Source organism: Coenobita brevimanus, chromosome 27, assembly GCF_032717465.1.
Source record: "Coenobita brevimanus isolate Jiangsu-jjx chromosome 27, ASM3271746v2, whole genome shotgun sequence".
NCBI lineage: Eukaryota > Metazoa > Arthropoda > Malacostraca > Decapoda > Coenobitidae > Coenobita > Coenobita brevimanus.
Genome location: NC_136980.1, coordinates 2,736,209 through 2,808,297, shown reverse-complemented (window position 1 = coordinate 2,808,297; position 72,089 = coordinate 2,736,209). Strand labels below are relative to the sequence as shown.

Sequence of the window (72,089 nt, the reverse complement as noted above, 5' to 3'; positions counted from 1 at the left end):
CGTTACTAAAGTGCTATGGAAAGAATCTATGATAGAACAGCAGTATTATGTTTAAGTCACTGAACCACATGGAAACGCAGCAATTCTCTGTTAAATGAGAATTTCTGTACTTAGGAGACTGAGTGAAGGACCAAGAAGTTGGGGAGGGTGATGGGAATGGCTTCAATCCCAATCCTCTTAAGTTACCGTTAAAAAAAAAAAAAAAAACTTCCCATTTCAGTAACAAATAGTGAAGGTACTGACGACTTCAGTACATTTGAAGTAATCACACAGCATCTTGGGTAAATATGCTTTTTGACTTCACAGCGGGTAAATACATTTCATCATCTAACTTTCCGTTTTCTTCTAACGCCGTGTTGAGATGTCAATTAGGCGTTATTAAGTTCCAAACAGTGTCTTCTCAATACCCAGACGCCATATTGATGACGTAGGCAATGTGAGCCAAGCCTTCGCCGAGGGAGGTTGTGAGGTGCCTTTCTCCGCTGCTATTTCTTCATTTACAGTATTTCTCTTCAATTAGTACCTTAATTATGATGTTACTTTTATGTATCATAGTAGAGTGTGTAGCAATTGATGACTGAAGGGCTCGAATAGTTATATTCAAGGCAAAAGGTTTGTAAACAGACAGAAACCAGGGTACAGGTAGACTCGCCGACGCCGTAACACTTATACCCGTGTAGGATTTATGTAATATTTGTGGTTGTGCAAAGGATTTTAGACTGCTTTCGTATTCCAGGTTTTCCAAGCAAAAGTTCCCTCCCTCTCAATCCTCCCAATTCCTCCATGGGGAGCGCGTTAGGTCAGTGGTAGGGTGTCGGGCTCGATAATTAATGTGAGGTTGCGAGTTCGTGCCGGTGGCTGCTGTGCTGGGAGGGGTAGCGCTCTCCTGTAACTCTAGCAGGGCTATATGATCTGATGAGGTCTAGCTAGGGGATTAATCCCCCCAATTCCTCCCTTCCATCCCTGTTCATACAACCTTCCCCCCCCCCTCCTCCAGCTCCACTACTGTCCCTCCCTCTTGTCAGTTCTTCCTCCATCCTTTCCCTTCTCTTGATTTTTTTTTTTTTTTCCTTACAGGTTTTGAAATTGGATAAACGAGGATGGAAGGCGAGATAGGAATGGAATCCAGGCACCCAGTATCAAAACATTGCTAAGGAGTGGATGGGTGTTATTGTACTGTACCTGTAAGTGGTTTACTGTTTGTATTTTTGACCTTGAACATTTTTAAAATTTAAATGATGTGTTAATGTGACTTTGGATTATTTTTAAATAGTTTATTGTGTATAAATTTGGCTTGGAGCACTTTTTAAGTAATGTGCTGTGTGTGAATTTAGAGAAAGCGTATGATAGAATTGATAGGGAGGCTTTGTGGACTGTTTTAAGATTGTATGGACTTGATGGTAGGTTACTAAAAGGGGTGAAAAGTTTTTATGTAAATAGTAGAGCGTGTGTAAGAGTGGGAAATGCTGTGAGTGATTGGTTTCCCGTGAGAGTGGGGCTGCGACAGGGATGTGTGATGTCGCCTTGGTTGTTTAATATTTACATGGATGGTGTTGTAAGGGAGGTGAATGCAAGAGTTTTAGGTGGTCTGAGTCTGGTAAATGTTGATGGAGGAGAGTGGAATCTGAAGCAGCTGCTGTTTGCAGATGATACTGCACTGGTGACTGATTCAGAGGAGAGATTGAGACAGTTGGTAGAGGAGTTTGGAAGGGTGTGTGAAAGGAGGAAATTGAAAGTAAATGAGAATAAGAGTAAAGTGATGAAGTGTACGAGGTTGATAGATGGTAGGGGGATGAATATAGTTTTGAATGGTGAGTTGCTTGAGGAGGTAGATTGTTTTAAATATCTAGGGTCACATGTTGCTGTGGATGGAAGAATAGATGCAGAAGTGAAGTTTAGAATAAATGAAGTAGGAAAGGTGCTGGGAGGAATGAAAAAAGTGTTTAAATGTCGTCGCTTAGAATGGATGTAAAGAGAAGGCTGTATGAGGGTGTTGTGGTACCGACTGCATTATATGGGGCTGAAACATGGAATATGGGTGTAGCAGAGAGGAAAAGTTTGAATGTAATGGAGATGAGATGTCTGAGGAGTATGTGTGGAGTGACGCGTATGGATCGGGTGCGAAATGATGAAGTGCGAAGGAGAACTGGAGTTGTTCGGGAGATGGCTGGTAGAGTTGAGCAGAGGGTGTTGCAATGGTTTGGACATATGGAGAGAATGGATAATGAGCGATTGGTGAAAAAGATAACTAGATCTGATGTGAGAGGTGTAAGGCTGAGAGGAAGACCACGAATAGGATGGATGGACAGTGTGAAGAGAGCGCTGGATGCGAGAGGGATGTCTGTTGAGCAAGGAAGAGTGGCTGTGCGTGACAGAAATAAATGGAGAGAAATTGTGAATAAATAAGTGATGACGCAGCCCTGAGGGGATATTCTCCCGCATTTGGTCTGATCAGCTAGTCAGGTTAGGTGCGGGTAAGGGGATGGGTCTGTTATGATGTGGCAGGGGTAAACCAGTTCTGCTGTCGGGCCCTGCTGCGGATGTCACTGATTGCATTGCCCAGTTGACCCTTGTGCGGTGTGGTGCGGTGAGGATCTGTCCGTTCTCCCCTTTGGGGCTAAGATGCAAATGAATATGTTTGAATGGATGAGTAAATGGAGAGTGAGTCGTCCTGTCTCGGCTACCTCCCTTTCCTTGGGGGAAGCAGCCTAGGTATATAGATAGATAGATAGATAGATAGTGTGAATTTGACTTCAAGAAATGTAGATGATCCATTATGTCGAGGAAATGTTGTTCCCGAGTTTTTAATTAGTGTAGCGTGTGAATTAATAGAGTGATTTTTATTTGCATAGTGAATGACCTGATATGGGTGATTCAGGTGCGGGCGAGCCTTGTTGTTGGAAAAGCTTTCATACAGTGTATGGTGAAAATCAAGAACTCCCATTCATAGCTTATAACTAGCAGATAATTTTTTTCCTCAAAAGTATAACCCCATTATCATTGTTATAGCTTTAAGGAGGTGTGAATGTTGATGTTTATGAAGTTATTAATTATACAGCGTCACTTAGAGTATACGTGTATGTTACTGTGTACGGCTTTCATGTTGATTCCGCCCCAAGGTCTGTCCATCATCATGGGTTCCAACTCTACTAACCTCACTTACTCATCCCAACCCGACGTCACTAACCATCCTAACTAAATTATACACTAATTAGCTTAACCAGAGTGACTAGGGGCTGAATCAAGCTGTTACCCCATGCAGGAAGCCACTGCCACTGTAAACAAACCAGACCTCCTGTAGCATCATTTTGTTTTGTTATTTCCGCAGAATTAAAGTGCCTAATTTATAGTTACAAAACTTAATTCCTGCCAAAAAAATTTCAGCATTGCTAATGGGAGCTCTCCTAGTGTTTGACCAGATATTGTTAGCATGCTTAATCTGGCTAATGTATAATGTTTTCATAGTGTGTGATAACTTCCGCTCTGCCCAACACCTGTCACCATCCAGACTGACCTCCCCACCATTTTTCTCTGCCCCTCCAACCCCCCAGCTTGGAACTTGTGGTAAGTGTGTTGTAATAGCCATTGTCTCACTTAAACTGACCACCCTATAGTGCTACCCACCCCTGATTTTATCCCATCCCAACCCACGGCACACCACCTGGCCCCACTTATTGTTCTTCACTCAACCTATTTTTTCACCACAGCATGGAGCTTTGTGTTCCCATCAGTTATCTCGAGTGTCACACAACTCCCATCTTTGTAGGACATATTGTGATTGAACTGCCATGTCCCATCACCCTCCCCAATTTCTTTTTCCCCAATTTTGATTTAAACCCTACTGGCATATGTACAGCATCCATCAACATAACAGTACACTATCCCCTTGCCCAACTCAGTTTTTCCTCCCTCGTTTTTATTTTACACTGCACCAGCCTACCTACAACACTTGTCTACATAGCATACTGTATACAGCATTATACTTTCCCATCATCCTAGGCTATCCCCCCACCCAACCCATATTTTCATCCCTTACCTGTTACACCTTACCGACCTACTTAATATTTTCACAGTACAGTATACTGAATACTGTACTTCTGCATGCCCCACCAACCACCCTGATCCCAGCCAGTTCCATTTGCTGCTCTCTATCCATTCCAAAATATCATTGACTACGGTACCTCATCTACCAGGAAAACTGTATTGTCCACATTTAGAGGTATATTTCCTCCATCATGGCTTGCTACCCACCCCAATTTTTATCCCACTCCACCCATTTCTTGCAGCCTCACCTTAGACTTTCACCCTGTCAGCCAACCTACAGCACCCACCTCCACAGCACATACTTCCTCTGACTTGGACCTCTCCCCACCACCAACTCTGCCCATCCTCTCTCTCTCCTTCCACCCCATCCATACCTCAGTTCACTATACCTGTTTCTGTTCTCACACCTAATTGTGAAAGACCTAAAGTGTCTCATATCTAAAACCATTGCACCAGCTTGGACTGATTATTAGTACACACATTTATATTCATGACCTGAATCAATTTGGACCTGAAAGGACTTAAATTGACTGAAATAAGCAACTTCTAATCAAGCATGGATGAAATGAAGTAGAATGACCAGACTGTATATAGCTCAGTCGGGATGAAGAATCAATCTCATTCAGCAGAATTGGATATGAAGGCCCTGAATGGACAACTGAATTGGCCGGAGTGAACTTGAATGAATTAGAGGACTGCAGGGAACCAAACTGGAACTTAGGTGGATGTGATTATCCATGAATGGTTATGTCAGCTAATAGTGATGCAGGTATGTGGTTGACAAATGTGTTTGTTTAGGTACCAATATCAAAATGAAGAGCATTATTGTCTGTATGATGCATACCTGGTGCATTTATAGTGAAAGCTCAAAGAAAAGTATTCCATGCGTTATGAATGTATACATACCCAATATGTACATGCATTGTGTACACATTTATACAAAACATGCACTTCTGTAGCCTACACCTGAATGTTCCACATGAATGCACACACAAAATATGCAGTCATGTACAGTACACATGAATTATCATCATATACATTTTATACACATTTGCAAGTGCATTACACACACACACACACACTAACAAAAATTGCAGTGTAACACTAAAAGTAAATACTGTAGTTAAATTAATGCCTTTAATACCATAACGTACTTTATTTTTTGTATAGCAACCATTGTGCGATATTAGCAACTCCTTGGTTATTGCACATAATTCATTCTGAGCTTGGTGCATGGTAATGAAAGCACAGAACCAATGGGATTTTATCCTAATTGGTACCAGACATCAGAAGTACAAGCCCAAATTTTTCATTTTACGACAGTTTAGATCAGCTAAATACTGTACAGTACGATTATTGTTGTATCAGAAACACATGCAGGCATGGTTGGGTTAATAGAAAGTGATGAAGAGGACACAGTGGGGAAGAAGCATGTACCATAGAGACTTGAGATGAGCTTCAGGTAAGAGTTTCCAAGGCTAGGGGGATGGAGAGTTAATGGCCTCCACCACTATGGATTAACTTCTCAAGTAGGGCCTATCTTTTAATCCCTCACAGCCATCAGAAACTACAGACATTGCACCATCTTTGCCAGCAGAAACCAGCTCCGTTGTGCAGTTACAATTTATTTTGGTTAATTTACTGGTAGTTCTTTATTTTGCCATAATGCGCCATAACTACAGGAGTGCAGATTTTCATATTGATGATAACGAAAACAGCAGTAACCAAGGGATCACTTTATTCACCCTTAGAAAGACATCTCATGGTAGTTTTTTTTTTTTTTTTTTTTTTTTTCCCCCATGAGTAAAAGCATACAGTAATAACGAATTGGCCTTTTTAACCCTAAGTTAAGCTTTCATTATCTGCCTTTAGGTACAGTACTCTCAAACTCCATGATTTGATACTAAGATTAAACATTTTATGAGGGAGCAACATCCCCCCCCCCCCAGCATTGTGTTCACCTTGTCTGTTTTCTAGCTTTGGCTGTGGCCTTGGAGTTTGTGAGGTGCAGTTTGGTTGCAGATGTAGCTGTATGTGATTGCTTGCATGTGTTTTAAACTTTGATCTGGTTGTAGCTTGTTTGTGTGTGTGCAGTTTTGTGATGGTATATGGTTCAGGGGCTGTCATCTTAGTGGTGTGGTTTTCATTGTTGTGATTGTGGCTGTCATCATGTTGGTAGTTTGAATATGGCTTGAGCACTTATAGAATAGTTTATGATTGTCTTCTCTAGGAGTTTTAATTTTTCCCCCGGGAAAGGGGGGGTGGGGAAGTACTTCCCTTAGTATCCATGCTTATTGTAAGAGGCAACTAAAAGGGTTTACATTTTCTCCAGTTTTCCTGTCTTTACTGTCCTCGTCAGTACAACTTTCCCTTGATATTTCCGTGTTTCTTCCAATTGTAATTTTCCCTCTACTCCTGTCAGGTTAGACATGTGGCTTCATGTCATGAAAGTGTAAGGAGCTCCCATTGACATGGACCCTTCCTCTCTTCCAGGGTCAAGCCTTTCATCCAACTGATCAATCAAGCTACTTCATCACCAAGCCACTTCAATGCCAAGACCATTTCTGCCCAAAAGACACTTCTGTTTCTCTTTTCCCATTTCTGTTCCTTTACTTTTGGTTTGAATTGGTGCAATATGGTCATTGATATCTGGTGCTATAAGAAATACATTTTTTCCCCATGTCTGATTCAATACAGTACAGTATTTCCCATCGTAGAAGGCGAGGTGGAGAGACCAACATGGCACCCCGGATATAGGTGGCACCCCAGAAATCAAAATGGCACAGATGACACGCCAGAGACCGAGATATTACTCCAGAAACTAAGATGGCATCTCCAGGAGTTAAGGGAGGGATGGCTGCCTTTCACCTATATCCTTCTCTCCATCTTTCCTATCTACCTGTCACTCTGGGCTCATGTTGTTGGTTGGTGTAATAACTGTGCTGTTTCTCTGCTCCTAATCCATTTTTTAATGTGCTTTGATCTTTCTTAATATTTTCTCAGTTATAGGAGGTAGAGGCTGACTGAGAAACCAAATTAGAGTACTATATTTGGTATTAATGATAACATATTTAGCTTTGGTGGTGGTGATATAAAGGGTGTTAAAAAAAGCCCTTGTGTAGGATACAGTACCAATACACACACACACACACACACACACACACACACACACACACACAATAAAGGCTAAATGATCTTGGCTTCCATAGCTCAGTAGCCAAAGATCCTAAAGTGTGGTACTGTGTAGGGTAGTGTTAGTTTTGTAGTGTGTGTGCATGTGTTTGGTGATTTTGCGAGTAAGGTATTATTTGTGATTTATTTTTTTATGTTGAGCTTTTTCCATGATCAGATTGTGCTTATTACTTTTATTTATTTAATTTTTCTTCACAGCTGACCATCATCACTGCTGCCACCTTGTGTCACCATGCAGCCATCATGATGCTGCTCCTTGCCACTGCCCTGCCGTCCAGTGCCATCATGCTGCCGCTCCTTGTCACTGCCTGCCATCTAATGCCATCATGCTGCCGTTCTTATCACTGCCCTGCTGGCCTGTGCCATCTCCATGTGTCACTGCCCTGCTGCCCTGTACCATCTCCATGTGCCACTGCCCTGCCGCCCTGTGCCACCTCCATGTGCCACTGCCCAGTTGCCCTGTGCCACCGCCCTGCTGCCCTGTGACACTGCCCTGCCGCCCTGGGTCACCACCCTGCCGCCATGGGTCACCGCCCTGCTGCCCTGGGTCACCATCCACCCAATACCCATCTTTGGCCATCAACACCATCAGAGATAAGTTTGTTGTCTTGTGTTCTGTTGAGAGAGAGAGGAGTGTGCATGTAGTCGGTTTTGTTCTCACCAGACAGATCCTTAATTCTTTTCAGCCTAGTTTATGGCCAAGTTTAATCAGATTGGAGGGTAGATGTAATAACCAAGGAAACTCATTCCATCCTTATTATTAAGGATCATAAAATTTCAGTATTCAAGTTGCCCAGTTCTGTCAGGTGAAAACGCACCGTGTAAGATGTCGTATTGTATACAGTAGTGTTAGTGCTAGTATTATGGACCATAATGACTCGTTGATCTTTGCTGCCATAGCTTTGATCGGGAGTCAAAGGTCCTAGATTGAGAACTGTAGGGTAGTGTTACTATAGTGTTTGTGTGAATGTATTGTGTGATTTTGTGCTTTGATTTCCATGCATGTAATTTAACTTTTTCCCTTTCAGATGCTAACTTTTGCCTTTCAGAGTCTTTTCATAACTACTGTTTTCTAATACTGTATATCATCCTGTATTCCCACAGTACAGTACTTGATGCCCTCCCCCTGGCGCCTTCTCTCCTCGTCAGCCCTAGCTTAACTTTTTTGCAACCTATTCAATATACAGTATAACATTTTGCAAACTTTACAGTAATTGATAATACGTATTTGTACGCGTTAACTGACAAATATAACTTTGTCATAAATTTTTGCTGTAATGCAGTAGTAACTCAGTGTAGACTAAATACTGTAGTATATTTTTAAAGATATGGATAGCTATTTGCATTAAAGCCTATGTTTGTATTCATTTTAACTGAAATACTTTTTGTAATTATATTTGGAGATTGTAATAAAATACAGTACAAAGAAGTACAGAAACTTTCATTTGCTGTTGCAATTATTGAAAGTGAAAAATTAGTGACTAACATTAGGCTGGTCCTAACACTGAAAACATAAGATGAGCAAAGTATTACATGACAGAAAGAATGTGGATGAGTTGAAATCCAGAGTCTTTGGATTACGGAGAAAAGTATCGGAATAATATTTGAGCATCAGCCAAACTTTGACTGGAAGGTTTTGATCACAGATTTTATTGGGTGGAACATGGGGTTTAACCCCATAGATTTTATTGGCTGAAATGTGGGTTTTGATCCCATAGATTTTATTGGGTGGAACTTGGGGTTTGACCCCATAGATTTTATTGGGGAAATCCTTACAAAAACAAAGTTGAAGCAGGGGTATTGACCCCATAGGGTTTAATATGTGAAACAGGGGTTTTAACCCCATAGATTTTATTGGCTGAAAATGTGGGTTTTTATCCCATAGATTTTTTTTTTTTTTTTTTTTGGGGGGGGGGGGGAGGGGGGGGGAACTTCGGGTTTGACCCCATAGATTTTATTGGGGAAACCCTTACAAAAACAAAGTTGAAGCAGGGGTATTAATCCCATAGGTTTTATGTGAAAGGGGTTTTGACCCCATAGATTTTATTGGCTGAAACGTGGGTTTTGATCCCACAGATTTTATTAGTTAAACCGTGGGGTTTGACCCCATAGATTTTATTGGGGAAAAAAGTTGAAACTGGTTTTTATCTTAGATTTTATTGGGTGAAATTTGGGTTTTGGCCCCATAGATTTTCTTTGGGGCCCCCTACAGAAACAATGTTGAAACATGGCTTTTTTTCCCTTAGGTTTTATTGGGGGAGCCTCATACAAGTTGAAACATGGGTTTTATCCCATAGATTTTATTGGGTGAAACCTGGTTTGGTCCCATAGACTTTTTTTTTGGAGAAATATAGCGGTAGGGTATAGAACTTGGTCTTTACCCTTATCACCCTTAAAAGCCCTTGTGTGTTTTTTTTGCTTGCCTGTTCATATGTTGTCATGATAGATTTGCTTGCCTATTCATATACTCATAGATTATGTACTGTAATTCTAAGTTATTCATTACCTCTGATAGGGTAACTTACCTCACATAATAGCACTTATGATTAGGGTTGCTGCTCCTTTAGCAAAAAATTTTTGAAGTGTAACTTCCATATCTTGTAAAGTGTTGGTCCATTGTGCATTCTAAGTGCATTCTCTATCAGCTATTCCTCCCTGCCTATCAATGTCCTTGTATATAACTGGCCATTTACATCCATCAGACATTATTAAATAGCTAAGTGCCATTCATATTATAATCCAGTTGCTGCTACTGTATACCAGTCATTAATACCAATCAGCCTTTAATTCCTGTGTAATATCACTTAACTGATATACAACTTTTAAGGGCAGTTTTACCCTGTAGCCTTTTTTCCCCTTATACTGTATAAATCAGTAGCATCTTTCACTAACATCCTAATCTTTTTTCCCACCAAAGACAGAGCCATGATTGGTAAAGCATCGATTTGTGAAAGTGATGAGTTTCACTGGGCATCATTATACACTACTTTCACTAACTTGGCATGGCTGAAAATTAGTATTGGTATCTTACCATACTGAATGCAGAGCTAATGGTAAATTATTTAATGTGCTGGAGGGATGCTTGTATGTGCTAGTACTCGTGTACCCAGGCAGCTCCCTTGACTATTAAGTCCCTCAACAGCCTATCCACTCCCCAAAAGATGGAATGTATGAAAGAGGAGGATAGCTAGCACCAAGCCTAGAGAGGCTGAGGCTATGTGGCTTAAGGTAGCAAAGGAAGGACAAATAAATTAGATGCAAGATACGCAAAGCGATAATATTAGAAACAGAAAAGGTAAGGGAGTTTCCAAGGAAACTGGTAAGCAACTTGGGGCAGGGTAATGATGAGTGGAAGGGAAAAGCAGAGTGACAGACATGGAGTAGAACTGGCAGTCGAGAAAAAGATGTCGGATAGTCGGGGCAGTTACAAAGTGGTGGGGGGTCACCACTCAAGTGACCGTGAGTGAGGGGGGTGTGACCCAAGCACAGGTGAGCAAGGACAGTCTCCCATTGACGATTGGGATGAGTGGAAAGAGACCATGGAAGAACAGAATGTTTAACTAGATAAAGTTCATTGGTGACCCGGGAGTCCCAGGATGTTTGCCCTAGGTCATGGAAGAGGTAGGAATAACAAGTAATGAGAGCGTATTGAGAAAAACTAGCACCAAGCCTAGGCTCTGTGGCACCAAGGCAGCAAAGAATGGAGGATAATTAAATTAGATGCAAAATATGCAGAGCAGAAAAAGTAAAAGTCAATAGTAGAAACAGAAAAAGTAGGATAATCACAAAGTTAATCAGTAAGCAACGTGGGTCAGGGTAATAAATGAATAGGAAAACAAGAGCAGGAGTGGGTCGAGCCAAAGGATAGAGGAGTGGAGGAGTATATCACCATTCTGCTATCCACTGGGTAACAATAGAATATGCTAGTCAGAGGAACTATTGACAAGATGAAGAGCTGCAGTTCTCCTTTTGCCTTTAGGTTAAAAAAGAAAAAAAAAAAAAAATCCAGAATAATGAAACTCTGCACCAAGTCAGTGTAATTTTGTGCTTGTTTCCAGATTCCTTCTCTCCATCTTAGGTGGGAATTAACAGTTAGGATGTATGTTTGTTTATTGGTTTGGTAAAATATAGTAGTAGGTAGGAGGGTAAACCACTTCACTACGATGACATGCATCTTCAGGCTAATAATTCTTACTAGTCTTATTCAGCTGTAAGACTAGTTTCATTATACAGTGCTTAAGATTTATTACACCCCCATCTTTCCTAAGGCTAAGGTTTGCACAGTATTATCTCTGTTGCTAGACTGTCAGTTTAGTTAAAATCTATTGTGGAGGAGGGGAATCTCATACTTAAAAAAAAAAAAACTTTTACTAGGCTAATAACGATTTAGTGGTAATGTGTTAATTTTAAAATCCGTGTACTGTTATATAACTTTTGTTTAATTTAGTAAAACCTTTTTTTCCCCCATTGTGATCCTGTTAGGATACTTTTTTTTTTTTTCCCCTAAGTTACTTTTCCAGTCTGGCTTCTAAAAACAAATTGATGGAAAAAGTAGGTTCTCGAGAAATTGAGTTGAGGCTATAGATCCTTCACTCAAAAGAGTCCCACCTCAGCCGAATAAAATCCAGGGGTAACATGAAGAAAGTCATCGTATTGAAGAGGTTAGTGAAGGATAAAACTCAGTCTCATACAATTTATTACACATGTTTGATTATATTCTTCAGAGTATTGGTTGAAGGCTTGAATGATGTGTCGCCTACTCCAGTTTAGTCCTGCATTTTTCTTGTTTCCAGATGCCTCGTGGTCGGGTCAAGGCACTCCAACCAGATGTGGCCCAGGTGGTGGTTGCAAAATGACATTCAGGGACATGTAACTTTTCGCAAAATGTCTGGACCATGTTGGAAGGCCTTGATGGTTAGGAACAATTTGGAGAGTTGTCCTGGCTGTCTTCACTGTCAACAGGCATGTGTCCTCCCTCAGTCTCTTGTGGTGTTTGTGGTGGCGACAGCAGTGGCAGTAGATTGCTGCTTCTAGTTCAATAGGCAGGCTTCCCATCTCACAGCTAGTGATGTCAGTGGTTCCAGAAGTAGAGATGGCAATGGATGCGATAACGTTGGCAGTACATGGTAGCCGTGATCCACAGTCTGAAAGGTATGGTCAGCGTTATGCCTTTTTATATACAATTTGTGAACATAAGGAATAATTTTATATATATAGTCCTAGTTGTCGTAGATGTATTATTCTGTAGTTGTATTTATGCAGTCCCTCCACGATCCCATCCCCACAGTACACACAAGCCACACAGTATGCAAAAAAAAAAAAAACATAATAAAAAAAAATCAACCCCTCCACAAAGGTCCCTGACGACTCCCCTCCCCTCCCATGAAAACAAAAGCAAACACGCAAACAAACACACAAACACACACACACACCAGAAAGTCACAGTACACAACCATAAAACAACCCCTCCATAACCATCTTCCCTACAGTACAGTATATATCCTCTTTTCCCATGTAAGGATGCAGTAATCAGGAAATTAAAAATATACTTAATGTACTTCTTGAGACCGCAGTATACCACCTCAGTCCCTCCACAATACATTGTAACCCCACACAACCCCCCACCCCCACCCCAGAAAATAAAAATGTGATAATATGCCAGCATCATCTCCTCCATTTCCTCTTCCTCCCCATACAGTATATACAGTACAAAATCCCCCAGCACCCTTCTCCATACTGTATTAAAAAAAATGAAAAAACTTCCCACACTTTTCATCCTCTCCTTATACCATTTCATTACAAAAAAGTTCAGTACACCACCTAAAATTCTCCACAAATCCCCCTTGCAGTACATCATAACTCCAATACCTCCCTCTCCTTTCCACACACGTGCCCCTTATATACTCCATTGCATATGTTCAACTATATCAACTCCAGCCTCACCACACTCCTCATTCCCCTAGTTGTGTTCTGTGGTATTTTATTTATGGTTCTTTGTTTTGTACTAGAGAGCCCATTTTTCAGTTTTTTCAATTAGCTACAGTACTTTCCATTTTCATTTTCAAATACAATATTTTTCCATTACGATAATTTTCATTTTTCCTTGATTTTCCGCCAGTTATTGTGTGATATTTACACTTTTCTTGTTTTGGTACTTTATTGAGTGGCCATTTTTCAATTTTGTTTTCAATTACCATACTTCATTTTTGTATTATATTTTTTTCGAATATGATACTTTTCAGTTTTTCATAATTTTCAGTTTTGTAATTTATCTAGTTTATGGTCTGTTACCGGTACGTTTTTTTACGTTTATATTTTTGAGTTTGCATTCAGTTTCATCGGTGTATTTTTTATACATGTACATATTTTCATTTTATAGGTCGTTTATTTGCGGTTATCGCAGTTTCCATTTCCAGAATTTAATTTCCCTTTGTTCAGCTTTTCCCAGTTTTATATTTTTCGATTTGGTTATACAGTTTATTTTTCTGTATACAGTATTTATCTTATTTCCCATATTTACAGCTTTTGTATTCCATACATTTTATTTCACTTTCTTTTTCATTGTTTCCATTTTCATTGAGCTTTCATTTTCTTCTTGCATTTAGATGATTTTATCCCGGGTCTTTAGGAATGTTAAAACAGGTAAGTAAGTTCAGATTTATTTATTGTTGAGGCGCAGTGGTGGTGAAGAGTTTTGAGTATGCAAGGTCAAGTTAGTGCCAGTCAGAGTAGCCAAAATTTAGGTCAGACAAAGTCATGCTATGTCATTTGTCATAGTAGGTATTAAGTCAGGGTAGTTTGTGAAATTGAATGAAGTCATTGTAGTTACTGGAGCAATGCAGTGTCGTTCGATAAGTGGGTAGTAGGCAGGCAGGCAGCTTTGGTGACACTGGTGACACTCTTGATACAGGCAGTAGGCAGGCAGGTAAAAAGGCAGTTCATTTATGGAAGTGATTGTGCAGCATTTCAGTTAAAATGCATGCATTGGTCACAGCACAGTTATAGTACACGATTGACTTGTTACTTAGTGTTGCACTCTCTTAAGTGATTAGCTATAGGAAAATGACCTACTACACCATCACCCTCCTCATACCTCAATATTTTGTTTGCTACATATCACTTCATCCACCACACTTCCACAATCAGCATCTCTCATGCCTCAGCATCCGCCATGTCTCAGCAGTTCAGTCACTCTCAGTCTCCCCATACACGGTAGCTAAACCATCTCCAGTTATCACTCTCCATCAGTAACATCTGCTCAACATTCATCAAGTAACCATTCATCTGTCCTTCAGTCACTTCACCTATGCTTCTAAAGAACTGTTTCCTCTGCCCTCATTCTTACCATTGTTCCTCAAGCATTTCATCCACACTTCATTGTTGCATATTAGTGTTGGAACTACACTATCCTTTTAAATTTGCCCAATATGGTCACTGCCATCTCAGTTTTTAATCCTGAAGGGTAACAGGGGATTAGAATATTGTGATAAGTCCCTGAAAAGTATGTATAAAGACTTAATTATGCCTTAGTACTGTCCTGTTCTATCACAGCTCTGAAACAAGTTGCAAAACAATTAATCTTGACCAGGTTACAATGGACAGACTATAATATGCAACACTTAACTTTCTGTGCAGCTTCTAATTGTTATGTATTATATTCACCCTAGTTATTAGTTGGGAATAGAGTATGAATTCTTTACTGTCATTCATACCTTTCCCTTTTTCCTATCAGATCTGTTTGAACTGTTATGCTTTTTGAAATGCTTTCTTGCATTTATTTGTGTATCCTGTCCACCCCATAAATTAGTGTGCACATTCATTACCCTGAAGGCCCTTTAACTCTCCTGTATTACACTTTCAGTTAAATACTTCCACCATCCTCTCTTGGAACTTTTATAATCATGCAATGCTTTCATGACTACCACACCTTTGTATTGCCCATCTCTGCTGTCCTCAAGCATCTTTCACTCACCACCGTAGTTGTGCTTTGTTCAGGCGTCATTCACCCTCCACTGTTTTATGTCAGTGTTGGAACTAGTACTGTATACCAGCACAGGTACTGTCAGGTAGAGGTTAATAAAGTTCGATACATTTTCATCTACCACTGTTTTCTCTGTCACAATCATCCATACTGCTCACACTGCTGAATATTGATGCTAGAACTAACATACAATCATGCTGCAATTCATTTAGGTTATAAAGGTGCCGACATTCTTGCATGCATCTTCCTTGATCACCTAATGGCAGTCTCCATGCTGCTCATCCCTAGCAGCCTTTATTCTGTTTTTTATCCCTGAGGTCACACTGACCTCATTCCAGGTCTTTTGGTCTGTTTCTCTCAACCATACCCTTACACATCCTCTCTCTCTCTCTCTCTCTCTCTCTCTCTCTCTCTCTCCACCCACTTGTCTCCCATCCTTTCCACGTGCCCAAAGTATCTCAGTCTACATCTTCTTATCACAAAACTAATACTGTATTTCAAGTTCCATTCTTTCTGTAAACTTCATTCACAGTCCTAACCCTACCTCAGGCCTGTCATTCAAGGATGCATTAGACATCCATGTAATTATGTAGTCTGTATATTTGAGCCTATTAATTCCATCCTAAATACAGTATCAATGCCTAATTTCCTGCATTATTCCCTATCACCACTGCTAGTACTTTCCACTTCCCATGCTCACTTTTTCACTGAATTTCGCTTTCCCAGTGTTAGACCTTGTTGTCATTTATCACGTAATTCAAAGCCCCTGCTACTTCAGTGTTGCTCCTTGTTTACTGTGTTGAAACACCAACATTCTCAGTCTGCAGTTTTAGTTTCCATTATCTGACCACCAGCATTTACTTGTATCTACATTTCCCAAGATCCTAACCTGTTTCCCACCAGCAAATTAGGTAGGTTAAAAATTACATATAAGAACAAACATGAAATAAAACTGTCATTGTCCAGCAGAATAATTCACACCTATGCATAGATCATTCAAGCTTACCAGATTTTCTGCTCCCCCACAGGCAGATCTTCAAACTAGCAGTGTCCTGTACCAGACAGACCTCATTCATCCAGCCCTCCCATTCATCCTTCCTCAGAACTCCAAGTATGTTATGTCTTCACATTTCACAACTTAATCTATCACCAGTTTGCTTGCTTTCACCTTTTTCACTACTGTTCACACCACTGTACACCTTCACCTTTCCTCCACCCACGTACCACAATCACACCCACCCAAATAACATCAGCCTCTTGTCTTACTTTGTAGTTCATAATCTAGCACATTACCCAACCCCTGTACAACAAAGCTTCTTGTCATATCCATGTAGCTTCTGCACTTGTAAGGCAGTTATATCAATGTGTAGTTTAAAAAAAAAAAAAAAAAAAAAAAAAAAAAAACAACTAAACTAGGCTTTTCACTCCCATATGTACTGTTTGCCACCTTAAATAGCTTCAGGTGACATGGCAGTTTTAATGTATAATTTGTGATGTAGACAATTCAGTTGATTTACAGGAAAATGTGAGGCTGAATGAGCCCATTGTAAAGCATTACAATACACAAGCCATTGCTAAAAATTCACTCTTTGCACATGCCCATTAAAGTTAACTTGTTTCAAGTAAACTACTTGAGGTGGTAAATGCAGTATATATTAGACTGATAAAGACTTAGGACAGTTATCCCCTTCCTAGCACAAGGAAATCCCCCATCCTAGCAAACTCCAGATTATTATCTAGCACTGAAAATATGTTGAGCTGAAGGGGAAGACCAGATGAGAAATATTACAACTGATTTTTGCTATAATATACAGGATTCATGAAAAATCAGGACACTGGAAATTTAATGTTGTAGATCTTTAAGGGTTTTTGAGGGGGTTTGTTGCTCAAACTGCCACTCTGGAATGAGCAGTGGTCACTTGGAAAATGTCTGGACAAGGTAGCCCTCCCCAATACTATACGTAATGGGGTATTAAACTTTGATGACATCTCTTAGAGGTAGTTTTTAGAAACTTAAGGGCAATTATAATGCATTGAGAGTTGATAAAAAGAATGAATTCTCTCAGGCTTAGTAAAATAGTTTGGTGGAGGCTAGATTGTATTAACAGCAGATTCTTGCTAACCCATTCAGTATATCATGGTTCTTTTCAGCCTAACTTGTCTTAAAGTAGCAACAATGATTGTTAAAATTCTGTTTATGTCAAGGGGCAAGGACAGGGTTACAGAACTGTACATCAAAGCATGTAAACTCCAAGTGCATCAGAGGGCAAGGACAGATTCAATTACAGTATATCAAGGGGCAAGGGTACTGTGATTCAGGTTAATTAATGGCCAAAGACCTGGGTACTGCTACTTTAAAGTTTACACCTTGGGAGAAAATATCTATCTCTAGCCAGATGCCCTGATCCCGCAAAGGGTGGCCGCAGACAAAACGCCTCCAAGTCGCTCTGTCACCCACCATTTGACAACCCTCCCCCCAGCTCACTTCCCCCTCCCTCATATACCTCTCAGCATGAATGTAGAAAAAAACATTTGTAGCACAGTTTATGCACTACAGAGTCCCATTCTGGTCAAATTATTTAAAATTAACAGTGAGCTGTTATTACTCAACCCATTCTGTGAATAATTTAGGAATGTTGAAGTAACTAGGAATATTAATTAGTACATTAACTTGATTCATTATAGGAGCAATTATATAATATGTCCTGATTTTTGGTCAACCCTGTATGCAAAAATTACATAAAGTCCTCGTTTTAAGTCCCTGTTTAACATTTATAGCCATTAAATTCTGGGAAACTACAGAAGATTTGTCTGTTAAAGTTGTTACTATGCAGACAACACCTGCATAATTAGTTTATGGTACCAGTATCAAGAAAAGTTATTTTCTAATATCCCAGATGTAAAATGAGGACTAAATGCATATTAAGGCAAATTGATAGAATACATCACCCGATATAAGAGGCTGGTTGTAGGTAGTTGTCCACTCGTAGCTGGAGACAGGGAAGTTGGGTTTTATCTGTAACTGGTAACAATAGGTTATGGTTATTGCAAGGTGTGTGCAATTGATCAGTATTACAGATCATTAGCAGTTGTCTGTTTGCAGCACTATTAAATTGAGGGGGGGGGGGCTGCTTTTTGTGTTTTGTTCCAGTGTCAAATTGTTTATTTGGAATAATACCCTGATGTGTTAAGTCACATTGTTACTGTAGTAGTATAGACTTTAAATTTATGCTTTTGCAAGGTCAATGTTGTGCCCAACGGACAGTTCAGACCCTCTGATGACTTATTATTCAGTATGCAGCCAGTGAGGTAGTTTCTCACCATTAATTTATTTGGACCATGGCCTCTGGCCTTACTTCCAGTAAAAGTAGTATGGTATTGTGTTCAAATTGTTTTCCATGTGGGTATATTTTACACTTATGTTCAGTATTGACAGGAAATATTACCTCATTGGTGTCAGCTCAATGATGTACTTTAACATCCAGATGCATGCCACACTCACAGTAGTTTGTCAGTCTTCTCTCAGTCAGTAGCACATCCAGCCTCTCACCATCTGCAGGGTTAACTTAGGTTAGTGGATGAAGTGGAAATTGGATAGGGACTTTTCTTATCGTATCACTTATAAGGGCTCCCACATGCTTGCATGTGCCAGCTTTGGTCACCTAATTGCAGCTTTCCACACTGCTTGAATAAATATTTTATTCTTGCCACCATCAGTTTTATTCAGCTTAGAAACTGACATTGTAGTTGCATATAGCCTGAAACACCTTCAAATGTCAGGATACAGCCCAAGTGTCACTGGATTGAAGTGACTTCAAGATAAATAAAGCTATTAGTTTAGACTATTACTTTGGGTTATTCTCAATTTTCTATTTTAAAAAACTGACAGGTAATTTATTCAGTATTTTTCTCCGTTAGTAGCGTGACAGTCATATACAAAATGGATTTACTGTTGATCTTTATCAGCTCAAATACCACCATCACACCTTGTGTCAAATCAGACATTGTCCTAACATCAACAACAGTAGATTCCTTGATTAGCTTCTGGTATTCTTTGCAGTATACGTGAATTATCAGCTCAGTTCCAGTTTTATCATTTCAGTACAAGGACATCTGTAGTTTATTTCTGCTGCTGGTACCAAACAATTTTTTAGCATTGGTGGGTAGGTGGTGGTGTCTGGCTACCTTGATAACTGGCAAATACCACATGGAGTTTGGTTTGGAGACAGCACACTGGTAACTGGCTTTGCACGTCACTTCAAGCTGGGGAACACGGCATTCCAAGCCGAGACTACTACATATACATTTCAGGTGCAATCTGTTCCCTGTGTAGGCTGGACTCAACCTTGGATGACAGCTGGCCTAGGTAGGGTTGGCCACTACTAAAAAAAAATTGTCCCCAGCAACTTGGTGGCACAATCGGTGCTGTTGCTGAGGCTGCATGTCATTTAGTATCACTTGACTGCCATCAGCAAGTGAAAAAGACAAACATGTGAACACAGACAGTCCCTTCAAAACAAATGCAACTACCAGTTAAATGTTGTGAGATCCATCTTGTAATACAGGGCATGTATACATCCAGTTTCCTCAGTTTCAGGCTTCTGAATAAGCTGAATAAAAAATCATGGCAAGAACAAAATGATCCTTGGGCTGAAGGAATTAATATGCAGTACTTAAAGATTTTGTCCAACTTTGGGAGATGGTAGGTCGGGATGCTCATCATCCACATACTCAAATAGTGCTGCCTTCGGGTGACTGCATAGAGTGACAAACCAAGTGGTTTCCTCTAACCTTAGAAACCAGTTACTACACTAGGTGATTACCATATTACCTGGTGGTCCACTGGATTAGGGCACTCAAAACTGGATGGAGCCTGTAAGAGTTTCCAACTGAAGAAGTTTTTGGAATGTCACCCAGGGGAAGAGTTTGGTTACCTTTGCCTTAAATGCCAGGATTGATTCACCTTTGGCCCCATATGCATATGTTTGTGCACCAAATTACTGAATGGTGGATAGTCTACAATGCACATTTCTGTTATAAGTTGGTTTATTACACACATTTCTATCCACAATATAATGAAACAGTATTACCATGGGTCGCTTACTTGTCACTCCATTGTCAGCAGTCAGTGTCAAATCCTTTTGTGTTAGGATCGATCAGTCAAGTCAGACTGTTCCTCTGAGTGTATACTGAACCCTTCCTTGGCCTCTCACATCAGCATCTACCAAAATACAGTGATTAGTTTTATTTTTATTATCGATATTCATCTTCATATTATACTGTTATATCATTCATAATCATGACCCTATTCCATCTATTACAAAATGAATTAGTAGGATCCAGGAAAGCACAGAACTAGAACCATCATTAGTATGAAGTGTTTCTTATCAATTACCAATATTTTATTAGTTTTTAAGTGGTGACTGCTGCACAAAACTGAAAAAACTGAATGGGGTAGTATATGTTTATCATCACCTCTGTGATAGTTGTCATTGATTGTAGGCTGATGGTCAGCTTAGATTAATTCCTCACTCTCAGTAACACCTGCCTTTGCCATCAACATCTCTGTGGTAAAGGTGTGATGGCATGCATGAAAAGTTTGGGACAATAGTTTATCTGGTATTACACCTAGTTGTCACTGTTGTTTACTGGCCAGTATTCCCTTTTAGAGGCATGGTATAATTTCATACTCCATATAGAAGTTTTCCTGATATTTCAGCCGTCTTCACTGCCCTTTGTATTATATCTAGCTAGATGCCATAATCATGGGAAATAGTAAAAAAAAAATAAATAAATAAAATCCTGTCTTACACCAAACTGCCCTCTGTCAACTGTCCTTTGCAGATTGTTCCTAAGTAGAGAGTTTTTCACCTTGTACACAAAAGCTCACCTAATATTTCACCCCTTTCAAGTAACAGCCTCATTCTGGCTAGTATTTTTACCAAGAGATTTGGTATGTCTCAGGTGCTCTATGTCTGTCCATAAATGCAGAAGTTTGCCTATTATTTCAACTTTATTACGGTACCTCTCGGTTCCCTCTACTGGCCAGTGTTATAATTATATACTGTCTGTAGATACACTATTACATTTCATGAATTCCACTCACCCCTCTGCTGGCTAATGCTCTTAAGCTAAGAGGCTTAAGTTATTGACCTATATATGTTTCTTGTGCATGTCACTTATTATACTGAATTAAAAGAGGCTTGGTGAGATTCTGACACATCAATATTGGCTAATGTTTCACAGCTTCACACCTTTCCCATGGTATCTGATACTCAATTTTTTTCTCTCTCACTCTGATGTAACACAGTTACTTCAAGGAAGGAACGACATGGCTTAAGAATGAAGTTGACAGGAGTAGGCAAACATCCTTACTGTACTAAATCTGTCAAATGCAAAGTACTATTTGTGCAAAACTTATATGCTTAATATAAACCTGATGCATAATGCAAAGCTGAACAATGTACAAGTAAATTGACAAATCACCTTATTTGCAGTAGCAGTGAAGTCTGCATCTGCAGTGCAGTCATCAGGATCCATTGCTGTCAGCCCCTCAGCATCCCAAAGTCATCCATCCTCCCTCATAACAGCAGCTGTGCCAAGGTTATTACAGTTGTGGTTTTTTGCACTGTATTAATAATTATTAATTCCCTTTAATTTTGTGATGTATTTTGTATTTCATTTACTGTATACTACTGCTGTCTTCATAGTTAACTCTACTTAAAATCTGCCTAGAATTATCTGGTAACAGCAGCAAAGACTACAAAAAAAATGCATCACTGTTGCGAATATATTACAGTAATATAGTTTGGCAATAATCACCTTACTTGCAGCAGTAGCAAGTCAGCATGTCACCATCAGTCAGCATCCTCTGTCCCTGGCATCCTCCGCCCCCGGCATCCTCCGCCCCCGGCATCCTCCGCCCCCGGCATCCTCCGCCCCCGGCATCCTCCGCCCCCGGCATCCTCTGCTCCCGGCATCCTCTGCTCCCTGTATCAGCAAGTGTGATAACATCAGCTCATGATTAGCAAGTCATACTTTTTTAATAGGTGTATTAAGCCAATCCAGTTTTACCCCATCTTATGTGTAGGGAGCTGAGGGTAGGCTACAGTACTGTATATGCTCCATTATATTTAAGGGCAGGTGACCTGTCTACTTCCCTTGTCGGCACTGCGTGAATAAAAAACTGCATTCACCTCTTGTGTACCAGACTAACTGCTGTAATGTTAATCCAGCTTGAGCATTTTAACCAGTAAACCATCAGGTGCCCTTGATAAAAATTCTTCCAGTTTGACAGCCTGGAACCCATGCTTTCCCATTCATAACACTGTGGTAGTGTGGATCCAGTCATTCTTTCTGTATTGGTAACAGCTGCACAGTTCAAGATAGTATTGGAAGTGGTGCAGAATTGTAATGTTTATTCAGATACTATATTAAAGATAGTCAGCATCTAGATTTTAAATTGATATAGTAGAAATCTGATGGACCCCTTCAGTTGTTTAACATTTCTGTTACCACCTACTGAGTTTCAGCCAAGAACAGACTTTTAATGAAAGTTATATCTAACTTCAGTTCAAAACAGAACGTGAATAAAATTGGTAAGAATAATGAAATATGACTCATTGGAATGAAGTAGAAAGCTATTATCGTGTTTAGCATTACTGTAATAAGAGATCTGACTACCGAGTAAAATTTGTGCCTTTACCTTCATTTACCAAGCACTTCAAACTAAAATTGGAAAAATCCAGCACTTGTGTTGGTAATTTACTAATATCGAGACATTGCACAAATTGGTAGATTCGGTATGAATTTGCCCTCGAGTTATCTTATTCTGTTAAATTGACCATATACTACAGGAAAATCACCTGTTACGGCTTCACTAATGTCACTGAATCAGGTTTACCAACTTCTCAGTATTCAATACCTTATGTATGAAAGTGATACTTCGAACTTAGTTTTTGATAGATCTGATGAATAATCCCTGTTAAATAATGCATATTGCAGATACTGACCTCGGCTGCATCAGGCAGGTCAGCAGTGGCATTCTGGTTGTCAGCCATTCATCCTCCCATCAGCATCCCTGTCAGCTGCTCTCCTTCCATCCTTCGCTCTCTCACGTCGATGTCTGCAGTACGGTAATCGTTTTCATTTTCATTTTCATTTTTAAAGGCTCCAACATGCTTGCATGTGTCGGCCTTGGTCACCTAATAAGATTTGATTTTTTAGTACTTGTTTTTTGCATATAATTTCCAGATTTGTTGCATATGGTCTTACTGGAAGGTACTGTACTATAGAACAAGACTTGTTTAAATATTGTACAGATACTGGCAGCTGCAGCAGTTGTGTCTTGGATGTCAGCCACTCTCCCTCCTTTCTCCCATCAGCATCTTAATTCAGTTTATGCCTGTCTATTCCTGTACACTACTATATAATTTGCTGAAGTCTTGCATCACTACGGTATATTCTGTATATGGTCACACAAACTACAAAAGATATACAGTAGCTGCAGTATTGTAACACAGTAGTACCTGTGCCTATTTTATTTCTACCTTTAATGACCGTTTGCCAGTTTCTTGTAATTTACTTTCAGTTAGGTAGAACTGATTTTGGAACATCCTTGACATGAGGATTACCTATACTGTACTGCTGGATGTGGATGGAGATACATTACAGTAAGATAAGTGAGTAATGATTAGTATGCCAGCACTGTACTGACCTCTGCTGCAGCAGATGAAAGTCAGTGGTGTCTTGGTTGTCAGCCTGGATGTCCTCCATCCTCCTGTCAGCATCCTCAGGTCACCCCTCTCCTGCCATCCGTCCCTCCCTCCCAGGTCAGCATCCCTGGCACAGGTAAAAATTTTTGTACATACAGTATTGTTAATTTATTTAGTTCTCAGTTTGTTTAACAGTAAAGAAGTATGAATATAAATGTAAATGTTAAGAGCCAAATGAAGTTTACCACCTTTGAAGTGTAGGACTCCAAGGTTAAACTAAATAAGAAATCTGATGCTGTTGAATAATGAAACTTCGCAGATACTGACCTCAGCTGCAAGTCAGCGATGGTGTCTTGGTTGTCAGCCCAGATGTCTTCTGTCCTCGTCAGCCACTTCCCTGCCGTTGTTCCCTCACACGCGTCGGCATCTATGGTAGTATTTAATAAGTCTTTTGTTCATACGATATAGTTTACGTGTTAAATTATCACACAGTAGTAAAATACAGAAGTAAAACTATCAAAAACAATAACCAGTCACACTTTATGCCCTTCAGTGAGTAGGAGCTCAAGGCTAGGTTACGGTACTAGCCCAATACATTTAAGGATATATGGCCAGCTTACACATTTTGGTGGTATCATTACTGTATTGAAAAAACTGCAGTCATCTTTGGGAATGAACTTAAGGCCATCACTGATGCAACATCACTGTTCCCATGCCTGAATAATATACATTACATGTATAATATAGATACCAGTATGAAAAATCTAATAAGTAAAATTTAAAAACTTTGCAGATACAGACCTCAGCATCATCCAAAGACTCGGCAGTGGCATCTTGGTTCAGCCCAGAAGTTCACCATCCTCCGTCAGCATTCCAGTGTTGGCTGCTTTCCCTCCGTCCTCCCGTCAGCATCCCCATATCGGCTGCTTTCGTAGTCCCATCAGCATCCCCACATCAGCTGGTCGCCTTCAGTCCTTTCCTCCCTCGCATCAGCATCTGTGTTACAGGTTAGTTTAAGGTTTTTGTGTAGTCAGGGACAAAAGTTTGTGTACACTTCCTCTATATACTTCACATTTAGGGTATGTCCATCTCTTTGGTCCCAGTTGCATCATTGACAGGATCATCTGTGGCCAGGGAAACATACCAAGCCTTCCTCAGCCTAGCAAGATCAAGCAAAGTAAGATAAAATAGGTGTAATATTTGGCTAACTTTTGATTAGGTCCATTATTTTATCAGTAGAGTATTAGGGTATCCATGACTATGCCCAGTTTTAATACATCATTCATTCATTCATCATCCAATCCTAATACAGGTGAGAAAAATTCAGACACATTAAGCATTGCTTGCACCATTATCTAATTGCTTTTACAGTTTATTTCTAACACCCTGTATTAATGACTATAAATGTGAGGGGGGGGGGGATGTACTCATGTTTATCAAGGAAGTCCAGTTTCTTAGTGAAAGTGACCAAAATTTTTTTTAAACTGAGCAAAAACATTGAGTTAGGAAATACAGTATTACTTACTCAGTCATCATGGTGTCTCCACATCCTTATATGGTCCTGTTTAGGCTCCCCAAATTCAGTTTTCCTTGCACAAGGCTTCACATCACCATGCTGCCCTGAAACATAGGTACACCAGCAAAAACCATCCTTGGATAAACCTAATAAAGTTTCATTTTCATTTCTGCTTAGCCTCAACACGATTATGTACTTTTGATCATATCGGTTAATATCTGTGTTCAGTTTTGATACAGTTGAAAAATTGACCATGGTTGTAATTAGCAAGAACAAATTATTGTAATGGAGGTCAAGCTGTTAATCAGATCCATTTACATTCACTCATTTGTGCACACTATTACATATTTTTAAGTAACCCCTTCCGTATGGAAACTGCAAGTCTTGGTGAATGAGTTGGGAATGTAAGCTACAGTCTAGAAGTGAATGTAAGTAAACATTAAATTATGGTCTTTTAAGAGATGAAGTTCAAGAATTATGTGGGTAAGATTGAAAGTAGGAATACAAGCTTGGGCAATTGTGTGTGTGTATATGCACAAACAGCAAACCATGCGAGCCGAGTGAAAAACAGGGTCTGGGCAAATGTGGAAGCATGCATAGAAAGTTTGAGAGGAACGAGAGAAATTTTTAAAATTAGAGATGTGAATGGAAAAGTAGGGGATGTGAAGGTGGATGTAGTAGTTGGTGAGTAGGGTATGCCTGCAGAAGTGGATGAGAATGGTAGTTCTCAAGTGGACATTAGTGCAGGGAGGGGGTTGGTAGTAGCCAGTACCATACCCTCTTTAGGCACAAATGAGCCACAGGTATACGTGGCAAGAAGAAGGTGGGTGGTACAGAAGGCAATGATTATGTGTGTGTGGTTGGTAAGAGATGTACTGGATATGAGAACATACAGAGGTTGGGAGAGTGGACTCCACACACCACTTGGTGGTGGTGAAAGTCAAGGTACAAATGTGATAGATAAATTGGAGAGAAGGGCAGGAGGAAGTAGTCCGTACAAAGAGGGTAGAAAGGTTGAATGAGGAAAATGGCAGAATATAAGAGAAGTGGAGGAGCAATTTGGTAAACATGATTTGGAACATATGGGGGAGGTGAAGGGGTGTACAAGATATTCACAGAAATATGTGCAACATGTGAGGTTGTGTGTGGGGTGAAGAGAAGAAAGAGGCCCCACTAATGCATGGAAGCAAAGCTTAGCCAGTTGGAAGGACAGGTCAAGGGTGAAAGTGAAATTACGGTTACTTGTGAGGAGCCTGTGGAGTTGCATGGAGAGATCAGATGGATGTAGTGCATTCTTGAATGACAGGCCAAGGGAGACTTACGATTTGCAAATTAGTTGAGAGGAAGGATGGGACTAATGTGTTTGTTTAAGAAGGTGTAGTTGAGATTTGGGCATGTAGAGAGGATGGAGGGAGAGGTGTAAGCACTGAGGGTAGATTGAAGGAGGCAGACAAAAAGAAGACAGTGTGACTTTGAGATAAAGGACTGAGTATAGAGGCAGAGGTTGAGCAGTATGAACAGCCAATGCAGAGGTGGCCAATGCATGCATGTTGGAGCCGTTAATAACAAAGAAATGAAAAGTAAAATAGCATTGTTAATGTGACAAAGCATTAAGAAATATGCAGAAATGGTTTGACCATGTGAAGAGGATGGATAGAGATGGACTAGAGTATGTGAGGTGGAGGGGGGAAGAGGGAGGGAGGAGGCCAAGGATGAGATAGAGGGATGGATTGGAGAGGTGTACATTAGAGGGGGATACAAGTTTGAGGGAGAGTAGTCAAATTTTGGAGGACAGGGCAGCATGGAGATTTGTTTGTGACCTCCTCATAGGGGATTAAGGTGTCTGGCATTAGATAGTATAGGGCTTTCCCAACTGATAATATAATCTTGTGATGGTAGTAAGGCCAAGTCACAGAAGAATGAAACTTCAGAAGAGTACTAGACATTGAAAGGAGTGGTTGCAATAAAAATGTAAAAGATCATACTGAAAGGGGCAAATATTCTTTCACACTTAGAAAAGATTTAATGCTTACGTTTTTCCTTTTATTACCTCTTGGTGTTCCTCAGATGTGGTGGCGATGGTGATGTTGCTAGGACAGAACCTGAACTGATTCTCATGACCAACCAACCTGAACAAAAACCCTCGCCGACCATCAACCTGACCAACAAGACCAAGCCTGCCACAGACGACCACCCTACCTATAGTGAATCACCAATCTGTATACTGGTAAGTAACTTATAACTACCTGGAGCTTTTTCTTAACTGCCTACCTAATTTAAATCTACCTGACTTAAGTGAATCACCTGCCTAACCTAGCTAAAACTGCCTACCTGACATCTAAGTGAATCACCTGCTTAATTTAGCCAAAACTGCCTGCCTGACTTATCTAATTCACCTACCAATCTATTTAACTGCCCCTAATTATACCTAATAGTCCACCTGCCTACATAATTTGAGCTGGCAGCAGCAGGGAGGAAAATGGGTTAATACATAACACAGTGTGGAAGTTAAAGAGATTTCTGGTGCACATTAAGTTATATACACAAATATGTACAAAATGATTTCTTGATAAACGACGTTACTAATCCCTGCCACTTCAAAACAGTAGTAATGAATTTTTAAGAGAAACATTTTACTTCAAAAGGTTGCTGGGATTAAGAAAAATCCAAATTTAATGTATGGCAGCAGTTCAAATAAAAAAAAAAAAATGGACAAAAATAAAGTTTCCATCTTACCTTTTTAAGCAAGTTAGAAGCATGGTAATACTTCTTTGGTTATCTAACAAGGTGTAGTGGAACTCTAGTAGTCTCAGGTTACATCCACATAATCTGGAAAAACACATTACTGTTAAGTATTTCTCATCCCAAGCTAAAGACCCACCTGAGAGATTGGGCTAAATATAGGGTTGATAAAAGACGATGCACAAAAGTACTGATATCAAGCAGCATGCTCAGTGAAATGCTCCACTTTTATAATGGACCCCTCTAGTCAGGTGAATCACACAAGCTTCCCCCCCCCCCCCCCGAGAGGAGGGAGGGCAAGATAGGATGGTGTGGGGGATAGTTAGAGAACTGTACTTAAAAACTAAGCCCAAGTTTTCTAGGCTTGCTTGTTCAGGCAGGTTCTATTATACGAAAATCTGTCCATACTCAAGGTATAACTATTGCTGAACTTATTAATTTAGGGTGTATTTAATCCATTTAGCGACTTCAAAGTTCTTTCCAGAGCTGCATAAAAACCTCAGATTAGGCCATTGGATTATTCTGTAGAGGTGAATCCTTGATCTTGACAGTTATTAGAGCAAATTTATCTAGCAGTTTAATATATACTTTGTGTCCTTTTGCCCATTATGTTTGGAGGAAGGTCATTTGAGAATTTGGCTTTTTTTTTTTTTTTTTTTTTTTTCTTTTTTTTTTTTTATGGATAGCCAGATGCCCTAATCCAGAAATGAGTGGCCATAAACGCATAGTGCCGTCACATTATCCATCACCAAGCTACCCTCTTGCTGACATACTCTCAGTACCACTAACTTATCCATCTCATCCTCTTTCCTCCTTCCCTTCTCCCCTCCCACCTGCATGACCTGAATAAATATAAACAGCAAGCCTTTGATCATTAACTAGGCCTACTTCATTCTGGTATCTTACTGTATTTTTGATACTCTGAGGCTGCTCAGCTTAGGAGAGCCATGGGACTGGGGGCAATAGATATGGCCTTTATTCCCTTCACTGTATAACTAGATTCATATTTGTGTTCGTCAGACTTCATATATAGATTCAGAGATGGTACTTTTAGGCCAAGTTTGTGAAAAGAGTACAGAGTTTGTGCATCTCTATGTTCTTGGTGGTATAGAGACCTGAATTAAAATATGAGTTGCAATGGTATGGTTATGAAATGTTGCACAAAGACCATTGCAGTGAAACAAGACTTTGCAGTTGTTGCACTAAGAGAACAGCAAGAAATTACCCCACACTATGGCACAGTTTTATGAAGTTTTCGGACCATGAGTTCGCTTCATAAAGGATTCAGTAAAATGCATTTCCATAACCCGTTAAAATATATTACTGCATGTATCATGCACCTGAACTTTGAGATCGTCATTCATTTTATAGCCTATTTCTCATAGCTCAATGGCAGACATCATAACACTCCTGCATCCTCCCTGTAGCGCTAGTTAAAGTGAAAATTGTAAGTTGAGTATAGTATTGAAGTTGAGGTGGTGAGGCATTTCCGTAAACTGGACTTCACAATACAGTATATGTACTCTGCTGTATATGACCACAAAAGTACTGTGTACAGAACAGTGCAAAGATAATTTTTAAAATATTCACACTAAGACGAGACTGCTATTAAAAGCATTGGCTCTGTCTCCTTTAAAGATTGAATAAAATAATCTGGGTAAGTTAAATGCCATGCGATAGTGATCTCAGGCTTCATTGACTCAGCTGATTAACTTCGTGTGCGTTAGCTGCAGTAAACTATTTGCAACCATGACAGTAATTGAGTTTGTTGCATTTTGAACTATCTATTACGATATTGACTAAATGAAATACTGGATCCAACCATCTACTTGGACCAAGAGTCGTGCTTGTGCATTTGACACTAATAGCCTCGTCTCCTATACTGTACTCTTTTTACTTTAATTTTGTGTAGAATTGCTGTCTGTCTTAAATGCAGTTATAACAATAGATTAACGTCAGTATGAAGCTAGTCACGAAATTGCTGTGGAAAGGAAGTAGAGCCTTATTGTCTTTCTGACATTGAGCCGAGTGAGAAGCTGCAAAGGGACAAAAATATAGACCAAGCTAGAGTAAAAGGAGCACACTTATCCAGTGTACGCCTATCGTACAGACAAAAATGGTATAAAAAGAAAGAAGCAGAGTATATCGCCAAGCAATATGTGCTAGGGAAATCAACCCCTGGACTTTACTTGGTCTTGCTAATTTGACGCTAATGTTCTGCCTACTGCATGAGCGCTCCCCCCATCAATAATATTGAGATCTGGCAGTGGCACCATTGTATGAAGGTCATCGGGCTTTTAGAGATTGACCGACGAGAGTGAGCCAAAGTTAGAGAAAAAAGGACCCACCAAACAAAAATATTCACTGAAATCTGCAAGTTATGTGGTATATATGTATTTTCGTCATCTAAAGTTTAGCCTACTTCAAACTTTTTTTTTTTTTTTTTACTCAATAACGTCAGACCTTTGGTTGCTGGAAAATGTTCGCAGGTCTTTAAAAACCCTCTAATCAATAAAACTTTGGGGATAAATTTTAGGCTTTACTCTGCCACCATTAAAACTTGAGGGGACGATTTTTAGGTTTTACTCTGCCTCTCCCCGGACGATTTTTCTCGCCTCTAGGCCTAAACGTAAAAAAAAAAAAAAAAAAAAAAAAAAAAAAAGAGAGGGGGGGAGGAGAAAAGTCCTGTGTAAAAATAACAATAGTAATAATTACCATTCATCTTGGAATGTGAAGTGCAAGGCCTTGGTGAAGTGTAGCGATTTTCTTGGTTGGTGGCGAAGGAGGGGTGGTGGTGGTGAAGTCGTTCCCTGCCTCGTTTCTTGCCTACTTCCTTCACCTGCGGACAAACACGTGGTTAATCACGTATTTACTGACTCCCCTTGCACGCAAGTCATACTATTAGCCTTTTTGCATGAATATCGTACAGTTTTCTTTCTAGTAGTATCATTTACCTGTCTACAGGCATTCAAGACTATTTTCAAGAGTAAAGACAGGTCAAAATCTATGCAAAGTTTCAGGCCGACGAATATTTTATTGCATGCCTATAATGGAGCCTAATAGTGCCGTATTCTCATTGGTCTTAGAGATTTTGGATGGCCCCTTGTTCAGCGATTCGCAACCAACATTTCCTATTTTACTGCTAATAAAAGTTGATCATAAACTAAAAATCACATCAAATCGCTTAGGCAGGTGGTGCGAAACCTTAGCGTTAAATGCCAGTGCCTCTTGACTGTCGCAAAATTAGGTGTTGTTCTCTTAACTATCGCCGGCTCCAGTATACTACCAAACAACCGGCTTCAAGTTAGCATACTTTAGTTAATTTAGAAATAATTATTATTAACAGATAAGCTGATCTGGAAGGTTTTTGCTCTGGAAAATATGTCACTAGGGGAAAACATCCAAAATTGTCATATATTTTGAGAGTACAGTGAAATCAGTACAGCAGGTACTTACCTCTTTTCTCCTTGGCTGTTGGCTGCAAAATAGTTCGCGCTGTCTGCCCCCACCAGCCTATATAACCTCGGTCTGGAAAATATATCCTACCGTAAGTTCCAGGGCAGATGCCGTTGGTATTCATAAAGAGTCTTAACCAATTTTTACGAAAACCAAGTTCACCAGAGCTTCAAAATGTGAAGATTATATCCTTTTACCATATTTTACACGCATTATTCGCTGTAGTGTGGTTTTGAAACGTTTTGGAAGTGTAAAAATGAAGAAAAAAGGAAAAATAAGCATTCCCGCGTTCCAGTTAAGAATCTTTATAAATATGCCCTTTTGAACTTAAGAATCTTTATAAATATGGCTCAGAACCACTCTGATATATATATATATTTTTTTCATATATATATTTAAAAAAAAATTGCCGAAGGGAGGTTGGAACCCAGGTATTTTGGTGTATTCCACTTGTATTTGTGCCATATTATTGTCTCCACCTTTGATTAAACGCCTTTACGTTACGAAAGCTAAGGTGTGAGACAGATGGGGAAGGTAGTGTGAAGGGTGAGGCATAGTGACTGATCTGGCAGTACTTCCCGAGCCTCCTCAATGCCTCTGCCTCTCCCCGTTTCTTGATTAGGGGAGAGACAGGGGGCCTAGATTTCAGTCCCTGACCATCATCCTTTACTAATAATTTTCACTGTTTTACTAATGCGATCCTTGTTAAATAAAGGTTAAAGTCATACACAAGTGAGATCATGTCACTTTATTGATTTTATACAACCACATTATGTTCCACCTTCCCTCTCCCCTCCCCTCCCCTCTCCCCGTCCCCCATCACATCCCCCCACATTTCCCCTCTCCAGGATCACACCCCATCTTTCACCCCTACCTCCCACCTCCTCACACAGAGAAAAGGAGGTAGTTAAAGAGAAGGAAGAAACCCGCAGAACGTTTGAAAGTACTGTATTTATTTTTCGTGGGGAGGAGAACTGCATACCTATTTCATACCCAGACTCCACCAGTTACCCTTCAGCATGGCAAATTGCTCTGTTGATTTCTTCCTCCTACCTCGAGACAATTTATTCACACCTCTCGCAGTAAAGCAGTAAAGATGGGCTATATGTAACCTCTCCAGTTCGAAGTGTCCCCAAAGCAGAATAAAACTGTATGGAGGTAGAAGGAATAAAATAAAAAGTACGTAATTGGAGGGAAGGGATTAAAGCCAGTCTCTCTCTCTCTCTCTCTCTCTCTCTCTCTCTCTCTCTCTCTCTCTCTCTTTCTCGAAGGGATTAAAGCCAGTCCCCCCCCTTTCTCTATGTGGGAGGGATTAAAGCCAGTCTCTCTCTCTCTCTGGAAGGGATTAAAGCCAGCCCCCCCCCTCTCTCTCTCTTTCTTTAAAGGATTAAAGCCAGCCCCCCCCCCGTCTCTCTCTGTAAGAGATTAAAGCCAGCCTCTCTCTCTCTCGTTATTCCTCCCTCCTTCCCCCTCTCCCCCACCCACCTTCCCTCCCCCCTCCTTTCCCGTGGTTTCCCACTCAATCCTTGTAGTGTAAGGTAATCTGATCCGTGCATTTTTTCTTGCGGTTATTACTGTTATCATCATCATCATCATCATCATTCTGCCCCATAAGGTGATCTGAGCCCTGTATTCTTGCCTGTACAAACACAGGTACTATCATTCTGCTCAATAAGGAGCGTAGGGGCCCGGAGCCAGGCTACTCAGCCCTGACATTGAAGTCGAGTATTACTGGTATTATTATTAGTCACAGCATTCTCAAATATTTTATTTTGTTTTACATGTTTCTCTGTTGCAGACACCATAACCCCAATACATCTCTGTGAGTGCGTGTAGTGCACCAGGTTCGCATGTACATTAACCACTTCAGACCCATAATTCTGGAGTCCATGAGAATACATCCCAAACGGGTAAGGTTCTTGGCTTAAGCATTCACTTACACTTACTGTGCTTGAGAGGGATGCCTTCATGTGGTGACAGTGGTATAAATGGGCAGCCTTACTACCCAGTTATACAACATCCCCCTGTTTCCTCCACATCCCCCAAAAGGAAGATGGTGGACTGCAGGAGAAAGGCAACTGCAGCCTGTAGCCCACCGGGTTTACATTCAGATGAACCAGGGGCAACAAAATCTTTCATAAATGCTTAACATTAAGCAGGTAAAACAATACACATACAGCACTGTTGAATGGTGCTTTATTTCAGGATTTACAGTATATTTTGTTCAATACATAACGTATATGTATGGTATTAACAGTTCTCAAACTTATATACCAGTAAAATTTGTCATAACCATTAACTGTTTTTGAAGGAAAGACAAGGAGAGTGTTTAATTATCCCATTTCTTATTCTTTGTGCAGTCTGTATTAACAGGTCATAGTTATGCCAGGAAAATTATCACGAGTTATTTGTTTACATAGAAAGGACAGGGTTTTGCGTAAACTTATCATGTCTGTCTTGTTATATACAGATATAAATCTCAGTTACAGTACATAAATATCTTTTAAGTTTGAATCTGAAGGTAGAGGAGTTGTTACTATCTTTCCTGGGAGGTACAGTTGTGAGTGAAATGTTGCTACAAGGTTGGTGACATTACCCTTTTTGCCTAACTTGTCCTAGATTTTCATCCTTTGACAGCCACCGTACACTAATGCTGATGTATTGCTACAACTCAGTACTAAGATAGCAATTTTATGCCAAGTAAAGTAAAAAGAGGATAGTCACACACTTATTCATGCAGGAAAATTTCGGCCATAAGTTCACAGTATTGGTCCAAGCTAACATGACATTTTTATAAATTTTATTACAAATTTCATTTCTTTCTACCAAACAGTTTCCAGTAACTGTTGGAAAGTAGTTAGCCAGTTTTGGCATCTGGTTTAGCTCTCAGTGCACAGAAAAAGCTATACCACAGCCAACCTCAGAGTCCATAAGCAGAAGTATGGTGTTATTTTCATACATTTTATGAATCAGATGCCCTGGATCTGTACATTTACTTAACCACGTAATTCCATTGAAGTATTCATTTTTATCCTTGCCATCTCAGCGTAGGGTTGATCTGAAGTAGTGAAGAGGCTAATGCAGTCTATAGCTGACCACTCCTGTTCAGAGTTCTCCCTTAATTTGAATACATAATATTGTAGTAACAAGACTAAAATATCAAATATATGATTGAAGGGGCCAATTTCAGGTAGGTCGTCACTCATTATTGGCCCCAGGGCTTCTGTGACAGCTTAAATATTGCTGCCTCCAGGTTACTTCATTCAGATTAATGAAGATTGTTTGAACTAGAGGTGTTAGATGCAGCCTTCTTGAATCCCTTCATTACTAGGAATAAAATGTCGGGCCATACCGAGATGTAAAAAAAAAAAAAAAAAAAAAAAAAAAGCAGTACAGTATATGAAAGGGGATAACTATGGTATGAAATTGTGTTACGTGTCTTTGGGTACTTGTTTGTGTTCATTCTAGAACTTAACCACCATTGATATATTCATAAACTGGTGTATGTACAGTATATAGCTATACTGTATATACCTGTGGTAGGTGGGGGGCACTTACCATCCACTCACGCGATGTAATGCACTCGGATGGCTCCCCTTTCCTCTCTTCCTTCTTTCCCTCCTTCCTCTTGTCCTTCTTTCTTTCCTCTTCCTTCTGTCTATGGGTGACTGCATTGAGTGACAAGCCAAATAGTTTCCTGTACACCAGGAAACCATTTACTACGCTGGGTGGTAACCACATGACCAAGCTATGGCACCTGATGGTTTAGTGGGTAATTAAGGCACTCCAACCAGATTGAGCCTCTGTCGGTTTATATCCAAGGAATGGTTGGGGTTTATTGCCCATGTAATGCCACTCATGGATGAGTGTGGCTGGTCACCCTTGTTTTAAATGTCAGGACCAACATGCATAGCTCCAGGCTCCTACGCTCCTCATGGGGCAACACAGGATTAGATGATGATTTTATATATACATACATACTATACATATATATATATATATATATATATAAATCTCCATCATCCAATCCTATTTCACCCCATGAGGAGCGTAGGAACCCAGGGCTAGGCAAGTTGGTCCTAACATTTAAGATGAGAATGACCAGCCTCACTCATCCCTGAATGGCATTATATGAGCAATAAACCCCAACCATCTCATGGATATAAACCTGCACAGGCTCAGTCCGATTGGAGTGCCCACTAAACCATCAGGCACAATAATCTGGTTATATGGTTACCACCCAGCATAGTAAATGGTTTCCTGGTGTACAGGAAACCATTTGGCTTGTCACTCAACGCAGTCATCCACAGACAGAAGGAAGAGGAAAGAATGAAGGAAAAATAAGATAGAAGAGGGAGTGTGGAGTCATCTGTAGGCATAAGAAAGAGGAAAGAAGACAGGACGGAAGGAGAGACGAGAGGAAAAGGCAGTCACCCGAGAGCAGCACTACATTGAATGAGTGGATGGTGAGTGCCCCCACATATACACACATTATTAAAACTTTTGACCACCCACTTATATCTGACTTTACACATTCCCACTTACCCATTCAACCACTCTCCTCCCTCTTCACTAGCAAGGAAAAAAACAAATTGTCTCAGAATGAAGGGGTTAACACAACAAGGTGTACTATGATGGTGCTGTGGGAGAGAAAAGTTGAGGGAGGAGTGGATGAATGAGAAAGTTTGATTGTGTACAGTTGGGTAAAAGCATATGTGGGCAGACAACAACAACAAAAATGTTGAATTAATGGGGGGGGGGGGTTAAGTCCTCTAATGATCACAAACAAGTACTCCAGGTTACAAACACACACAGTACTATCACAATATATATATATATATATATATATATATATTTTTTTTTTTTTTTTTTTTTTTTTTTTACCCTTCTCTCCGATGACATTTATATTTTTGCCGTGTTATTTCCAGATGGCATAAGTTAGCTTAGAAGAGATGCTTTGAACTGGAGGTACTGCTATAGCTGTACAAGCTGTCATTCTTAAATTTATTAGAATTGTATGTCAATGTACCATTTATGATATTAGCCCCATTAGTCTGGTGACATTTTATTTTTATCAGGCTACCACCATAAAACTTTAACACTGGACCGACATCTAGTAATGAAAGCTGTATTTAAACCTTCTGACGTGACAAATCTTTCAAGCGGAATAAAATGTGTGTAGGCTTATATCCAAGGGATGGTTGGGATTTATTGCTCATGTTATGCCACCCAGGAATGAGTGAGGCTGGTCACTCATCTTTTAATGTCAGGACCAACATGCCTAGCTCTGGGCTCCTTCACTCCTCATGGGGCAACGTAGGATTGGATGATGAATGGATGGATGAAAATACTGTACTAAAATTAAAGTACATCACTGTTATGATGAGGTAAAAAGTGAATATGGAAAATTATTCACTGAATGCATAAAATAAAGTCTTTACTTTAGAACTTATGTACAAATAAAAGAATATTTAACCTGAATAATACACCCTGCACAAGTACACAGTCAGTAGCACTTAGTTTTCCTATTATATATATGTTATTTTGTGATGTTTTTATAAATCAAGACACCTTACTGTAAGACAGTACTAAGCATCATGTTTACTAAATTATAATGATTTTATAAATCAAGATATGTCTTACTGTAAGACAGTACTAAGTGTATGTTTAGGAGTATAGAGGATAAAGAAAGCATATGTAGCTAGTCAGAGAAACAAGTATCTTCCCATTTCTGTCTGAAGAAAATTTATAACTGACAAAACAATGAAAAATCTTGTCTCAAATAATGCCTGTCTCAGTTGGTTCGGCTTTTCCGCTATCGGTTCGTCAGATTTACGGAAGATATTTGTCTCTGCCTGTACATTACAGATGCTGTAGTAACATAATACCATATTACCTACAATTCACGTTATGTCATTTCAGCTTGGCATGTATCTTCCAGAGCACTAGGTGTCTTGTTCGCTCGTAGGTGAAATACTGCTCAAAGTCTGACTGAAGCTGCTCCACCGTCCACTCCACTTCGGCAAGGTTCTGACAGCGCAGCCATTCCATCTTCTGAAGGAAGTATTCATAACAAGGTGCTACTGTATCCATGTCCTCCAGGGTGAACACATACCTGAATAAAAACAACTATATGTAAGTACAGTAAACCTCTGCATAGACAGACTAGTAGAGAAAGATTTCCAATTTGAGTCCCCCCCCCCTCCCCAGTGTAAGCTTTGAAAATAGTGACCAGGTAATTCATATGCAGGTGAACTGCCAAATTCTCCTGCCATGTGCTGTATGACAGACATCCACTTAACAGAGTTAACATCTCCCCCCCCCCCCCATCAGTCATCTCAGAGAGGCTTTACTCTAAAGGGGGTTACTTAGGATTACTTTACTTATAAGTGTTCCCCCTCCATCAGTCATCTCAAGGAGGCTTTACTTTAAAGGGGGTTTACTTAGGTTTACTTTACTCAGTGTTGCTGTAAACACGTACTCCAGGATGCACACACATACACACACACAAATTCAAAATCTCACCATACCACACATGCCACAGAGGCTACCATACAGTACACCACACACACTGTATCATTCCATACACATCACACCACAACACACACACAATTTTAAAAAGGTTTCAGTTCTTGTCAGCAGAGTTATATTGTTAGTTCTTTTACCAAAGCTACTCAAGTATCAACTTTGGCCTTAGGTATCGGTCAAAGATTCAGCCACTGCTCTGTAAATACGCACAATAAACCCAACTTCAGCAACTTGTCACGGGGTTTTTCTAATATCAGGGTAATTTTTAAAATAAATGGTTAAATATTATTTAAATTGATATTTATATTCAATAATATTGAAGCGCAGAGACAATGATTGTCTTGCTACATCAAGCAACGATTACTTTACGCTGGCTTGTGCACGATTCTCTAAGAACGAGAATTTATAAACTTTCTCAACAGTACACAGCAGAGACTAATTACTCACAATTGCTGAATTACTGTACTGTTAGCCTCTGGAGAAAGTTACATCACCCCTGACAATAAATAACTAATACTAATAATAATAACATCAGGTTCTTGCTGATGCATTGACTCCTGGCACAACGGATTTTAAGTTAATACAACAAGACTGGTCTAAGTACCAGTTATGAAAGCAAACGTTTATGCAAGCTAGGAGCTATATGGAAAATAAGCTTAATTATGGAGAAATGAAACAAGATTTTTACTCTACATTAAGCTCAAGAAATAGAACTGTTAAATTTATTAATTACAAAAACAAATTTAACATTACATTTCAAATCAAATTAAATGAGACGCACTCGCTCACTCACACAGAAGCTAAATACTTACGCCTAGGAAAAACACCTTAACTAAACTCTTAAGACTACAAAATACACAAAGGAAATACTAGTCAATGAATGCGGTGTATCACCCAAAGCTGGAGAACTAAAGGTGGGAGCTTGGAGAAACTGTAAGTGGAGTTTGGGTACTAGCTGACCTCTCGCACTGCTGCACAGGTCCTGTCTCCGTCACAGCAAACACTAAACTGAATTCAAATAATGCATAGGCAGGACGACAAGCCACCAAAAGAAGGCGTGGCTAACGGTTTATGCAAGCAGAGGCGAACGATAAAGAAACAATTGTATCGCTCAGTAACGCACTTAGTGGCGTGCATTAAATCGGTCACTTTTGAAAGTGACGAATGATTTGGAAAGTATACCCCGAAATGGAGAGAGAAACGGTTAACTGAGCGATACACAGTGAGTTTTCCACTAATAGTTCGTGGCTTCTCACAAAAAGGAAATGTCGCGAATTGATTCGTGACATTACGCCCATGAAAATTAAATCTTTCTTCCTTCAGAAGAAAGATTTCAATATACATATATATAAATCCTAACTCAGTCACACAAGATTCACACTGTGGTGTGTGTGCTATCCTGCTACAGGAGAAAATCGCAGTCGCCAGCGAGCGAAAAAACCTCGTATTTACGTTAATAGAAGCAAGCTTGAGGGAAAAACTCCGTGACGACGGTGAAAATCCTGTACTCAGGTCAAACTGAGCGAAAATTGCCACATTTACACTGACAACTAATTGTTGTGTAGCGTGGTGTATGTAATACACAGTGTAGGTGTGACAGTTGTAGTGTAACTGTACCTACGTGTAAAATGACACAGTAAATAATATTATGGCGACGACGGAGGCAGAGGAGAAGAGGCGGCAGCGTGCGGCAGACGATCAGCTGGTCCGCACAGCAAAACTGCTACACCCATTGCTGAACCTGCAAAACCAATTGAGGTGGAGCATCAAAAGTGTCAATGGGACAAAATTTTATTATGTTACAATTACTCTCTGCCTAGCAGTCAGTGCTACGACGTACATTCGAGGTCGCCATTAATTATAGCACACAATTATGGTCGGCAAGTTGAGAATCCTTGTGCAAACTTGGGTCTTCCATAGCCTCAAACCGCACACGGGTCCTCAACCTGTGCCTTAACCTACAATACTTATATTAGTATCGGAGAGCTGAGAATCCTTGCAAACTTGGGTCTTCCATAGCCTCAAGTCACCTCTGCGGAATTCTCACTTCCCCCTTAACCTACAGTACAATACTTATATTAGTACCGGAAGCTGAGAATCCTTATGCAAACTTGGGTCTTCCATAGCCTCAAGTCGCCACTGCGGAGTTCTCTCTCGAAAGTTCCCCTGAACCTACAGTACTACTATTAGTCCCGGGAAGCTGAGAATCCTTATGCAAACTTGGGTCTTCCATAGCCTCAAGTCGCCACTGCGGAGTTCTCTCTCGAACTTCACCCTTCACCTACAGTACTTCTATTATTAGCAGGAAGCTGAGAATGGTTATGCAAACTTGGGTCTTCCATAGCCTCAAGTCGCCACTGCGGAGTTCTCTCGAACTTCCCCTTAACTCACAGTACTTCTATTATGACCGGGAAGCTGAGAATCCTTATGCAAACTTGGGTCTTCCATAGCCTCAAGTCGCCTCTGCGGAGTTCTCTCTCGAACTTCCCCTTAACCTACAATACTTATATTAGTACCGGGAAGCTGAGAATCCTTGTGCAAACTTGGGTCTTCCATAGCCTCAAGTCGCCACTGCGGAGTTCTCTCTCGAACTTCCCCCTTAACCTACAGTACTTATATTAGTATCGGGAAGCTGAGAATCCTTGTGCAAACTTGGGTCTTCCATAGCCTCAAGTCGCCTCTCAACTTCCCCCTTAACTTACGGTACATAATATGTATGTACAGGCCCTGGACATAATGTGTCCTGTGGGGCCAATGGGCGAGACGTCAGGTCTGCACCCACTTCACCACTACCCTGTCTCTCAACTGACTCAGAGATTACAGGTGTAGTTACAAATGGCACAGGAAGGGCATGTCCCTGATTAGTGGTGATACTTTGGCACACACTACAGGAACGGACAAAACTATCTATGTCCCGTCCCATCCCTGGCCAGAAAAAGTCAGCTCGGATACGGCCCTGGGTCTTCCTTTTGCCCATGTGACCTCCTGAGACTGAACAATGACCCCATTGTAACACTGCTAGGCGGTACTTGGCGGGAACGACAAACTGCAGTCGAACTCCTCGCCTCTCGGGTGTTCGTGGACTCACGGTAGAGCCGTCCTTGTTTGCGAAGGAACTTGGCTCCGACCTCCCCGTGAATACTTAATCACTCGACCCTTTTGTTTATTCCGCACGGCAGCAAGTGTCGGGTCAGAATGTTGTTCTTGTACAACAAGTTGACTGCACATCAGATCTTGCGGCGATTCAATGATCACTGGGGTGACACAGTCTGGAGCCTCAGTCATGGCTCGTGTTACCGCAGCAGCCGAAGTCTGAGTAGCGCCATCGGAGCAACTATCCTTGACTCCATTAATATTGCCTACTATTAAGTCATATAGAGGCTCTGGCATGACAACTGCAAGTGTCATACCAGTATAAAATGGAGATGCCACCTGGATACATGCCTCAGGGAACAATCTCACTGATCCATCAATAAGGCTTGCATGGATCTGTCGACCTGTATACTGCTCAGGCCGAACTAGACTCTGCTTGACAGAGCAACCTGAGGAACCATTGTCTCTCAGGACCTTCACAGGAATGTCTCCCACAAACCCTGGCTGTACCAGGAAGGTACTGTCACCTGTGGTGGGGCCTGTGGAGGAAGCAGCTAGCCACTCATGAGGCTGCTGAATTGATGTGGCAAACATTGTGCCTTGAGGGTTATAAGATGGAACATTGGCCATCTGTGGAGGGGGGTTCACTGTCACTGTGGGACTAGTGAACTGTGGGGAAGTACCCACACTGGTAGGGACGTGACCACCATGCTGCTGCTGAGGAATGAAGGCTGCATTCGCTTCCTGCCTCTTTTGAGCTGGTGGTGAAAAAGTTTGTCCCGAAGGTCGATTGCGTGGCTGATACTGCTGTTGGTTAGGGTACTTGTTGTACCTCTTCCACTCAGGTTTCTGAGTGTTTTGCCCCTGGTCCTTCCACTGCGGTTTTGGACCTTGACCATTACTCTGAGAACGGCCTTGGTGCTGGGATTCAGTCTGAGACGGCTTCCCAGACTTATCAGGTTTTCTGTTCCAGGTGTTTTGCTTACGAGCTTGATACCCGTATGCAGTAAAGAATGCGTCAGCCTTCTCTGCCATTTGGCTGGCATCTTTCACCTGGCAGATCTTAAGCTGTGCTATGAGCTCAGCAGGCCACGACCTCTCTAGCTGTGTACGCAGCATAAAGGTCAGTATCCCTCACGCGTGGAAGGAGTTTCATCTTTCTCCATCCACTCATTTAAGTAAGCTGTGAGACGATCAAGGAACTGAACAGCTGTCTCCTTGTCTTGGAGACGAGCTCGCATGAACTGAACTTTGGCGTCGTCTACTGTGAGACCATACGCCTTAATGAGTGCAGCTTTCATCATCTCATATGTGAGATTGTCTCCACGAATTCTGTGGAGAATATCGAGGGCAGGGCCCTCAAATAGGCTAAGAAACTGAAGCCGCTTAGCTGCCTCATCCAGTTGATATAAGTCTGCCATGTCCTCAAACGAGCTATGTACGGCTCGATTCTGCTTTTCCTTGTATGAAGGAAGCTTGATGCGTGGGGTCGCCAGGACATGTGCAGGGAGAACGCTCGTGGAGCTTTTTGACCAACTGCACCAGACGTGTCTGAAGCCAAGGAATCTCGCTTGAGCTTCAGCACTTCAAGTTCATGTTCTCGTTCTTTGTCTCGTTGTTCACGCTCGTATTCGCGCTGTTCTCGCTCTTTTTCTAACTCGAGCTCGCGTTGTTTCTGCTCGTATTCGCGCTGTTCTCGCTCTTTTTCTAACTCGAGCTCACAAGCGTTGTTTCTGCCTCGTATTCGCGCTGTTTCTCACGCTGCTCTTGTTCATAAGCACGCTCTCTTTCACGTTCCTCACGCTGTTCTCGCTCGTGATTCGCGCTGTTCTCGCTCGCATTCGCGCTGAATCCTACGCTCTTCACGAGCATCTTTCTCAATGCGTTCTTGCTCGTAATTGAACCGTGAGAGAACGTAACTCTGTATTTTCTCTGGGTCTGTGAGACCAATATCTTTGGCTTCCTGTACATATACAGCTGTAGCCATGATGCTAGCTCAATTTACTAAGTAACCGAAATTGAGTACTGACTGCTTAGCGACGAATACTAATAAACAAAAATAAAGAGTACAGACACAAGCTAGTGGTGACCAGTCTTATCCAGTTAACTGGCAAAGAATAAATCAAAAATGTAAATGACTGGGAAGACTCAATAATAAACACAATGGTACGGCGACTTCCCAGAAGCGAATAAAATCGTCTGGCGTTACCAAGAATAAACTAGAGTTAAGTACTCTATGGATTGATAAAGCAAAATTCACTTGCTAAATTAAGGGTAAACACCAGTAAGCTTGTGCCTATAAACTTTAATGATAAATACCTAAATATGAATGAGTGAGCACTATCTCGTGAATAGCTTTAGAGCTAGGAGTTAATATCCTGGAATGAGGTCGCCAATTGTCACGGGGTTTTTCTAATATCAGGGTAATTTTTAAAATAAATGGTTAAATATTATTTAAATTGATATTTATATTCAATAATATTGAAGCGCAGAGACAATGATTGTCTTGCTACATCAAGCAACGATTACTTTACGCTGGCTTGTGCACGATTCTCTAAGAACGAGAATTTATAAACTTTCTCAACAGTACACAGCAGAGACTAATTACTCACAATTGCTGAATTACTGTACTGTTAGCCTCTGGAGAAAGTTACATCACCCCTGACAATAAATAACTAATACTAATAATAATAACATCAGGTTCTTGCTGATGCATTGACTCCTGGCACAACGGATTTTAAGTTAATACAACAAGACTGGTCTAAGTACCAGTTATGAAAGCAAACGTTTATGCAAGCTAGGAGCTATATGGAAAATAAGCTTAATTATGGAGAAATGAAACAAGATTTTTACTCTTACATTAAGCTCAAGAAATAGAACTGTTAAATTTATTAATTACAAAAACAAATTTAACATTACATTTCAAATCAAATTAAATGAGACGCACTCAGCTCACTCACACAGAAGCTAAATACTACGCCTAGGAAAAACACCTTAACTAAACTCTTAAGACTACAAAATACACAAAGGAAATACTAGTCAATGAATGCGGTGTATCACCCAAAGCTGGAGAACTAAAGGTGGGAGCTTGGAGAAACTGTAAGTGGAGTTTGGGTACTAGCTGACCTCTCGCACTGCTGCACAGGTCCTGTCTCCGTCACAGCAAACACTAAACTGAATTCAAATAATGCATAGGCAGGACGACAAGCCACCAAAAGAAGGCGTGGCTAACGGTTTATGCAAGCAGAGGCGAACGATAAAGAAACAATTGTATCGCTCAGTAACGCACTTAGTGGCGTGCATTAAATCGGTCACTTTTGAAAGTGACGAATGATTTGGAAAGTATACCCCGAAATGGAGAGAGAAACGGTTAACTGAGCGATACACAGTGAGTTTTCCACTAATAGTTCGTGGCTTCTCACAAAAAGGAAATGTCGCGAATTGATTCGTGACACAACTCCAGCCTTCTACCTCAGTACCCCAAAGATATTACACTGGCAGCGAGGTGTTTCTGCGTGCAGGGGTCTTATGTCTCACTTTGGTTGCCTTGGTGAGTTTGACAAGGATGACTGGTCTGTGCTGGAGGAGTATTGTGAATCTCTTTAGCAGTGCCGTACTTCATTGCTGAGATAGTTGACTCGAATGTCAAGAGTGGTGTTTTTATCATCGGTTGATGTGGCTACGTACAGTACTCTTCACTCGCTTTGTTCCCCAGGTAACCTGAGTGTTATTTTTATCACTGGTTGGAGTGACTACCTACAGTACTCATCGCTCTGTTCCAGAAATCTACGAAGTTATTGAACAATTACTTCTGAAGTTCATTGCTCAATATGACCTCAAACCATCTTGCAGTTTCCTGCTATCATTTGAATTCATGTTTCCAGTCGAGCATGGAATCATTTAAGGATTTCGTGTCTCCTACTGGTAACTGTCCGTTTGGGACCATGTTGAATTTGATAAATTGGGATCATCTTGTTTTTGGTGTGACTTGTGAGGTTAGAGTAAGTTACTTGCAGAGACTGGTCTACTGTATGTTGAACAATGCTGAGGAGAGAGCTGCCATGGAAATAGTGGAGTCATACCAGAGAATTACATGTACAGTTCCCTCTTCATGTGGAGATCAATGCAGAGGTAAAGACTGTGGAACAGCTGGGAGCTTTGTTGCTTAGCACAAATCTTAGCCAGTCACAGAGGGCAAATGTTAAGCGTACATCATCCAAGTAGGTCAAGCAATGTTGTGATTGCTAGTGTTCAGGCTAGATTAAAGGGGAGCTCTCATTGCATCCAACTTACGTAGGTCTCATTCTAATGATTATTGTCCATGTAGGAATAAAATCGTTAGTTTTGAGTGCATGAGAGTGGGGCCTTTAATAGTTGCACATAGAGCTAACACTCTGTTCACTACTGAAGAATGTGTCTTGTGTGCAGTTGACATGAATCGTACTCTAACAACACACAGTGTTAAGTTACCAGCAAATTTTAAAGCATATTGCAGAAAGATCTTCTAATGGCCATCAATAGTTTGTTCCAGGTTTCATCTGTGGCTCAGCTGCAAATTCACCCACCTTAGGAAGTGAAGGTGCTGGTCAACAGCCAGCCTACGTGAATGAGGTGGACACAGGTGCAGTGGTCTCTGTAATGAGTGACACAGGTTAGTCGAGATGTTAACTTGAAAGAGTTGGATTGTTCCTTGAAGATCTGTACTGGTGTGAAGATAGTGGTTAAAGGTGCAGCTGATGTATATGTGAAAGTTAAAATCCAGTTGGCCTGGGTACCCTTGGTAGTAGTAAAGGAGGAAAATGCTTGAATTAATTTGAAAGGAGTTAGGCAGCTTGCTTTCATTGTGACTAGCCTCGTATACTAGGCAGACTCAACATTAAGCTAATTGATATTGAAAGGGATTTTAAACTTGGGTGTTACAAATGGGGTGATGCTAACCTTCTCATAGAGAAGTTTCTGTTACACCTAGTTCTTCAAGCCTCATCTGATTCTTCTGTCATTAGTGAAGAAAGAAGATGAGGAACTGATAAGAGTGGAGGATGTGGGAGTGCTTCAATCTGTAAGTTTCAGTGAGTGGGCTGCCTCTCTTGTTGTGCCAAATCTTAACTGGAATGTGTGTCTTTGTGGTTGATTAAGTGAATAAAACAACTGCTTGGGAACAGTGTCCCTTCCCTCTAGAATAGACAAATTGTTTGCTTTTTTGTCAGGGAGTGGAATCTTTTCTACACTAAGTATGAGTAATGCTTATAATCAAATAGAACTGGATGAGGAATCACAGCTTTGTTATCATCAGTACTCATTGAGGATTAAAAATGTGTACCAGGCTTACTCTTGATAATCATTCAGCATTTGCAGTTTTCCAAAGGATTTTATCTATTTATTGTAGCTGTGTTTGTGGATGATGTGGTGTGTGGTGGTCAAACACAAGAAGTCCACAACATGCTGCTTGTAAAAGCACTCCGAAGGGTGAGTGATGCTGCTTGTTCGTGAATAGAGGAAATTGTCAATTTTGGTTACCCCAAGTAACGTACAGTACTTAGGTCGCAGGATCAGTGGTGAAGGAATGCAGCCCCCATAGGACAGAACGAAGGTTATCGTAAGCGGCCTGATTAACTACTACAGTAAGTTCCTTAGCAATGTGTTGCTGTAATAGCTCCCTTATACAATGAGTCCTTGATAAAGAAAAACCCGAAATACGAATTTTTGATGTTACGAAAGTGATGAATATAGGACAAATTCCACAATATGAAAGTATTTGTCTCGATGATACGAAAAGAGGTACGAAAGGAAATCCGAAAAATTCAAAATGGGTGCAAACTAACCCCTCTAGGCTGGGGAGCGCGGTAGCTCGGTGGTAGGGTGTCGGGCTCGTAATCGTGAGGTTACGAGTTCGTATATCGGAACAATTTTCCCCACTGAAATATACAAATGGGGGGATGCATCCCAGGACCCCCTCGGACCCCCCACCTAAATTTTACCTCTCCTGTTTTGAAGTTAATAATACTTGAAGATATACAGAATGGGGTGGCCATTATCATGTACATCTCCTTTTCCTTGGTCACAGTCCCAACGGTGAAAGCTGCAAGGCGAAAAGAACACCCAATCTCCGAGACTCCCTGCACCTCCTTGTGGCGTCTTTTAAGTTCCAATTTCCTCTCCAGAGTTAGAGTACGGTGCTGCTGCTTCTTTGCAGCAGACTCCCCGATGCTGGAGATGATGCAGGACACTTGGGAGGCATGTTTAAGCAGTACGAAAAGGTGTAGAGCTGCGAAAATATCCTCACGAACAAGTGATGCTGCAATGAGTGACATGGACTCAGTCCCGGGACAATTCGTCATGAAGTCAATCCGCCATCAAAACATGTACGATTACCCGTCAGGAAAATTTGCACACAAGATGATTCCCCGTCATTCTATAAATGTACTTAATTGATTAATTCTATAATAACTAATTTCATGGGTAACTATCAAGGTCTATGTTCATTCAACACTGTCGGCTTTGGATATTATTTATAATTTGCACCTGTAGTCAATAATTAACTTGCTTCTGCCTTGTCATAGTCGACTTTGAATTATAATCTAGCATCTCCCATAGCTGTCTTCAGTAATTTTCATTGTAATATTTGGATGCAGTAGGTTGAGATTGATTGATTAGCTGAGAATGTAGACATAATATAAAGATTATTCATATAATTTTAGAGTATGTCGATTGTTCACTTGAGGTTATTAGGCATTTATATAAATGCCAATGTCTCATATGTAGCTTTATGTTAAATGATGAAGTGAAACCGTACGTCACCTGATTCACGTTTCTATCAGTCTATTGCTCGGTGCCCTAATCCCACGAAGGGTGGCCACAGACAAAACACCTCCAAGTTGCTCTGTCACCCACCATTTGCCTACCCTCCCCCCAACTCACTGCCCCCTCCCTCATATACCTCTCAACTCCATCCCTCTACCTCATCCTCAGTCTTCCCCTCCCTCTCCCTCCCTCCACCTCACCTACATACACCCTCTTAGTCAATCTTTCATTCTCCATTTTCTCCACATGTCCAAACCACCTGAGTGTATTTCTCCTAATCTTCTCAACCATATCAACTTCCACCCCACAACATTCCTTCACTTCATTCGTCAACCTGTCCCTCCATGTCATTCCACATGCTCCTCTCAAGTAACTCATATCCACTGCTCTCACTCTTGACTTTCCCTCTATCAAGATGCATGCCTCGCTTCCATATGTCAGGGCAGGGTTCATAATACTATCATGCAGTGACTTTTTAACTTCCATACTCACCTCCCTATTTCTCATCACTGCTTTCAGTGAACCAACAACCTTCCTTCCATGCCGTACCCTTTCAAGCACTTCATCCCCCAAAGTTCCATCCTTACTCATCACACTACCCAAGTACTTGAATGCACTCACAGTCTCCACTGGATGTGGGGGTGGCTGTAATGAATGAGGGTGAGATGTGGAAGATTCCAGTGTTGCTGTTTGCTGATGGTACAGTATTGCTGAGTGAAGATGAATGGGAGTTGCAAGGTTTGGTGAATGAATCTGGGAGGGTGTGTAAGAAGAGGAATCTGAAAGTTAATGTAAACAAGAGTAAAGTTATGGTGTTTGAGAGGAATGAAGTCACAGAATGCACAGTGAAGTTGGATTCACGTTTCAATATATTTATATTTTTTTCTGTTAATACCAACTATTTCATGAATATTTTACATTCATAATAAAAATAAACCACCATCACCTTTATAACTCAAATAACTCGAAAACTAATATACTTGCTAAATAAACTGATATGTAAATAAATGACAGGGAATCGTCCTGACAGCGAATTCTCTCGAAACTGTGGACTCAACTGAGAAGCATGCAAAAAATTGCTTACCAGAGAGGGGTTAGTTCATTTCCTCGCCACAAGTGAGTGCCCGTTTTGAATTTTTCGTATTTCCTATCGTACTTCTTTTCATATCATCAAGATAGATACTTTCATATTGTGGAATCTGTCCTACATTCATCACTTTCGTAACATCAAAATTTCGTATTTCGGGTTTTTCTTTATCAAGGACTCATTGTATAAGGGAGCTATTACAGCAACACATTGTTAAGGAACTTACTGTAGTAGTTAATCAGGCCGCTTACGATAACCTTCGTTCTGTCCTATGGGGGCTGCATTCCTTCACCACCTGATCCTGCGACCTAAGTACTGTACGTTACTTGGGGTAACCAAAATTGACAATTTCCTCTATTCACGAACAAGCAGCATCACTCACCCTTCGGAGTGCTTTTACAAGCAGCATGTTGTGGACTTCTTGTGTTTGACCACCACACACCACATCATCCACAAACACAGCTACAATAAATAGATAAAATCCTTTGGAAAACTGCAAATGCTGAATGATTATCAAGAGTAAGCCTGGTACACATTTTTAATCCTCAATGAGTACTGATGATAACAAAGCTGTGATTCCTCATCCAGTTCTATTTGATTATAAGCATTACTCATACTTAGTGTAGAAAAGATTCCACTCCCTGAAAAAAAAGCAAACAATTTGTCTATTCTAGAGGGAAGGGACACTGTTCCCAAGCAGTTGTTTTATTCACTTAGTCACCACAAAGACACACATTCCAGTTAAGATTTGGCACAACAAGAGAGGCAGCCCACTCACTGAAACTTACAGATTGAAGCACTCCCACATCCTCCACTCTTATCAGTTCCTCATCTTCTTTCTTCACTAATGACAGAAGAATCAGATGAGGCTTGAAGAACTAGGTGTAACAGAAACTTCTCTATGAGAAAGTTAGCATCACCCCATTTGTAACACCCAAGTTTAAAATCCCTTTCAATATCAATTAGCTTAAAGTTGAGTCTGCCTAGTATACGAGGCTAGTCACAATGAAAGCAAGCTGCCTAACTCCTTTCAAATTAATTCAAGCGTTTTCCTCCTTTACTACTACCAAGGGTACCCAGGCCAACTGGATTTTAACTTTCACATATACATCAGCTGCACCTTTAACCACTATCTTCACACCAGTACAGATCTTCAAGGAACAATCCAACTCTTTCAAGTTAACATCTCGACTAACCTGTGTCACTCATTTCAGAGACCACTGCACCTGTGTCCACCTCATTCATGTAGGCTGGCTGTTGACCAGCACCTTCACTTCCTAAGGTGGGTGAATTTGCAGCTGAGCCACAGATGAAACCTGGAACAAACTATTGATGGCCATTAGAAGATCTTTCTGCAATATGCTTTAAAATTTGCTGGTAACTTAACACTGTGTGTTGTTAGAGTATAATTCATGTCAACTGCAGACAAGTCACATTCTTCAGTAGTGAACAGAGTGTTAGCTCTATGTGCAACTATTGAAGGCCCCACTCTCATGCACTCAAAACCAAGGATTTTATTCCTACATGGACAATAATCATTAGAATGAGACCTACTTAAGTTGGATGCATGAGAGCTCCCCTTTAATCTAGCCTGAACACTAGCAATCACAACATTGCTTGACCTACGAGAATCTGGGGGACACTTAACCCGGCCCAAAAACCCAGTTACATGATTACCAACCAGTGCTTGCCACTCAGTGTAGGGACCATAAGGCATCCCTACATTGACTAAGTGGATGATGGGCACCTCATATAAAGCCAGGATTCCAGGGGCTTGAATGATGAGAGAATGGATGCATGGCCCATTAGATGGGCAAACTTGGCTGTCTGGACGTTGCTACTCCCCACCCTGCCCTAGGATGGAAAAGGATGTCTGGATGATGAATGATGATAAGATGGTAGAGCAACTAGGGGGGGGAGGAGACTAATTTCTTGCCTAATTATCATATCCAAACTTTTTATGTACCAAGCTATGTTAACCCCATCAGGTTATGTAAAAGTCTGATGAAACAAGCTGATAAATGCACTACCTTCAACATGGTAAAGGGGAATGAAAATGTAAAAATAATAATTACCTTTATCTCCCTGTTTAAAGGGCCAATAATACGAAAGCAAACAAACTGGGTAATCCAGGAACAAATTATACCGAGGAAATTAACATCAATTAAACAGAAGCTACAGCAGGAATTTCCTAAAATGCTGATAGGATGTCCAGGTTGCCAGAACTAAGCAACCATTAGAAACAACTAGAGAGAGGGAAAACAAACAAACACACAACCATAACCACGAATATATAACAAGCACTTACCATACTGCCGTGAAAAAAATATGGTACAGGTCAAGAAATTTAAGAACTGTTCATTCAAAATGAGACAGAATGCCAGAATCACATGCCAGACAAAACATAGCCGAGGCTGGAGCACCTTCATAGTCATCAGAATATATAGTTGGCTACTGCTGGGAAGTATTTGTTAATAGAATATGAAAACTACTTAAAATGGGTGGGATGAGTTAGGGGTGCTCAGTGGATGCCCCTAACAGTCTTCTTATTATATCACTCTATGGTTAACTTTCCAATCCAATCCAATCTTACCCTGCCTCAAGAGGAGTGAAGAAGCCCGGGGCTAGGCATATTGGTCCTGACATTTAAGATGAGAGTAACCAGCCTCACCCATCCCTGAATGGCATTACATGAGCAATAACCTCAACCACCCCTTGGATATAAACCTTCACCGACTCAATCGGATTAAAGCATCGAAATTACCCACTAAACTTTATTGGCAAGAAATGAAATTCATGAGGCACGTTTATGTTAAATACTTACAGGTTTTCAATACCATGTTCTGCTTCAGTTCTTAAACATATACTGAGTCACCTCACCTTTTTTCCAGTGCAACGTATAATGTCTTGTCAGGCGGATGTGTCATGAGACGGAGCATTGTGTCGAAGAAGGCATCAGTCAGTTGGTTGTGGTATACCACTGCAAACAACATGTGAATTGTGCTAATACTACAATAATCTCATAATCATATTTAGTATTTACATAGTAAATATATATTTATATGAAATATACAGGTATATTAAAATTGCATCAACATATGTAGATATATGCAGTATAACTTCCCACATCCAGAATTATCTACACCATCCTCATCATCATCATCATCTCAACTCTTTCCCACCTGCAGGTGAGGTGAGGTAGGTTGAAAGCCATGAAAGGAATGAATACGATAACAGAACTAATCAACAGTAAGTCCAATGAAATGGACAACAAATGCATTCATTCACCATTCAGCTCCCTGGAAGTACTCCTATCCACAGAGCTTCATATATACCTATCTGACTGAATTATCTAATTAATGGAAAATTACTGAAATTCTAAGCATGATGACAGCTGTTATTGCTATTTATTACTAGATCATGCTCAACTCATAGAAAACATTCCTAGTGAAAGATATAATTATCTACTCATTTCAGTTTGAAAGTCTCAAGCTGATTAAAATAATCTGGAGATAGTTTTGTGATGAGGAGTGGTAGATTGAGATGGGCTGGGCATGTGGAGAGGATGGGGGATGATAATTGGGTGCAGAAAGTGAACTGTTAATGTTGGGGGTTGGGTAGTGAGAGGCAGACCGAAAAGGACCTGAGATGAGGCCACTGAATGCAACCTCAGGGTTTAGGGACTAAATGGGAAAGCTACCAGAGATTAAGCCGCCATTAGATGACCAAGGCTGAAGCATGCAAGCATGTTGGAGCCTTCAAAAGCGAAAACAAACACAATAGCAACAATTAACCCTTTCGGTACTTAGGGTAGCAATGCAAAAGTCACCCGCTCGTTCCTGGATGACACAGGCTGCATCAAACCTAATCTCACCCGCTCATTACTGGGCAATGGAAGCTGCGTCCAACAAAATCGCCCCTTAGTGGAAAGAAAAAACATCATAAATTAGCGCATAATTTACATTCACCGAACGTTCTTATCAACACCATAAGCAAGTGTACAACTATTTGAGATTATGTGAATATAAAATTAGGCAAATAAAGGCAGGGGGAATATAATTTAACGACAACTTTGGCCATGCGAAACACCGCTTCCGCACTGCAGCGCAATCGTAAAATAATTTCCTTTTGCAATATGTAAAACCACCCCGAACTGTCCTACAGTAAATGTTTACATACCAAAATGCAGCTAATGAAATTTCCTAAAACTCTTTCTCTGTAACAATTACCATAAAACATATATAGTATATCTATGAGAGAACACGACGGAAAGAAAAAACATTGTAAATTAGCGCATAATATATATTTGCCAAATGTTTTTATCAACACCATAAGCAAGCACAACTATTCGAGATTATGAGGAAAAAAAATCACGGAGAGACGCAAAACTAAGGGTGTGAGATTAAAATGTTTAAGAAGTACCGCAAGCGCAGAAACAAGGGGGGATCTCCCAGCACTCAGCCAAGGCCGAGCCAGTCCACATCCTGAGTACTTGCCCGTGGCTGGACGCAGCCACTGTCATCCGGAAACAAAAGGGTTAAGTAGAAGACATCACTGTACTGAAGGGCAGTTGTAAATCAAATTTCCCTGACACTCACTAAATGCATATTATACACTGTTACGGTAAGTATCAGAAACACACACAGGCATGGTTAGGTTAATAAAGAGATGAAAAGGGCACAATAAAGAAGAAACACCCATGGAAAGACCTGAGATGGGCTTCAGGCAAGGGGTTCTGAGGCTAGGGAGTGGAGGGTTAGTGTTCTCTACCACCTGGGATTCACTCCTTGAGTAGGGCCTCATTTTTTAATCCCTCAGACATCAGAACCAAAGATACTGCACCATCATTATCAACAGGAACCAGCTCAGGTACCTGATAACAATGGTTTTTTGCCCCCCCCCCCCCCCCCCCAAAAAAAGAATGATAATGGCAGAGTGCAGATTTTCATCTTGCAGTGATAACAAAAAATTGTCATAACATAACTGTAATGTGTACAGTATTCTATTTCTTCTATCCTCACCCTCAGAAATGAAAGATGCAATATTTGGCTTAAATAAAAGTAGTGTTCTTCTTACAAGTGGCTGACATAACACGACAGGCAATCACAATTATCATCAAAGTTAAGTGACTGACATAACAGGACAGCCAAGCACAATTATCAAAGTTAAGGGACTGACATAACAGGACAGGCAATCACAATTACCGAGTATCATCAAAGTGGCTGACAGGACTGGCAATATAAATTATCACCATCATCATATCTAACATCTGTTTCTCCATCCGAGAATAATGTGAAGGAAGGTGCAGAACATGAGAGAGAAGACATGACGGTGTGAGAACTATGAGGATCCCTAGTGTAAAGGACCAGATTTTCATTTACACATCCTTCAAGCCCCAAAAGCCTGGTTCCATCTGAACAATTTTTCATTCATTGTTCTCCTGAATGAAATAAAATCATCAATTGTTAGCCTAAACAAAGTCCTAAGTATACCAGTAGCACAGAGAGGAATACTAAACACAGTTTTTCAAGCATCTGACAGCTACGATCTCTCTCAGCTGAACAATATCTTCAGGTATTAATCTGAATAAAATGCCAAAGTGTAACAACTGCAGTGAAAGGGTTAAATATGGGCTTCAATCATATAGCCATATTAACTCACCATCAGCAGCCAGAATCACAGACACATCCCTGATGGAGTCTGCTATATCATCAATGGTGGCGTGGTTGAAGAAATCTATCTCCTTTACATCCACGTCTGCCTTGATCAATTCCTTATTTCTCTTCAGGTTGCGATGAATCAGCTCTAATATGTCACCACGATCGATATCTGGAAACATATATAAACATGTTAATATTCAAGGTACAGAGCCTGCCTGGCATTATCTATCATCAACATCACCATCTTTCTATAAATGAGTGGGTATTACCCAAAAATGTAAGTGAAAACTCTCCTTATCTACAGCTGGACCACGCTATGTGATGAATTGGTCGAATGGTGTACGGTAAATGAAGTTCTAATCAGCCTCACTGTGCAATTGTGAGAATCACTCTTGCAATGGTCAGAGCCAAGTAGCACTAACTTCGGGTGATTACACCGAGTAGCAATCCAAACAGTTTCCTGTACCCCAGAAAACCATTTACAGCACGGCTTAGTAACCACATAACAAACATGAGTACACTTGGTGTTCCAGTAGGTTAAGGCACTCCAGCTGGATGTGGCCCATAAGGGTTTTTGACGGATATTTGGGGTACGTGTACTGCGAAAATAATGCTTCTCAGAGAAGAGTGGTCACTTTTGCTTTCAATGTTTGTACTGAACAGCTTAGCCCAAGGTTCCTATACTTCTGATAGGGCAATAAAGAATGGGATGATGGATAGTGGTAGAATATGTAACAAATTAATAACAGCATATTATGGCTCTGTTCACAGCTAACAATATTATACTCAAAGAAATTTATGCTGATGATTAACCCGCCCCATACCCATGACGTACGATGCATGTCGCAACTTTTTTTCACACTCAGTCCCAACGACGTACGATGCATGTTTTGCTATTGCAAGGTCCGTCATTCGCACATTTTTCAAATTTTGCACGTGACTTTTGGTATGAATACATGGGACACCTTCCTCTACCACACCTTAGTACATTACTGATACCGAACTGTGTGTGCTTGAGATAATACCAGGCTTACTATAATAGTGAGGCCTGTACAATGCAATATGACACTCACTATAATAGTAAGGCCTGTAAATATGTGATAAGTTAAATAAGGTGGAAACTGGTATAATGTTAGTGGAAAAGTATAACATAAGTTGAAAAATAGAATGTAAGTTGAAACAACAGTCATAGTGAGTCAATTGTGCAAGAATTCGGCAATGTTCATGTGTTCGTGAATGAAAACGCTTATATCGCCTATATTTTTGTAAGAAAACCAATGTATTCTTGTACTACATGTAAATTTGTACCAAATTAATAAATATCTACGTATTTTGAGTGGTTTCCAATAGTTACCCCTACCATAGAAAACACAACAGTAGCAGCACGGCTACAGAGAATACGCTATCAGGTGTTCAGAGGGTCACCTGTCTAGACCATTTCTAACCTTAGGTGAGCACTTTGTGATTCTGCATTGTTTCTCACCAAAAGCGGAGGTTTAAGCAAAAAAAAAAAAAAAAAAAAAAAAAAGAAAGAAAATGTCGGGTTTTGGGGTTGGGTTTTGTACAGTAATAAATCAGTTGGTACAGGGTGGGTTAAATGTCCTCATGACTTTCTTTTCTAAAGTTATCTAAACTAGAGAAATAACAGTTGCAGGGTAGCATCACCACATGGAGAAAATACAGTACTTCTCTGATCCATGGTGAAACCACACACAGCCATTTCTTACCCATTTCTTAATGCACAGTATTGTAGTCTGTTAATATGGCAGTGAAGTACTGTACCTGTGACTGTGACTCTTGAAGCTAGCATGGCGGCCACCAGGGATGTAAGACCCACCCCTGCGGCCACCTCCAACACGTGGGCATCCGTCAGCAGGTGGGGCTGGTGCAGCAGAAAGTCACCCAGGAACAAAGCACCACGCCACACCTGCTCACCAACCAGGTCTAATGTTGTTGCACTCTGGTGTTCTGTCCATGATGATACACTACTTACTTTACACTCTACTTTCTGCTTAGGATATATATACTTTACACTATAATCACTGCCAACAAAACCAGTAACTCAACTCCTTTATCCTAGTCAAGGCTGTAACTACTCATAGAACAGTTTACATTCACAATACTGTGCATTTCTCCACCTCAATCACTGACACTACATCAAATATTTTTCCTGATTGTGAATGTTTCCTTATACGAAAACCATGAAACCAGAAATGACATTAGATTCACATTAAAGACTTCTGTGCAGTACAGTTATAAATGAGTCTCTCCGATACTTCATATTTATAGGGCAATAATTTGCATTCACTTCTATAAGCTAAACAATCAGAAATATAAACCTAACCATAACAAAACAATCAGAAATATAAGCCTAACCATAACAAATATGTACAGTCGAATACAGCTGTAAAAGATCCCACTGCACAAAAGCTAATTAATACTTTACCTCTTTCCTTTGGATTGAAGGTCCTCTGCTCTAGCATCCATGGAAACAGCATACAGAAAGCAACACCAGCAAACACAGTGATGACAATGCAGACAAAAAGGGTATGAGAAGCAATCACAACATCACCATACACAATGCATTTTTTTACATTTTACAAGACATGAACAAAAAAGTATCAGTACTCACTGCATGAAAAAATCAGATGCCATAAATGATGGTTACTGCAAAATGTCCAATGATTCTACTCCAAGCTAATAAACCTGTTTTATTGAGGATGCCTTATTTCACTTGCCGAGGACATCTGGTTACTATTCTTATCACATCACATTCATATGACAACAGAATCTTCTTGATATCATGAGCTTTACTGATTACTTAGACCACTATGCCCTTTCTGCATGATACTTTTTTGATCATGTGTACTTGCAAAATAATAAACAAGTATAATATTACAAAGAGCTGTGCCTGGTTAATAGGGAAGCATAGTTCACAAGGACAATATTGCATGCAGCTTTAGATCATGTCAAAGTGCACTCACTAAGAAAGAAGTCAATACAGTACAGCAAACTGCCATACAGAACTAATGTACAGTAATACCTTGATATACGATAACCCTAGATGCAATACCCTGGCTTAACGATGGGGGTAGAAATACAGTAATCCCTTTAAGACACGGACACCCAAAGTCCCAGACATTTTGGGCTTGGGTAAAAAAAAATAAAAAAGCCATTATGTGTTCATCCCTACTCTAAATCTGCCGCGTGGTGAAAAACAGCTGTGTTTTGGCACGTAGTTCCTGCGACGTCCACTACAGCACCCCCGCATCCTCCCCATTTCCCGCCTACCTACCGTCGTGACTGCATTCTCATTGCCATGGCTGCCCACATGCTCGCTTTTGTGAATAACCAGTGAATAAACTGCAATACTTCGCCACTAGACCACATGGGAATTTACACTGTCGTGCAGTGTAAAGAAATTAGAATTCAGAGTGCAAAGGATTAAATGCAGAGTGCAATGCTGACATGTTGCAACTGGTGTGGCGCAAGTAAGAACATAATGTGCAGTGTTAAACAATTATAATTCACAGTGCAAAGGATTTAGTACTGCACAACAATGGATTACAGTACATGCTTCAAATGCACCTTCACCACTGTCAGAGCTACAGAGGAGGCGGGTTAATCTTCAAAAGGCCAGCGGACGTGTCGTAATTACCCTGTACACTGCTAAATATATTCCTTACTCAATTCTAATTTCTCATTCTCTGGTTTCTTTTCATTTATTTATGGTTTCTGTCCCTTATTTGTGTGAATTAGGGTTTTAAATAGGTGCTGTGCATGTCCAGTAAGGAGTTATTTAGGTGGCTTTCAAAGTTAGGTTGGATTGCAGTATATAAGTACCTGTCCAGGGGCATTCTTCCCAAATCCTAGACAGGACGAAGTCTGGGACGATGCTTGGGCTCTATTACGTCGGATCTTGGAGGGATTACTGTACCACCATTCCCTGCCTAACGATGGCCAAACCCCAGTTTAACGGTGGATTTTGATTTTTTTTTTTTTTTTTTACCAATTCTGATGATATTTTAGATTCAAACTGTGTTTACATTGATTTATAAACTTTTTTTAGACTTACATTAATGTGTTTTAGCCATAGGTGGGGTGAAACATTGTCATTTTGGGGTACAGTTTACTAAGCTTGCCTTTTTCCAGACTGATATTTGATGATTTTCATATTTCATTTGTTGGTTTTATTATTATTATTATTATTATTTTTTTTTTAATGTGTCCGACTCTGGGCATAGGCTTCACAGCCTGCATTCAAGGCCCAGTAGTCCTACGTACCAAGCACCTTTACATGTCACCACTTTCGGCGCTAACACCCACTGTCCATATTGAATACATGCTAGGGCTGTCTCATACAGGACTGGTGTATTAGTATTAGCGGGGGTATTTTTACGACATGTCGGCCGGTCTTCAGGTAGATCAGGAAAGTCTGCTTTTTATGAAATTCAAATCCTTAAACTGTTCCCTGCCCCAGCCGGGATTTGAACCTGGGTCCGGTAGGACTGCAGGCCACCACTCTCATCTTAAATGTCAGGACCAACTGCCTAGCCCTGGGCTTCTATGCTCCTCATGGGGCAACGTAGGATTGGATGATGGATGGATGGTATTAGGCTTAGGTTAGCATTCTTGACAGCTGTTAGGCCATTTAGATTGGCTTTAAATTTGTGTTTGGGCTCATTTGGGTGGGTTTTGGGCTTTGTTTGAGGGGAAACCCAAGGCTGGTAAACACTCCACATTACATGTTAAAAGTACCCCGATATAAGATACCCCGCCTAACGAAGGGTTTTTACCTAACCAATTACATCATTAAACTGGGGTATGCCTGTACACTGAAACGTGCAGCAGTGCTTGCATAAAGATTGCTGAACCTCTTCAATAAGAAGACTTTTTATTTCAATCTTGCTACCTTCTAACAATTCTATTTGGTTTGGGAAAGCATCCCTGTAGTGAGAAGGAATGGATATTATAGGTAACTTCTCCAGGTCAGAGGTCTCTTAAGCTCAATAAAATCCATCTGTATGTAGCAATGCAGTGCAGTGGACTAATAAGCTATCAGACTAAAGGAGTGAAACACTGGACTACAAGTAAATTAATAAAGGAAACTGAAAAAATAATACTGCTATATAAAAAAAATAAAGGGATAAACTCAATCTCTACATGATTTTGTCTATTTTAGGAAAGAACTCTCACACTGAAAGGGAATACGAAAGTAACTAGCTCCTCCAGTTTAAAAATCCTCTCCAAAATGCAATATAATCATCTGGATATACTCAAAATACATCCTAGGAATAAAGGAGTTAATCTTTGTAACTTCTTATACACATGCCAGGTATTGTAGAGTCATATCTTATATGGATGCCACTACACCACAGATTGTATTTCAACATAAAGCTATGGTGACTGAGGAAAGAGTGCTTTTAACCCTTCACTTATGAACCATACACGTCTCACATCAAATTGTTTCACTGAAAGTACTGTGGCATTTTGTCTCTACACTTCCTAGATTTTAAGCCCTTCGACCTGAGTACATCATTAATGTTTTGCTCTTGCTAATATTAAACTATTTTACTCAGTTTTAGTGTATATTGACTGTAATGAATAACGTTAATAAAAGCTCTCATAAAGCAACATCCATCGGTATCTGGTCTGTTTCCCCTTCTACATGCATTTCATTCTCTGCTTAAACTTTGGAACCATCCTGAACAAGAAGAAGGTACAGTATCTCTTATGTTAATACCAGTACCTCAGTAAACTGAGAAATATTAATGGCTGTATTATTACATTGTTGTGGCATCTGGCAATAGACAGATAGACAGACATAACTAACTGGCCAAGGTCTATGAAAAAACCCCGATTTCTGACATTTATGAAACGGTTATAACTGATGTGGTTAGCTTTCCTGCCAAAATATTCAGCATCAACGTAAAGCAGTTAACACGCACACTACTCTCGTCATGGGTTTCATATAAGAGTACATCAGAAACTTGGGGGACTGCCTACACCTTTGTCCCTGTAGTTTTAATAATACAATCATAATATACAGTATACTCCATGCTAGTTGACCTGTCCACTCAGCCACCATGTGAACTTTGTAGAAGGTCAGTATGAAATTTATGAATAAATATGAACATACTATGGGTCACTGATCACCATTTTATTAACAGAAAGAATATTACCTTACCCAATTAGAGGCAGCTGTAAGGCTGTGTGAATCTATGGATAAGTTGCCTGGACCATAGTATAGTTACTCAATGCAAAACAGGATAAAAGCAGCAAAAAAAGCTTGTTTTTTAAATATACCACCTCAAGTACTGCATCATCTTGGAACTTTTATATTGCAGTTAAGAGGAAGTAGTGATTGCAAGACCAAGAATGACAAACTTAATGATATGACAGCTTCCAATAACTAATACGCCAAACAGAAAAACCGTGTTTGTGGAGGCAACCAAATTTTCATACTACATTTCAGCTAATTTGTATCATACTGCATATTTAGTATTATGATGACTAGCAATATTCTGTCTACAATAACTGGTATAAAACTGCCACATCTCAATGTAGTATATGATGCTGGTCACAAAGAAGTGCTATGGAAAGGATGTACAGTATTGCCTTAATACTGAATTATTCATCATGCAACTACGGGGAGTAAGCTACAGAAAGACAAAATCTCCACCATGGTAATGAGGACAAACTGCAGTGTCCTTGCTATGCTTACTGTAACTATAATCACTTGAGTCTGCAAAGGCCATACTGGATTTGGTTAAGCTGACAGAGTTCACATGCCCCCACAAACACACCTTTCAATATTACTCTTACCAATGAGAAGAACAGCCTCCTTGTGATTAATATCCTTCCTCCTGACAACATCCAGGTCTCCATCACAGTCCACTACAGGACTCGTCACACCACTACTACCTCCATCAACCTCTCCTCTCAGCTTCTCTGGCACCACAAAGTCAAATCTTGATAACACAGCTGAAAATTCAAATGGTGTACAACTTTAACATTATTTACATGAGAAAGATCACAATTTCTATTCACTACAGTACTAAAGAGGGCAGCACACTATGACCTCATTATGTTCCACAATACCAGGTATCATGTTTTCCATATACTGTAATTGAACCTGTAAAAAATAGCAAACTGGCAAATCAGTTTTACAAGTGGCAATGGAGCTTGGATAGGCAATTTTCTGGAGTTAACTATAAACTTGAGAAAAAAAAAAAAAAAAAAAAAAATACGAATTTCACTGCAAGTTTTCTTTTGTACCACAACTTTTGCCTTGTTTTGTTTATAAACGCTTCAACAAGCTTGCGTGCGTTGGTCTTGGTTACCTAATGGCAGCTTGCCATGCTGCTTGAACTTTGGTAGCTAATATGATACCTCTCTTCATTTAATGGGTTAACAAACCATATTTAAAAGCATATCGCTAAGGAAGAGATGTTCAGGAGCTTCCTCAGTTTATCAGAATACAAGCCCCAATGTCATGTTGATGCAAGTGGTGTGCTGTCACCAGTATGTGATAATGCAGTTGTGAGTACAGGGGTGTACAATGCTGTTTGTTTAGCTTACAAAAATAAGTCTCACACAAAACCAACATAATAATGCACCTACCCAAGGAAATTTCAAGTATAGAAATGTGATACCTGAAAGATAGAAAGATGACCTTAAGGACTATGCAAACATAGAACAAAACTAATGACAGACACATAAGGCTACCTTGAAGACTCTGCATATTTACCTTTTTGCTGCCACAGACATAGTTGGGTTCTTAATCTGCGCTAAATCCAGATCAATTTATTCAGCTGAGGGAATATGTACCATTCCAAAGGTTAACTGAGAAAATTTTCAACCACTACCTACCAGAATTCCCCTCATCTAAATAAAATAACCTGATGGAAGCCTGAACAATATAACTTAAAGCATCCATAGAAAGCAACAGAGTTCAGAACCACACACAGCACCAATACTTATGCTCCTACCCTCTACTGATCAGGGCAATAGGCAGATACATCACCAGCACAATCACTATGTAGTAAGCTGTCTACTTTAAACCTCACTTAAAACTGCCATCTCTCTATCCTGAATGCTCAGATAAAGCAAGAAATTAACCACTACAATTAAGCATTTATCACCTAACTTGGGGGGGGGGGGACGATCTCTTGAATAGAGAGGAGGTTAATGTGGGCTATAATTAATCCCTCCAGTTCCAAAGTTTCTTCAGATCTAAATAAAACTGCCTGGTAAGAAAGAATAGAAATATTTTGAGTTAACACTAGAAAATGGTAATTATTAAAAAGTTCTATGGAAAGGCTGCAGAGCCATGGCACTGCTTTATTCTAGTATGATGCAAGTTGCAAAAGTATGAAAATCCCTGCCAAGTTATGGCGGATGAACTATAACTCAGTACAGCATAACACGAAGCATACAAAAGAAGGCAAACAATGGTAAATGAAATGTGGCATACTTTCCCTTCTTGAGCTCCACAGAACCACTTGACCATTGCCTCCCAAAAGACACTCAAACTCTTCATCATCATCACTGTCACCTCTTGAAGCATCAGGAGTCTTATTCAAGGCTTCCACACACCTTTGGTTCACCTTAGTATTTCCTGTAAATTAATGTCATAGATTGAAGCTGAATCCTCACACCAAGATCCTTAACTTCTTCAATCTAATGACATTATATTATTACCACTATCTCATGCTGATTTTATTTACCTTAGCATAGATGTTTCAAACTGGAGGGTTTAGATATAGCCTGCAATAACCCTTCCAGTGCAAGATGTCTGTTAAGATGAATAAAACTGCCTAGTAATAGCAAGAATAACAGAAAAATACTGTTCAGTAAGCGCTTCTGTCACAGATAGGTTCCTAATATCAGAAATAGTAGTGCATTTAGAGTAACTGCCAAATCAGCTTCAACAGGCTGCCATGGAACATCATAAGCAATTTTTCCTATAATAAACTGCAGAGTTAATGCAAAAAAGAACATTTAAAAAAAAAAGCGATGTCTAACATGGACTTAGCAATGGCTATCAATACTAAGTCCCCATGGCAAAACCATTAACACCCTTTAGTACATGTGCAACTTCTCAAAAATTACAAACCTAAAAAGTTATTAAACCATGTCACTTGCCAACTATTTTTATGTTCTTTTTTGCTGTTGGTTCTAAACAGACACAAATACTGCTATTTATTATTACTTATTTTTTACCTAATAAGGCTCATCTGCCAGTTTCCCATATTTACAGCACCAACGTATGATAACTGGTGTAATGTCGTACTGCATTCTGGAACACATCCCTGACATATACCATACCATAAACCACCTACTGGGAAGTTGAATCCTCAAACAGGATCCACAATACAAGAAAAAATAATAAAAGAAAAGAAAATTCCATTTTACCCTCCTTCGAGATGTAGGGGTCCGAGGTTAGACTACTGTAGCTCAGTACATTTAATGACAGACAACCTCCTTACTCGCCCTGATGGCATTACATGATCCACAAACCTCCAACAACTCTATGGTATTAAGCTTATGTGAATGGCTAGACTGTTACCCTGATTACAGTCCTCTAATAACCTGGTGACTTCAGAAATTAACAAACCTAAAGAGTTAATTACCATACAGTACGGTACTTTACTCTGATGATTTTCTTCTTTTGTTTTATTCTTTCTACCTCCACATTCAACTTGAGAAAGATTTCTCATACTGAAGGGGTTAATTAAAGTTAAAGCTCATCCCCGCTAGACTAAAAATTCTCTCCTATGTAAATTAAGCAGATTAAATCTAAAACTTTTGGCATGAATGGCTTAACCCTTACTGAGCTGCAAACCTCATATGAGGCACAATGAAGGTCTCCATGGGCCCAGCTGCAATCCTCAAACGATGCACATATTACAATGGTTATAAAACACTGAATAAGGGGAGGCTAACCTACCCTACAATGAATCAGCCCAGCAAAGCTTAACGTCTAGCTATTTCCTTTTATTATTTACAAGCCTGATGACAATGTTACCAGTACTAGAGTACAGTATGTGCATTTTTAAATCTAATTATATATACCCAAATGCCTTAATCCTATGCAAGTGGTGGCCAAGTCGGCAGTGAGGTGATCTGCTGGCCTAAAATGAGCACAAGTTCAATTAACAGCTGGGTCAGGGAACAGTTTACAGTTGAAACAATTTCAGTTACCTAAGATCCACCAACATGTCATTAAAACACCCTCATTAATCCTGTACCAATACACCAGTCCAGAATAAGGCAGCCCTAACATCAGCTCAATAAGGATGGTGGGCATTAATGCCAAAGTGGTGACATGTGAAGGTAAGTGGTATGTAAAAGGACTGTTGGGTCCCTGGAACAGGCTGTTAAATCCATACCCAGAATTGGAGTAGAGAAAAATAAAAAAAACATCCCGTCATCCCCTAATAGTTTGCCCACCATCCAATTCACACCACTTTCATGCACACACACTTCTTTCCTATCCCTCCACCTCATCCTCAGTCTCCCCTTCCTTGTCTCCACTGTCACCTCACTCACATACACTAGTCTGCATTCTACCTTCTCTCTATGTAACCACAATATATCAGGAGACTTCCTATTACACTTTCCAGCACATTCACGTCAACATCACAACACTCCTTCACCTCTCTCTCTCTCCACATACAGTACCTCTACATGCTCCTTTCAAACTAATTTCCATTCTTCTGACTTGTGTTCCTCCAAGGGAGTCCATCCAAGCATCACTCACATACAATGAACTGGGGATTGCAAAACTCCTGCGCATGATTACTTCCAAGCTCACTTCCCTATCACTGCCCACATTTTACCTGCGACCTTCCTTCCTGGCTGTATCATGTCCTGCATTTCATCCTATAAACTCCTGTCCCTGCTCATCTGAAGGCACTCATGTTCTCCATTTCCTGACCATGCTGCCTAACTATGCATTCTGTGACTTCATTCCTCTCAAAAGACCCTAACTTTAAGCTACATTCCCTTTCAAATTTTGTTTCATACACACACACACTTTCAAACTCATTCATCAAGACTTGCGACTCCCACTCTTTTTCACTTATCAGTAACAGCAACAAACAACAATAATGGCAATTTCCAAAGCCACATTTTTTGCACTAAGGATATTCCAGTATCCACTGCCCTAACTTGTACAGTATATCTTTCATAACACCATTCACATATACTGTATACTGAACAACCATGGAGACAGGATACATTCCTATTTCAGTCAAACATTCAAATTACAGAACTCTGCTCATTTCCACACTCACTACTACTCTTGCATTCTCAAGCATACTCTTACCCACATTCTGCAGGATTCCATGCACAGTATTCTATATATTTTCAGCACCATCCACATTACTGTAAGCATTTTTTTTTTTTTTTAGCATACGCAGTAAGACATTTGCAGATGAGCAAGGCTAAGTGTATTTTGGAAGTATTAAGAACATGATGATAGCATGGAGAATGAATTCAATGAAAGAGTGCAGAAATGGAAGTCGTATCGTACCATAATTCCTCATTAAACACTGCAGACACATTCCTAAAAACTATTGTGAAATGTGAAAATGGCTTCAAGAGAGGGTTATGTTGTAGCCAGGTAGATTAAGTTCTCAAATATCACAAAACCACACTCATGGATGCAAATATAAATCTAAAAATATCTGATGCTGGGACTAGCCATGTGTACCTCTGTCCGTACATACCATACAATACATACAAATCTGTAAGCAACAGACACAAACAACCTATCCATCCATCCATCATCCAATCCTATGTTGCCCCATGAGGAATGCAGGAGCCTGGTGCTAGGCATGTAGGTCCTGACATTTAAGGTGGCACAAACAAAAGTTTATATACTATCAGCTGCTTCAACCATGGCACTTCACCAAGTATCCTAACTGTTTAATAATGAAACAATGGGATGTTATGTGACAAGTAATGAAAAATAAGTTAAGTAAAAGTTAAATAAGAGACTACTGTAAGAGTTGCAAGGGTTTCAAAGACAAATACAAGAAATATATGTGATTGTGAGAATAACGAAAATGCTACATGACAGTATACTAACTCTAATCCTGACATAAAGCCATAAATCTCGGATGACGTTTGTGTTAGAGAAAACAAGAATGACAGCAGTGAAACGAGTGTTATCCTAATGTGCAAGTGATGAGACTTACAAACAAAGATGGGCAAATAAACATTCATGAAATGAAAGTACAGTAATTCGAAACAATGAGAGGTGCTCTGATGTAAATATGGCAATTTACAGCCTGTGAAGAGCTGAGACTGACTATGATGGTGTAAGAGTGTGGAGACTGGGAGAAAAAAGGGTAAGATGAGGAACAGGTGGAATGATAAGGGAGGGTGGTGTTTTAAGGGAAAACAGGTCACTGGTGAGTAGGAATAAAAATGAATGGATGTCCTGCTGAGGCAATCTTCAAACCTCATACAACTTACAATACAAAGCGCTGTATGAAACAACAGGGAAGACTAGCTGTGCGAGTACCAGAGTAAATTATGATAAGAAAAGCCAAATAATGAAAAAGATGTAGAGGGTCAGCAGACGGCACAGCTGTAAGAATGAGGTCAAGTATGTGGGCATGTCTCCAAAACTGAGGACTGTAGGTAAGGTAGAAAAAAAGATGCGCTTGTTATTACATACAGAAAAGAAGTACACTTGCTCAGAGTAATGTGGTATACAAGAAGCTCCTGTTAATAGAGACAGAAAAGAATTAGACTTGCTCTTGATAAGGTGGTATAAAAGATGCTCTAGTTAAAAAAGACAGAAATGAAGTAGATTTGCTCAGGATAAAGTGGTATAAAAGATGCTCCTGTTACAAAAGACAGAAAAGGAGTAGACTTGCTCAGGATAAGGTGGTATACAAGATGCTCCTGTTAATAAAGACAGAAAAGAAGTAGACTTGCTCAGGGTATGTTGGTATACAAGATGCTCCTGATACATATTAATGACAGCAAAGAAGTAGACTTGCTCCGAGTAACGATGTGAACATGACAAATTTGCTGCTAAAACAGAAAAAGAAAGAGACTTCATAAGGTTGGCTGGTGAAGGAAAAGAATAAAAAGGGAGAGTGATGACCATTCTGAGCTATTGTTTATTCCATGAAAAGAGGGGGGGAGGTGGAATAACTTCTGAAGTAAACAAAGAAATTTAAATGAAACACTTGTAACAAAAACAGACAACAATGTCTATACTCCTTAATCACACAATAAAATTCATTCACTTTAACTAGGCCTAGATCTTCATCCTTTTGTAACATATTTCCTATAACTCAGTAGCTGAAACAAACATTACTACAGCACTGCATGCTTTCCATAGCATTACTTTTGTGACTGGCATCATACTCCTGTGTGCTACAACTCAGCACTCATGACTGAGAGATGGTATTTTTTGGGTAGGCTGAAGTAAACTGTCTTCAGTAATATAAACTACAATGCAGATCATAAGGTTTAAGCTTAGCAAAGAACCGTAATGTTGTTCTGCACATACATGCAACAGCCACTTTTGGCTTTAACCCATGGATTGCAAGCCACAGCTCACGCTGAGGAACGTCACATTGCGAGCCACGGCTCAGGCTGTGCTAACCTTCCAGTGGCCATGCATCATCACTAACTACTCCATCCCCACGCAAACTAATGCCTGGTGCTATGCAAAGACGGAGGGAGAGAGAGAGAGATTCTTTTTTTCACCAGATGATGCCCTGGATGTTTATCTTCAAGTTTATACCAAACAAAAACTAAAGAAAGAAAAAAAAATCACTTTTTGCACACCATGGCGTGGGATAAAGAAAACGGTACTGCGACTGCGCAATCCATGGTTTAAATAACTGTAAAGAGGCAGAAGGAGAGAAAAAACATATAACCAAATTATGGTGCCCGGTGGTTTTGTGGGTAATTAAGGCACTAAAATTGGACTGAGCTTATGTAGGTTTATATCCATGGAGTGGTTGAGGTTTACTGCTCACGTAATGCCACTCAGGGACGTGTGGGCTGGTCACTCATCTAAATGTCCGGACCAACTTGCCTAGCCGCAGGTTCCTACGCTCCTCATGGAGCAACATAGGACTGTTCCCTCAAAAATAATAATAATAATAATAATAAAAACAACAGAAAGCCAATTTCTACCACCTGGGACTAACTCCTCAAGTAGAGCCGCATCTTTGAATCCCTCAAAGCCATCAGAAATCTCAAATTTTACACCATCACTGTCATTGGAAACCAACTCATGTGCATAACACTATAAGAAGTTTTAGCTAAAAAATGCATGATAGCAACAGGAGTGCTGATTTTCCATCTGGCTGTGATAACAACTATAACCAAGTGTGCAGAACAGGGATCAGTGTACATGAAAATATACATGGGCATCATATCAGACTGATGTTTAGTCCTCACTTCCTTGACAAACTGCATCAGTTCCCACTAATAAATTATGATAATTTTATGACGAGAACTACATAACTGTATACTGTAAATCATTTAAGATACTGTCAGCAAAAATAATAGCCTTGTTACTAAGGCCCATCAAGTTAGGTTTGTTGATGTTGACAATGGTGTCCTATAGAGGGCAAATGGTCAATTTGGACCCGATCATTTGTCCCCAAACCATTCCAGTTAGTTAGATATGATTAAGCTGTTAGATGAGGCTGAAAAAGGTTAGGTCAGATAACAATATGTTAGGTCAATTAGGTCTGGTTGGTACGAATGAATCTTTCATCATGGGCTGACTTTGGAACTGAATCAACCTGAAAGTCTTACATGATGGGTGGCCACTTGCCACAGCCTGAATGTACAAATTAAGAGGTTGTAGAGTTGATATCTTCTAAATTACATATTTCTGCAATTTTTAAACATTTCAAAATGATAATTATGCCATAGTTTATTGGGAAAAAAAAAAAAAACATGGGAGCTTTCCTACAGTTTCACCCTCTCGTTTAGGCTGATGGCTTTTCAAGGTTAGGTTTAGTGGTATTCTTGCAAGACATGAGAGTCAAAATCAATCACATAAAAAAAAAAAAAAAAAAAATGGTACTCTGACAGCCTAGGTTAGGTGGTAAAATTTTACTTTGCAGCAGACCTGAAAAAATATGCCCTCCTTGTAGACTCAAATGTATACAACATAATGTATTTGCAAGTTACTGGACACAGAAGTGCAAGAGAAATTTATAGAAGAACAAATTACTATATTAGACAAATTACTGCAATGCAAATAAAAAAAAAAAAAAAAAATCCATGAATGTACTGTCCAATAAATTTTCCAATGACCTCAAATGGTTGAACTTGCCTCAAGCTGCATTTTTTCCTTTGAGAATAGATTAATTCTGATGATACCTGTTCAGCGTAAATCACATGTATCTTTAATAACATTACTAATAAAATTTTACATTAAATAATTCCAGGATGAATTAAATGAACTTACCTCCACTTTGAGCATCCAGCACCTCCTCCTTCGAGAACTGATGCACTTCTGATGACACCGTGTTAAATACCTCCTCTGTCATATCCTCCTCCTTACCGCCACAGTCTTCTACTGACATCATGTTCTACTGCCAACTCGTCGTCCTTTACCCATGTGTAAAAATAACTGCTGACCTCCTCTGATCATTCACGATGCTGGTTGGTTTAGTAGGTTATCGTACAATGGCAGTGCAACAGCACCACATGTTTATATGAATACTCGTACTAAGCTAAACTAACTTTCTTACGTATACCAACAGTGCTTACCTCGGATAAATTATATTATTTGGCTGCATTTATACAGACGCAATTAAACATGCATAAGCCACTGACGACTGCAAAAATAAATTCATGGGAATTCGTATTGCAGTAATTCTGTTTGGTGGCGTGATTTTCGTATAGGGAGGTCATGTTCTTAATGGATTATATATATATATATATATATATATATATATATATATATATATATATATATATATATATATATATATATATATATATATATATATACACACACCCGTGGATGATTAAGGACAAGATGCAACATGCACAATGTTTGTGCATGTTCTATGCATATGGATACTACAATCAGAAAGAGCTCCATGTGACAAGTGCGTGTGACACCTGTTGTCTAACATGCTAAGGGCGTTTCCCTACGTTTCCTGTAGCGTGTGTCGGCAACGGAACTCGCAAGGTGTTTGGATGCATGTACTATACTGCAGTATTTAAAAAGATGTATGCAGCCTCACATGTTTCAGTGCTGCTTCGAACTTTCAGACTGTAGAGATCAAGCGATGGTGTCCATACGAGGAAGCATGATGTTGCCAATATGAATGCTGTCCGTCCGAGCATGCTTGCAACCTGTTTTTGTATTTAGGCCCACACCCCACACAACACAAATACACATAGCGTCCTGTGCAGACGACATAACACTTACATGTACACACCAAATCGCAAACAGCCGCACATATCCTCCAACCTTACCTCAACACACTACACCAGCGGTTCCCAACCTGGGAGCCATGGCCCCCAAGGGGGCCATGGGACATTGACTGGGGGGCCATGGGCCTTATTGGTAATAGAAGATATTATAAGGTATTTGGTCTGGGTAAAACCTGACAGAAATCAAGTATGAAATATACCTTACTGTGCTAGTTTAGCCTTAAGTATATTGGAGTATTTACCGTTTTCTGCACAATATCAAATATTAAAAATATATAAATATACGATCTGAGTTATATAGGGGCCATGGAGCTTCTCATAATTTTTTCTGGGGGGGGGGGGGGGAACAGGACCAAAAAGGTTGGGAACCACTGCACTACACGAATGGTTCACCACAAACACTTAAAATAGCCCCAGCCAAATATACAGTGACTGTTCCCACAAACTGGACAGCAGAACATACTGTAGTCACATTCCACATTTCACCATAAACAACTCTTCCCTACAACACACACACACACACACACACACACACACACACACACACAAAATCCTTGGTGTACCTAGCAATACATCAATGTCGTTTAAACATCAAACATTAAACCAAACTCACCTTCCTAAGGTCACTTGCCCATACAACATTTGGACACAACACAGAAAACACCACCACAGTAAAGAAACAATATATATTCTCTGATGAGTTATGCAAGCCCTGCTTGGACATCTAACCTCATTAAGATACAACACTTAACAGACCATACTGAACAAGGGGCTAAAAATAATCACAGGCTGCACAGCTACTACACCTACAGATCACCTACACCATGAAACC

At 40.1% G+C, this 72,089-nt stretch overlaps 1 protein-coding gene across 3 annotated transcripts; it reads right to left on the bottom strand.

The window, feature by feature from the left end:
* Window positions 1-36,522: 36,522 nt before the first annotated feature.
* Window positions 36,523-70,409, bottom strand: LOC145394392 (methyltransferase-like protein 22). Of its 3 annotated transcripts, none has more exons than XM_080268263.1 (6): window positions 70,278-70,409; window positions 61,640-61,798; window positions 56,597-56,782; window positions 54,816-54,983; window positions 52,035-52,134; window positions 36,523-37,760 (listed from the first exon to the last, which is right to left on the bottom strand). In XM_080268263.1, exons 1-6 carry the CDS (start codon window positions 70,396-70,398, stop codon window positions 37,559-37,561), a joined length of 936 nt encoding a protein of 311 aa, XP_080124389.1. In that variant the 5' UTR covers window positions 70,399-70,409; the 3' UTR covers window positions 36,523-37,558. The 3 variants fall into 3 exon arrangements, with proteins under 3 accessions (XP_080124389.1, XP_080124390.1, XP_080124391.1); XM_080268264.1 differs by having other exon boundaries at window positions 61,640-61,765; XM_080268265.1 differs by lacking the exon at window positions 56,597-56,782.
* Between the last annotated feature and the right edge of the window lie 1,680 nt (window positions 70,410-72,089).

Bases quoted from the DNA above. Each gene is read 5' to 3' on its own strand.
- LOC145394392 (XM_080268263.1), bottom strand. From the start codon at position 70,398: ATGATGTCAGTAGAAGACTGTGGCGGTAAGGAGGAGGATATGACAGAG. The intron at 61,799-70,277 runs GTAAGTTCATTT...TTGAATTTTCAG, and splicing joins GCTGGATGCTCAAAGTGGAG to CTGTGTTATCAAGATTTGAC. The intron at 37,761-52,034 runs GTGAGGTGACTC...GTTTTTATTCAG, and splicing joins TACGTTGCACTGGAAAAAAG to GTATGTGTTCACCCTGGAGG.